At 45.6% G+C, this 71204-nt stretch overlaps 5 protein-coding genes, 1 long non-coding RNA gene and 1 pseudogene across 12 annotated transcripts in view; 3 read left to right on the forward strand and 4 right to left on the reverse strand.

The window, feature by feature from the left end:
* Positions 1–4582, reverse strand: part of LOC136552559 (serine/threonine-protein kinase EDR1-like) — a 9342-nt gene extending 4760 nt beyond the window's left edge. For 2 of the 4 annotated variants that reach the window (XM_066544134.1, XM_066544143.1), the window contains exons 1-4: positions 3941–4582; positions 1479–1901; positions 1216–1322; positions 1–1053 (exon numbers count right to left, since the gene is read on the reverse strand). The exon at positions 1–1053 is cut by the window's left edge and continues 152 nt beyond it. In XM_066544134.1, the coding sequence (XP_066400231.1) occupies positions 1–1053; positions 1216–1322; positions 1479–1901; positions 3941–4402 (2045 nt within the window). In that variant the 5' untranslated portion in view covers positions 4403–4582. Of the gene's footprint in view, positions 1054–1215; positions 1902–3940 lie in introns of all 4 variants that reach the window. The other 2 variants (XM_066544127.1, XM_066544120.1) reach the window with 2 other exon arrangements.
* An 8035-nt stretch (positions 4583–12617) lies between these two features.
* On the forward strand, positions 12618–13578 carry LOC136507345 (uncharacterized). The gene has a single exon (XM_066502106.1). It carries the CDS (start codon positions 12806–12808, stop codon positions 13286–13288), a length of 483 nt encoding a protein of 160 aa, XP_066358203.1. The 5' UTR covers positions 12618–12805; the 3' UTR covers positions 13289–13578.
* A 1428-nt stretch (positions 13579–15006) lies between these two features.
* LOC136507354 (pentatricopeptide repeat-containing protein At2g48000-like) lies at positions 15007–17542 on the reverse strand. Its single transcript, XM_066502112.1, has 2 exons — positions 17283–17542; positions 15007–17011 (listed from the first exon to the last, which is right to left on the reverse strand). Exons 1-2 carry the CDS (start codon positions 17514–17516, stop codon positions 16019–16021), a joined length of 1227 nt encoding a protein of 408 aa, XP_066358209.1. The 5' UTR covers positions 17517–17542; the 3' UTR covers positions 15007–16018.
* A 446-nt stretch (positions 17543–17988) lies between these two features.
* Positions 17989–18935, forward strand: LOC136507365 (late embryogenesis abundant protein D-34-like; annotated as a pseudogene).
* A 2979-nt stretch (positions 18936–21914) lies between these two features.
* LOC136507374 (transcription repressor OFP12-like) lies at positions 21915–23249 on the forward strand. The gene has a single exon (XM_066502124.1). It carries the CDS (start codon positions 22207–22209, stop codon positions 22822–22824), a length of 618 nt encoding a protein of 205 aa, XP_066358221.1. The 5' UTR covers positions 21915–22206; the 3' UTR covers positions 22825–23249.
* A 3787-nt stretch (positions 23250–27036) lies between these two features.
* LOC136552586 (protein SUPPRESSOR OF GENE SILENCING 3 homolog) lies at positions 27037–34002 on the reverse strand. Its single transcript, XM_066544150.1, has 3 exons — positions 33183–34002; positions 28910–29217; positions 27037–27696 (listed from the first exon to the last, which is right to left on the reverse strand). The coding sequence occupies exons 1-3, from the start codon at positions 33914–33916 to the stop codon at positions 27344–27346; spliced, it is 1395 nt and encodes a 464-aa protein (XP_066400247.1). The 5' UTR covers positions 33917–34002; the 3' UTR covers positions 27037–27343.
* Positions 34003–37030: 3028 nt separating this feature from the next.
* Positions 37031–40831, reverse strand: LOC136507382 (uncharacterized). Of its 4 annotated transcripts, none has more exons than XR_010771745.1 (7): positions 40702–40831; positions 39796–39974; positions 39473–39607; positions 39291–39386; positions 38511–38846; positions 37875–37931; positions 37031–37400 (listed from the first exon to the last, which is right to left on the reverse strand). It is a non-coding gene; the product is annotated as an uncharacterized lncRNA (long non-coding RNA). The 4 variants fall into 4 exon arrangements; XR_010771744.1 differs by having other exon boundaries at positions 39770–39974; XR_010771743.1 differs by lacking the exon at positions 39796–39974 and having other exon boundaries at positions 40702–40807.
* Between the last annotated feature and the right edge of the window lie 30373 nt (positions 40832–71204).

Genomic DNA, 71204 nt, shown 5'->3' on the forward strand with positions numbered 1-71204 from the left:
GGGAGCAATTTCTTATGGTCTTGCTTTACAGCCATGTTTTCAATATGTTGTTTTGCTTGACTCTGAATTGGAACTCTTCCTTCTGCAGGATTAACCCATGGAAGTCTTTCCTGTGGTGGTTGAACTACGACATGTTGATCCTCCAGTCTATAATTTGTTTGACCTTTGTCCAAATCACCACACAGAACCCTTTCAGGAACCTTCCCAGTCTCAGCTGTAGATGTAATCTTCATGGCAGAGGTACCAGCCATAATACTATCATAATTATGATATGATGCATCATTACGCAATCCAGAATTAAGATTAGACCTTGCGGCTGATCGTGGCATCTGGGATGATGATGATGCAGCATTATTGCCAACATTTCTATGAGCAAACGAATCCTCGACATAATTGTACTGTTTGTTGTTGGAAACATCATTGTAAGGAGACCAATTCTTCATAACTAACCGCTGCTGTGGCCTTTCAGCATTAGGGACTATGTTCTCTCTGCGCTTTTGCAACTCATTGTTCCTATGATCTGGTCCTTTGAATGGTACTGAAGTTTTCTTGGACTTCATATCCCCAAAAGGATTAAGGTCAGCAAAAAGGTTATTTGACTCTGGAATTTCCTGCAAATCTGGAAGGCGATTTAAATTCCGCTGATGTTTGTTTTGAGGTACAACTTTCTGCTGGGATGATGTACCAGCAGAAGTTGATGGTCCATCTGATTGTTCATGATTAACCAGCATCCATGAACTGTCAAAAACACTTCCAGCAGGAACAGATGATGTGACACCCGAAGAGGCTTGAGTAGAAGCTGCAGTTTCTGCTGCCTCATATCCAGAACCACTGTCTGATATCCAATCACCACTGCCAAACAAAGGCAGTTGGCCACCTTTAGGTTCAAGTGGCAATACAGTAGGATCCATATTAGCATCAACAGGACTCGATGATCCAGCTGTTTGATTCAGGGCGAGTTTTTTATTAGAATTTAACGAATTGCCTTTCCAACTTAAGATATCTGCTGGGATAAGAGCACCAGGAGCAGCCATCAGATCAACCAAAAACTCCCTGCAGAAAAATTACACCAAAATAACGCTTAGTAAACATAGAGCAGCAACAAATTAATTGGAATATAGTAAATAAGACTAGCACATGGATAGCATAACTTGAAGTATCTTAAGTATTTATGCTATGAAGTATGAACATAGCACAATGATTAAACATTGATACCTTTCATTGTCCATCTTAATTATGTTTATAGCATCGTCATCATCACCACCAGTATAATTGCTCCCTTTGACAAGTTTGCATGGAATCCCAACACTATCTGCAAGGATCTGCACGGAGAGGTACAGGACATAATTACATAACTTCTTAAGCATGTGCTTCTCAGCTGAGACAATACAATACTTTTTTAGTAACTTCCTAGCTAGCTTAGGTTTCTTGCATATGCATGCATGGGAAAGAGGGAGGGAGGGAGGGAGGAAGGGGACCTTGAAAAGTAGGGCACGGTGACGTGATAGCCCTATCTTGATGCAACCAATAGGCAACAAACTTGTTTGTAGCGAGGTTCTCAGCTCAGTACTCTTCTCCAGCCACCTTGCGAGCATGTCGTTAGCATCTTTGACAGGTCCACCCATATTATCTGTAACAAGCTCAGCTATTCTTTGCACTAAGAGTGCAATATTGGCAACAGGGAAGTCCAACAGGATGCACTGTGCCACTTGCTCCATCTCCTGCAAGGTACTATCAATGGCTCGGTTTACTACAATGACTTCAAAGCCTAGGTCCCCTATGCCTGTTTGGAGATCTGCTAATGATGGCATCTTCCCCTGCCTAGAGGATTCCATAGAGGAGCCAAAGATGTCATAGAAGCCATCAATAACTTTCTCATGATAATCAAGAAAGTTATAGTCCTGAAAGAAGTTAAAAACAGATGTCATAACAGAGCATGAATGTTAGAACACAACCACCACACTCGTATGTAGTGACCAACAGACCAACAAATAGTATTATGACAAGAATTTGACCTAACTAGACACACCAACAGGCAAAGAAACTTTAGAGTTGATAAACACTGATCTTGCATCTCCAAGAAGAGTCCTAATAGAGATTTGCAATGGAAAGAATCTGTTCAGCAAATATTTGGCCGGCATAAACACAACCTACAAAAAATGACAGCAAGATATTTTTTCACACCAGGGCACGCTCGAATTTCATTACTTATAGCAACGAAACCACGGAGTTTGTTGCAAGCAAGCGTCCAACGGTTGTTGCAAACAATACAGGGATAAAAACTGTATAGTAATAGAGCACTCAGGTCTCAATTACTCCTAGCGCAAGAGATACAAAACCACTGGTCAGAACTGTGACCAAACACACTCCAGCCAAACCAATGGACCCAGTGAAAAACAGCTATTACAAACAGAACATCAGTAAGGTGCTAGAACAGGTTACTACATCCAGCAAGCAGCCCACTTGGTTTACTTATCGGCACATCTAAAACTTCAGGCCACAACATCATTGGTTGCGATCAAAGTCATCCCTTGATCCTGAGCTGCTTTCTGCAGATGGTAGTGCAGCGCCAGTTCTTTAAGGACTTCAGCTCCATTCTTCAGCAGATCCTAGTTTTCCCCTGATCGCAGTCCTGCCCACCTCCATGATACACTAGCATGGTTTGACCAGCAACCATATATTTGCTTCTGAAAAAAGGAATTCTGCTACCTGATCCATCTTCTTCCTTGGCTAACTATCCACCTCCATGATATACGATACGAGCATCTAGCATGCATACAGCTTCTTCCTTTTGTTTACCTAGGTTTTGCATGCCCTGGTTGAGCCTACAAAGGTGTATATTTTTGTACCTATTTCTCAGGAGCAAAAGTCTTTTCTTTTGTTATCTTTTTTTCCTTCTAGCAGTGTGGCATTGGGAACAACCCCCTAGTATGGCACACCAGGAACCAATCATTTCGGCTTACCACTGCGAATACATCAGTATATTTTGTGTGCATGCAAGCAGCCCCTAAATAGTAAGTAGCATTTCCATTTCTCCATGTATTATTTCCTACTCCTAGACTGAGGTGGATCATAATAGCAATCAAGAAATAAGGTCGTATCTCAACAGCGACATAATTTACAGCAGTTAACAGCGTTAATTGGCATGTAGGTTTCCCAAGCGTACTTAAATGACATAACAGGGAAGACCAAGACCACTATTTGATTCGTCAAGCAGACGCCATAAATAGGTTCAGTGATGATTCAGCAAGCTAGTGTTTTAACGGCATCAGCATAGCATGTAGAGGGAAAAAAAAGGCTGCTTTATGTGAAATCGAGGAAGCCTATAATTAGTGGCTTCTGCCTCAACCTAATACTTCCTCTGATCATAAAGTACATTAGGACATCCACGCGGTATCCAATATGACAATTTGATTAGTAATATCAACAAACACATGTTATCTAATAGAAAGAGTTATATATAGAGAAAACACATTTCACAATGAATCAGGCAGCGATGATCTTGTGTTGTCAATCTATGTGAATTTTAGACATTGATCATCAGAGCTAAAAAGTTTGAATTAGGTCAGAGTTAAATTATATCGGTGATCGGAGGAAGCATCTTCTATGACTAATACCAGTGCTCACTAGCCACCAGAAGCTTATATGTGGCACATGCATTTATTCGCTATGTGTGATCCGCCATGCTGTGGGCTGAAGTGAAGCTCAATTAGGAACTATATATAGTCACATAAGCTGATACTGAAACCAACGCACGAATTTAAATGTCATCTGAGAACGGTAGCGAAGCAATTGGCCAAATGGTCCACATTAAGTCGAGACAGTTGTATGAAGTAGCAGAGACGGTTTCAACCTAAAACCTCACAAGCAACTAGCAAGTGGAGGCACCGAAAGTCGAGTATATTATATAATTGATGATCGTCCCGAATGGAAGGCTCACCCAGTATCGGCGGGAGAGCAACTCCGCGGTGTGGGTCTCGTCCCGGTGGGCGGCGAAGCGATCGAGGCTCATGAGCTTGGCCTTCCTGATCTGCTCCCCGTCCAGGTCCCCCACGCAATTGCCGTTGGAAGACGCGGACAGCGCCATGGCCAGCTGCATCTGGAACTCCTCCTCGGACGATATGTAGTCCTCCCCTCCGGCTCCCGTTCCCGCTACAGCCCCCGCGGGCGCGGGCGCCGCAGCAGCAGCGCCCGTGGGCGTGGCGGCCGCGGAGGGGGGCGAGGAGGAGGCCGCCGTCGAGACGGAGAGCGCCGGCGCCGGCGCCGTCGCCGTCCCCGACGGGGAGCTCGCGGGCGACGGCGACGGCGGGCCCGACGCCTGCTGCGGCGGCTGCCCCGCCGGGGACGCGGGGTCGTTGGACCGGTGCTGCCACCTGATCTTACTCTTGAACAGGCTCTTCATCCCTCCCTCCCTGCCGGCTCGCCGCGAGCTCGGCGGCTAGGGTTTGCTTGCGTCGAGCGTTTCCGCGTCCCGGTCGGCGAAGAGGAGACGACGACTCGTGACGAGGAAGGAAGGAAGGAAGCGACGGGCGAGGAGGAGGCGAGCAGGTGGGGATGTGGGGTGGGAACGGGAACGCGAAGGAAAGCCGAAAGCGGGTGGAGTCCTCCGTCTCCGAGGGGTGTGACTGCAAAATGGCGCGGCTGCGTTGTATCGGGTCGGGTCCCGGGTCGGGTCGGGTCAGTGCGTGGCGTGCTGCGGGGCTACTGGGCCAGTGGTGATTAGTCGTGGGTAGGACCCGACGTCCTTGTTGTGCGGTGTGGGGCTCCGGACGGCGGCTATTCAGGCTATTGGGTTAGTTCGGTTTGTATCGTTGCTGGGTCGTTTATATGGGAGAGAAGTATTGTTGGCTGGTTCAGATAAACAGTGTTTTTGTGAGGGGGTTGGCCAGCCTAGCCAGCCAGCCCCAGCCGAACGAGCTGATTGTCCAAAAGCCAAGACACGGGACATGTCTCGTCTCTGATCACTTGATGAGACGATGGAGCGTTACAAGAGCCCATCTAGTAGATTTTCGACGCTGAAAAAATAAATTAAAATATTGTTCCGACTGATTTATTATGAGAGAAAAATATTGTTTCGGTTAAAAAACAAGCTAAAGAAGACGGATTATAAGAGAAGCCAACAGGACCCATATCAAATCAAGTAAATGAGTTACAGTCTGTTCGGTTGGCTGGTTCGTATCGTTGCTGATTCGTAAAGAAGTACTGCTGGTTGGTTTGTGTGAGAGAAAAATACTGTTCCGGCTGAAAATTTACGATCGTTTACGACAAGCCACGTCCAAACAAACAGGCTGTTAAATACTGACACATCAATCAAATCGAGAAAAATATATTGGAGTTGGTGAGATATTGTAGGATTGTACATTGTACTCCACCAATTCTTGTATAGGGCGTATTCAGATTTGAAATGTCTTTAAAACCATAAATACTCTGATCATCATCTACTATTATATATGGTGCATTGGTACATCATCAATTACTTCAAAATCAGTAGGTATTAAAAGATAAGTGGAATGCAAATCAGTTGATTGTTGGTATAGTAGCTTTTATGTACTAAATAAAGCATGCATAAAATTTGAGTAAATAATTAATGACCAAAATCTACTCAGTTTGACTTTTCCAAAAACTAAACACCTGCTTTTTGTGTGTGGAAAGACATGGGGTGTTGTCATAGTTCTTATAGAACACTAAGGGCCCATAGTTCTCGTAGAACACTGAGGGCATAGAGGATGAGCGCTAGCTCGGTTGGTACGCTTTCGCACTGGGCGAGCGGCCAGGTGCAGGTTCGATCCCTTGGACCGTTCACGTTTCCTCACCATGGTTTCCCTCGTAATAAGTTTCAGTTTCCTCGCACGGATGTGCCACCAATGTCATACCTTTTAGCCGTGTATTTAAAATAACCTCATGCATTGACACAAACACAAACTATTGAGACAGAATCCTATTGAGACAGAATCGACAAAGCCTTAGTTTGTGCATGGGTTGTGGTCTTATCGTTGAAAAAACAAGCCAAAACACTGTTTCGGCTGATTTGCTGTGAGAGAAAAACACTATTTCGGCTGGAAAAAAAAAGTTGATAAAGACGGATTATAAGGGCGTGATTGGTTGCCTTAGTGAGGGAGAGTCGGGATGGAGAGCCGGTCCGGGATGGTGAGATGCATGCTCAAATCGTGCACTCAGTCATGTTTAGTTGTCTTTATTGTTGGTCTAGTATGAGATGAGATCTTATTTGGTTGCATGTATGGATGAGAGTTTTGAGTGTATGACACATGAGTCCCTGCGCCATGCCTGAATCAAGTCATCCTGTATGGAGAGGAAAGTGAAAATTGAGAAGACGAAGTCGTGCGGGATGGAGGAGAACAGATGAATGAAAGGATACAGGCGAAAGGTGCGAGGAAGGCAACCAAACACGCCGCATGAATGAGGTTAGACATCAAAACGGTACGGGAACGACCCGATTCGACCTACCAATCACGCCCTAAGAGAAGCGAACATGGCCATTATGGTATTATTGGTTTGTGAAATAACAATATCTCATTGCCTAAATTTTGCACTTGCTGTAAGATTCATTCAATTTCGATTCCGTCAACACGTTGATGATGTGAAATGACAATCTTGAAGGGATATGCCCAGTTTAGCATCATATCGAGATTGAAAAGAAGATATGACATATATCGTCTACCTTGAATAAATCAAAAATGATAGCACGCGGGCGTCTGTCCCTTCCGGATGCCGCGAGCCTAGGCCTGCGGACCAACCGGCCCAATAAACCTTGCTTGCGTCCGCCTCCGCCTCGCGCTGCTCCTGCCGCCCGCCTCGCGCTGCTCGTGCTTCTCCTCCGCCACCCGCCCTTTTCTGTTGCTCCTGTCGCTTGCCTGTGCTGCTCCTGCTCCTCCTCTGCCACCCACCCCGCTGCTCCGCGCGCCCACTCCGCTGCTCTTGTCGCCGCTCCTGCTCCGCACGGTCGTTTCGCTGCTCCTGTCGCTGCTCCTGCTCCGCCACCCGCTCAGCCCGATGATGTCGACAGGGGCCGTCAGCGTAAGGAGAAGCGCTAGGCCCTAGTGCGGGAAGCCCTCCAGCCTCGCCTGCTGCTACGGCTGTGGCGCCCCGATGCAGACGACAGAGGAGGCCGCACCGGGATATGATGCATGTTGCAAACTCACATTTCAAATATTTCAGATGTTTAGTGGTATGTTGCAAGGGTTTCATACGAATGTTGCAACAGTAGATCGGAATGTTGCATGTGTTGTAATGGCTATACACGTATGTTGCAAGAGACTGTCTCCAATGTTTCATCTGTTTTTCAGACGTATGTTGCAAGCGTGTTTATTTGGATGTTGCATTTGTTTTTACATATACGTTGCAAGTGTTTTATCTGGATGTTGTATATATTTGCAATGTTTTCAAGTGTTTTTTTAAGTGTTTCAGATGTATGTTTCAAGTGTTTCAACTATCTTTTTTTTTGTATGTTGCAAGTGTTGCATCCAATGTTTCAGAAGTATATCAGGTGTTACACATGTGATACAGGTGGGAAGCTGGAGTGGGGCGTGAGCTGTCCACGTGGACGCGCGGCGTGGGCCCCCGCGTGGCCGCGAGGCGTAGGTGCGGGCGAGTAATGTCCGACCGGTGAGGGCCCATGCGTGAACACGGGAAAATGGACTGCAGCCCCGCAGCCACAAGCGTCAGTCCGGACGTCCGGACTCTAGTAGTGTCGTTAATAAATAATTATGTGAACCATAGAGGACATCAAACATAGTGTTCGATCTTTGGTAGCGGATTATTACATGCTAACGACAACTTGTGCAGTGGTTTTTAGTCTTATGGCCCTAAAAAATTAGATTATGGTATTATTAGTTTGTTTAAATAACAATATCTCATTACCTAAATTGTGTACATGCCGCAAGATTCATTCAATTCGATTTTGTCAACACATTGCATAATGTGAAATGACAATCTCGAAGGGAATAGCTCAGTTTAGCATCATATCGAGATTGAAAAGAAGATGACATATATCCCGAATAAATAGTTATGTGTGAGCCAAAAAAAAAAAGACATCAAACTTGGTTTGATCTCTGGTAGCGGATGCCATCTCCTACGCACTAACCACTCAAAACTTGGTTTCGAGTCCTCACTCGTTGTATTAAAATTACTCTATCGCATCCTCTTGATTTTTTCGATAGAGAAATTTTATATCCTTCATCAGCCTGTTCGGTTGGCTGGTTCGTATAGTTGCTGGTTCGTAAAGAAGTATTGTTGGCTGATTTGTGTGAGAGAAAAATATTATTCCGACTAAAAATTTACGATCGTTTACGACAAGCCACAGCCAAATGAACAGGCTCTATATGAATTGTCAGGAATCCTCAAATTAATTGCACATAAGCTTCTGTCAACTTGGATCCGGCCCATAAATGGACCAAGTATGCTAGTACTCGTATCGTACAACTTAAATATATGGCTGCCTCACCAAAGTACGACGTAGAAGGAAACAGCAAAGGTCCAAGACCTTTTATTTGGAAAATTTGGGAATGTTTTCGCAGATCGTATCCAGTGTTCTAAACATATCACCTAGGTATAAAAACCGTAATCGAAAATTTTATTTCCAGAGGGTCGTTTCCATAAAGATGATAATGTTTTCGATTATTGCCGCATATAAATTTGAACATTTCTAATTTCTTTTGGTACTATATTACAGTTACTACTGAGTAGTTAAACTTTGAAATCAAGGAAATTTCAGACTGGCCAGAAATTATTTGATGATGTCGCTACGCTGTTTTCATCACATGAACTTTTAAAAAGTATCATTGGGTGTGTTCGCTTCTCTTTAAAGCGGTTGTGGCTGTACTAGCTTTGGTATCGTCGACCGTTTGTATACCCTATTCGTTTGATCGTTTCTGTAGCTTATAAGTCGGCTGATATTGTTTTGACTGATAATCACGACTGATACGATCAAGCGAACGGGGTGATAAGCTGCAGCTTAGATAAACAGGCTCAATACGATCACATGATGATCTGATACCCCTGACACTTTGGATGAGCGGGTACATTTTTCTTAGTTGTGGAGCGGCTTGGTGTAGAAAAGCTTAGATACGATTGGATCCGCAATCATCACGAAACCATAATGGTGTAACCTAACTATGGTTTTATTTAGATCTCTAAGAAAATGAAAATGATGTGACAAATAAAATGTGATCGAAACATTTGGATTTATTCTAGAATGAAATTTTATACTCCATCTGTATATCCGAATTTTGCTATTTGGAGATTCTTATTACGCAAATGCGATAACTGTTACTATTAGAATGTGAATCATGTTGTTTTCTTATTTAAATTTCAAGTTATATATTTTTTCTCGAATACGTAAAAATTTTACGTATCATTGTATTAAGTGGAATAGTTCAAATTATATATTATTATCTAGAAATATTATATGAGAATGATATCTAAACAGAGCCGGAGACCGGGACACCGGGGAATGAAGACGCGACGCCAATGCTAGTGGTGGTTGAGGAGAAGCTATCACGGTGGGATGGGCGGAAGCTTCGTGCCGGACGGTACGGCGGGGTGTCGCGGCGTGAAATAAAGCCGTTCGAATCGATCGGTCGAAGCCCAGGAGGCGGCGAACTGCCAGTGTAATTCCTCTCCCCCATCCGCGATAAAACACGTAGTTCACGAAATTTGGAAATTAGGGCTATTGTAGTATTTTCGTTTTTTATTTGGTAAATAGTGTCCAAACATTGACTAATTAGGCTTAAAACGTTCGTCTCGTAATTTTCCACCAAACTGTGCAATTAGTTTTTCTTTTTATCTACATTTAATACTCCATACATAAACCGCAAATATTCGATGTGACAGACACTATAGCAACTTTTTGAACTTTGGATCCAACTAAACAAGGCCGAAATCATGAGATCTGGCTGGAGAAGAACGAAGACGCGTCGGACGTGACAGGCTCGGCTAACACGCTGCAGCAACGGCTGCACCCATGTCGACGGACAGGCTGATGATTTTTTGGTGTTTTTTTTTTCAAACGGGAGAGAATGACCCGCGAGGACAGGTCACAGACTCACAGGTAATAACTGCCTACTTGACCTGTGTATGCTTTTTACTGATGCTCAAAGAGTGAGGCCCCGTTTAGATTCAAAATCTTTTGGATTTTGGCTACGGTAGCACTTTTGTTTGTATTTAGTAATTAGTGTTTAATTATAGACTAATTAGGTTTAAAAGTTTCGTCTCGCGATTTCTCATCTAACTATGTAATTAGTTTTTTTTTCATCTACATTTAGTACTCCATGCATGTGTCGCAAGATTTGATGTGACAGGTACTGTATAAAATTTTTTGGAATCTAAACGGGCCCTCAATTTTACTGCTATCCTGTAAAATAACATCAGAGCGTCGTGTCATCGATTGGGAACTTGTCACCGTCCTATTACTTTATTATTAGGTGGTTGTTGCTTGCAGCCGATTTGATCATTTGATGTGATGTGATTCAGTTATTGACTTATTGATGACGCGGCCTGACAAGAATCCCTTTGGAATGCATGGATTTCTCTATTTCCTGCGGGGTTTTTTTCCCTATGAAAACGAACTTGTTCCTCCTGTACAATTTATGTGGAATTCACGTAGACCCTGCAAAGTGACTAAGGGTCTGTTTGGATTCTCTCCTCTAAATTTTAGATCTCTAAACTTTATTACAGCTAAAACTCTAAACAAGTGATCTAAAGTTAGCTCTAAATTTTAGCTCACCTCATATTAGAACTTTAGAGCTCAAAAATGATCGCTATAAAGTTTTTAGAGCTCCAAACTTTAAAGGTAGAGATCCAAACACACCCTATAACATATGGATACTGCAGCTGTATTGATTTGGAGTAACCGCAACATGAATACCCTCGTTCCTCTTTCTAGCACATCTCAAAAGTCAAAACAGAAGAAACAACATAGGGGAAACCGACTCCACTGCATCGCAAACGATCGCCCGACCAGGCGATCGAACAGACAAGACCGACCCGTTTCTATTTCGGGGGAAAACAAAACCCCACCTCTTTCCCCTTTTGGCATGCACGCATTCGGTTTCCTTCGCGCGTGCGGACACGCCGCTCTCATTCTCTTTCCGCGCACTCTGCCGCGCGCACTACTTTTTCTTTTTTTCGCGAGCTAAGACGTGCGCGCACAATTTTATTCTAAAACCACCAGGCATTACGGTCCTTTTTTTCGTAGCAGGAAGGAGCAAGAGCGACAGCAACATCATGGTAACCTACCAGGCACATGACAGTCCTTTTATTCTAAAACCAGAGGGGGAAAAGATCTTCTCAAGGTTATCACTCGTGCGATGATCACGCATGCATATCCAGGTATCAGAGATAAGCAAAACAAGTGTGAGCTGACGCATCACCAAACCAAACCCTGTACGGCACGGCGCTTCAGATAAGCTCCTGCACTGGTCGTGCACGGTGCACATCCAGAGTCCCTCACTATACACAGAGTCCCTCACTATACACGCTACACATACGATTAACAGAAACAACTTCACCAGTCCATACGCCTTGTTCGCTTGGCTTATAAGCAGTACTTTTTCAGCTATAAGAAGTATTTTTTCAGCCAACGAAAAGTATTTTACCCTCACAGCAAATCAGCCAACAACATGATTTATCAGCCAAGCGAACAGGACTGACGTGTCCACCCAGCTCCAGACTCCAGAGTCCAGCAGCCGGCAACTACGTCAGCTGCGCCGGTAGAGGACACACCACCACCATTCGTTGGCGCCCAGCCGCCCATCCATACCATGCGTAACGGGCAGGTGCCTTGCCTGGCCTGCAAAGGCGCCAAGCCGTATCTCACGTATCCTGCCTCTCATGCATCATGCAGATGCAGATGCAGGAGCGCAGGACAACAACGAGGGAGCGCTTCCTTACCTGCACCAGAAGCAGCCTGGTTTGTGGTTCACTGGTTCCCATCCCAGCGTGGCGTACACCCGTATCCTGGCCTGACCGCTTCCTTACCGCGGATTTTTTACATATTTACCATCATTATTACGTGAGTGATATAAAAAGATATCAGTGACTCATATGTTAGTGACACAGTGTAAGATGTCATCCATAATAATGGTAAATATGTAAATACCCCGGTTGTCAGCGGGTAACACCAACCAACCAGCCGCAGTCAAAATGGCAAAGCGACGTCCAGAGTCCAGACTCCCTGGCCGGAAAAGCACACGCTCACGCGGCACGCAGATGCCGAAGCGGATTGGCCTCTGAATTCTGAAACCGTCGGAGGCAGCCCCATGTTTCCCATGTCAGGTCCGCTGCCTACTGCCTTATCTTCAGAGGCCACCGGAGCCCACAGCGTGACCGTGACCGTGCCGTGCCCACCCGTCGTCGTGTCCCTGCGTACCAGCCACTAGGAACAAACAGCACACACGCCGCACAGGGCACCGGGCCACCGGCACAAGAGCAGACACGCACACACACCCGCCGGTCGGTATCGCCCTCCGCCTATCCCCGTCTGCCGTCTCCATCCTTTATTTTCCGATGACTCCTCTTCACTGTCCTGAGCTTATCTTCCTTCCTCACACGTCAAGAACCATGTGACACCCCGCCACCGGCTCCGCCTTTAGCTAGCCTCCCTCTTGTGTCACTGTGTGGCAGTGGCACACTATAAATCCCAGCGTCTCCCCGCTCTTCACCTAGCTTACATACCTACCCTGTCCAAGAACCAGCAAAAGAGAGGAGACAGCACGAAAGGAACCGAGGGAAAGATCGAGAGGGGCGAAAAAAACTTCACTTTTGGACTTCAATTCCATCGTACGAGCACATGAAGATCCACCCAGCAGCTCCCGCTGGAGGCGGCGCCAAGAAGGACCTCCGGCGTCTGCCGCACGTGTACAGCAAGGTGCTGGAGCTGCCGCTCCCGGCGGACACCGACGTCGAGGTGTTCGAAGGCCCCGACGCCTTCCACTTCGTCGCGGCGCCGGCCGCCGGTGCGCGTGCTGGCGTCGTGCGGGTGCGCACCGTCAGGATCCACCCCGGGGTTACCAAGGTCGTGGTGCAGGCCGGTGGCGGCGCCGAGGGGGCAGCTGACGCCGGCGACAGCATGGAGCTCGACAGGTGGCGGTCCCGCCTGCCTGAGCCGAGCTGTCCGGCCATGGCCGTGGCCGGGTACGTCGATGGCCAGCTCGTTGTGACAGTGCCGAAGGGCCCCGGTGGCGGTGAAGGCGGCGACGGCGGGCAAGGTGAGGTTACCTGGAGATGCAGCAGCGGAGGCAAGATTAGTGGAAGACTGGTGGTTGTACAGTAGGAGCAGTGGAGAAGTACGCTGGTTGGTCCTTCATCTAATCTGGAGTACCTAGTAATGTCTTAGCCATCTTTGTTTTTTTTGGTAAAGATGGGCTGTTCATCATGTTGCTTTAATTTCCTTCCTTCCCTGGTTTCCGTTAGCGACAGACAGATGTTTCATGAGCTATCCTCCTACTGCTTCTCAAGCATATGGAAAGCAACTATTTGTAAATTATATATTTTTGGTTGCCTTGAAATCAAATGTAAATTCTAGATAAAACTGTGTTGTGGTTGTGTGCCCACTTGATGCAACTTGGATTTTTATCATGGTAGATAAGATTTGGTGGAGCTTAATCTGTAGACCAGATCTGATCAGTTACTGTTTCTGAAGATTAGGTGCAAAGTGGACCACTTGGTTGGTGCTGCATGTCACATGGATTCATCAAACCTCTCCATTTTGATGGCCCACGGTTTGCAGCCTAGTGTCTGTTAGTCCTACATGAGATAAGATAGTCGTTCTGGTACAAGGCAATATAAATCGCAAAAATATCAATGGTTTCAGGAAATATATGTATGTACTGCTACCAAACCAAAGGTACTGCAGCTTGATGATCCATGTTCAAGAAGAGTATACTTTTTTTAAAATCTTTCTGTGGTTCAACTCTTCTAGCAACAGTTCTTTTGTATGCTATTATATTACTAGTTGCCATTTCTTATGTAACTAGCTGAACTCAGGTCAGTGATCACCTGATATTCTTAAGTTCCAGTCAGTACACTTGCCAGTTGCTTTCACCCACAACTTAAAAGCATAAAATTATCATAGGCCAATTAGTCAACAATACCATAATAGTTTGGATGAAGTAGCAACTCCTGCACAAGGGTCTCCAACAAAAAATAAATAAAACCATCTGTTATCATTCTCATTGGAAGCAGCTTAACGTGATACACAAACATAATAAAATATTTAATTTAATATGATTCCACACAAAACAGAAAATAATGACTAAACTACAAGAATTACTTTGATAAAGTGAAGCATCAAAATATCAATTTGATATTTCCAATGTTGGTAGTTGATGCATGCTGCACTGTTGACTAGGCTATCAGGGTGCAAAAGTCCAAAGTTCCTCCTCTGTCAAAAAAAAAAGTCCAAAGTTCCGCAAGAGGATTATATGAATATACCAGGCACATGCAATTGATAAACATTTGTTAGTTTCACTGGTTAAACTATATGTGTATATTTTCACGAATCTCAGTTCAAGTTGCAAATAAAGGGAACGGTGTCTTCAATACAAAGAACACCAAACAGCTGATGGTAAGGGGTGGAACCGCGGAAAGGAATACAAGCAATGATACTAGTTTAAAGAATCAGGGAAAGGAAAACATGATGGACCCAACAAAGGGACCGAAAACCCAGTTTTGTAAAGTCTACCGCATGATGGACAAGAGTGGACGAAATTCTATCAAGATCACCCAAGTTGTTGCTCATGCATCATATTAAGCTAAACAGCTAAAGCACACAACAATACTTTGTGATCTTTCTCAAGAAAAATGAAATCCATTGGACGGTCACTACTTTTACCTATACTATCAATACAGTGGGTAACATCACATCGGTTTCTAACTTTCTATCATAGCAATTTGATAGAAATATGAATTTGGGATTATTTTATTTTAATTCTAACAATCAGGGCAGACAAAGCCCAGTATCCAGAAAAGAGTTGGGTAATAGGTCCGAGCACCAACCTAATCTACCAAGAACCCACATATTTTGGATACTAAAAGCACTAAAAATATGCAACACAGGTTAGGCTATTGATCAAACACCATCCGGTACCAGGGAAAATGGGGGTCGTTTATATGTACCGGGCCCTCACTATGGGTCAAATAAGCCGCTGGTCACCAGTTTGAATAAATATGCCCTGCCTGGAGCCAGCTAGGAAATGACACCATCACTAGCTAAATGGGCCAATTACTGAATAAATAAGGTCACCATCAGCCAATCCAAACAAAGGTGAATCTTAGTGCCTGCTCGTAACACATATTCTATTTCTGAAGTACAAACAAAGTAGGGGAAAGTAGATTTGCTTCATTGAGGTAATCAGCCATACAGGTCATGGGTCCATCTTATCTTCCTAGTGGGTCGGCCAAATCAAAGGGTTTGACAGTAGCTGAAGCTTTTTTTTTAGCTGAGTCCTGAGCGTATTGTATCTTGTCATCTTAAAGCAAAATTTCTAAGTGTTTGTTGAACACTGTACAGTGCACAGTACAGGACTGAGAAGGATGCAAGGAATTTATTTATATTCTGGAATCTGAGTTTCAAAAATGGGTTATCTCAATGAAGAACTGAAGCAAAATGGTGAAACATGCTAGCACCTGGGCATATATCACAGTACATAACTAGATGACAAGTCAAGTGACTATAGATTTTCTCGAGTTCTCAATGAACCCCTCAACCCTCATTGATTTTCTTTCTAAATAAAACCTTCTGCAACCTGAGCTCAGCATCCATGTAACTTCATGCTTCTCACATGCACACATGCAAAGTCAATAGTCTGACATGAATACATGATAGTCTATCTGAATCCGAGATATTTTCCATGTCAAACATAGAACTGATCAAACAGTTCTGAACTAAACTGTTGTAAAAAAAATATTCAACCCTGGATTTCGTTTTCCAGGCTCGATGCACTTAAGGCTTCTGGAAGTATTACTGTGGAAAGTCATGGTGCACAGATAGTTCTTCGTGAGCTCATGCAAATCCAGCTTCCCTCATATCAGCTATGGTTGAATCAAGTCCTTCATGTAAATCAAACTTTTGGTATCCAGCAACCAATATATCATATGTAGACCTGTTGAGCTTCAACAAACTTCGGATGCGATTCAAGAACAGATCCAACCTATCAAATTCCCTGTGCCGAAAATAAGTACAGATTATGACCTCGACATCCTCCGGACACATAAACATCACACCATTGTCCAACATCCGGTAAATCGCATGCTCCATATCTGCCAATTGATCTTCCTTAGCATAGAACCTGATAATCCCATGGTGCAGTTGTGTTTCAGAACTCGAGTGTGTTCCCTTTTGTATTAGGGCAAGCAGCTGCTCCATTTTATCAATTTCACCTCCATCTAGGCATATTCTCATCAACCTCGCAACTATAGCTTTGTTCAACTCCCAATTGCCATCACTTATACGTTTTAAAAAGTCTCCTACTCTGGCCTCCTCCTTTCTAGAGATAATCTCAAGACTGGCCTCCAAAATAGTAGAGTTTGGCTTAATCTCCAAGGCAATCATTTCCTCAAATATCATTTTGGCATCATCTAGCATGTTCAACTGAACAAACCCTGTGATCAAAGATTCAAAAGCTTGATTACTTGGTGTAAACCCAGCATTCTTTGCAGCTACATACCAGCTCATCATAGCATGGCCACTTTCAAGCAGCGAAAATGCACAGATGAATGCATCATATGTAGCTGAATTGGGATGGCAACCATCCATGCCTTCCATAGTCTCGTATAAGGTCATTGCAGAAAGGAGGTCTCCGGCCGACAAGAAAGCATTAACAAGGGCATTGAAAATGTTAGTGTTCAGCTGGATTCCCTTCGCCTCCACGCATTCGAAAACTCTCATTGCAAGCGTTGCATTCCTTGTCTGACCACAGAAACAGATTATCCTCGAGTAGGGCTCGCAATCTTGAATGTCTTCCGTCAGCAGCTTCTCTAGTTTCCATTCCAATATCTAAAGTCAATGTTCACCATTCAAACAATGTTAATTAACGGCATTAAATATCTCTTTCTCAAATGCAAATAAAAAAGGTCTCTTAAGAATCTCATGAAAATGTATTTACTTAACGGATTCGATCATATCAGCGTTTCAGAAAACGACTATTGATACGCATCGCAACCGCATTCTGACCCGTGAGGAAAACAGAAATTCCCTTCTGCCGCAGCAGTAAAAGCTAGTAATTAACTAAACCAACCACTAGCTTGATTGGAGAGGAGCGACTCACGAGGTGCGCCTTGGTCGGAGACGACGCGCGGAGAAGCGCGGCGGCGAGGGGCTCCCAGAAGGCGCCGTCGCGGTGGGACCCCGAGGAGGCAGCCTCCTCCATGGTCGCCTTGACGCGGCACTCCGGCTCCGAGACCAGGCGAGCGAGCAGATTCCCGTCCGTCCCCCAGGCCGCGGCGGCTGCCGCAGTCCCCATCCCGCGCCACAAGCGCCGGCGAACGGCGGCGATAGCCATCGTCAGCTCGCGGTGGAAACTGGAAACGGGCCTAATGGATGTGGTACTAAGCAGGCCCACTGAATTTTTCGTGCGGAGAACGCCGCGGACTCTAGAGGAGCCCATCTTAGGATTCTAGCGCAATTCGGCCCGCAAGTAAAGGCCCATATCTCGCTGCCGCCTAACCGCTGGCACGCATGGTCCCTCCGGGAGCTTCTTCATCCAGCTTGCAGCCGGCCAGCCCTTGCGCTCGCGCCACATGGCCATGTAGCCGCGACGCGCCTCCTCTTTCTCCCCTCCACGTCTCCCGCCTCTGCACACATGACAAATGTCCCTCCTCGAGCTCCACGCACGCCGCATATAATCGCAACGATCCAATGCACGGACCGCGAGTTGTGTAAGCACACCCAAATCTCAAGAGCTAATCCAATCAGCGGTGATCTCTAGCTACTTAGTTTTTGGTAGTGATAGTGATACACCAGGTAGCTCGAGAATGAGCCAGGGGCAGCCGAGGAGGCCGTCCGGCCACCAGGAGACGAGCGGAGAGCAGGGCGCCGTCCGCTACGGCGACGTGTTCCCGGCGGTGAGCGGGGGCCTCTCGGAGAAGCCCGTGGCGCCGCAGGACGCGGCCACGATGCAGTCGTCGGAGAACCTGGTGTTCGGACACACGCTCAGGGGCCGCGGCCACCGCCAACGAGCGCATGGGCGCCGTCGGGCACGACCAGGCCACGGACGCCACCGCCGTGCAGGGCGTCACCGTCTCCGAGACCTGCGTCCCGGGCGGCCGCATCGTCACCGAGTTCGTCGCGGGTCAGGCCGTCGGCCAGTACCTCGCGCGGGACGACGATGGTGCCACGGCTGGTGGAGGCGCCTCTGCTGGCGCGGTGGATAAGGATATGACGAATGTGACGATCGGCGAGGCGCTCGAGGCGACGGCGCTTGCGGCAGGTGACGCGCCGGTGGAGCGCAGCGACGCGGCCGCCATCCAGGCGGCGGAGGCACGCGCCACGGGGCTGGACGCGAACGTGCCCGGCGGCCTGGCCGCGCAGGCGCAGTCCGCCGCCGCGGCCAACGCGTGGGCGTGGCGCGACGAGGACAAGGCCACGCTCGGCGACGTCCTCGCGGTACCAGTGACGACGGGCCGTTTTCGTTTCGTGCCGCTGATATTATCTTACCAGTGTGTACAATTGTACATGCGTGCTGTAAGGGATCGAGATCTTGACTCTTGTTGGTGCATGCATGCAGAACGCGACGGCGAGGCTGGTGGCAGACAAGCCGGTGGAGCGCGCCGACGCGCTGGGGGTGGCTGGCGCTGAGAACCGCAACAGGGACGACGGGACGGCGAGGCCAGGAGGCGTGGCCGCGTCCATGGCTGCGGCCGCACGGCTCAACCGTGACGAGGCGGTCTGGGAGTGAAGCAGCTAGCGCGGGCGCATGCGCGTTGCCGGGGACACGAGACGTGTCCTGGACCCGGCCGGAGTCCTCGGTTTTTTAGTTCGCTAGCTCTGTGCTCAGCACGCTCCGTGTAGCTGCAGAGTGCAAAGTATCGTATCAATGTGCCGTCTCAAAAGGTGTGTATTTCGACTTCAGGTGAACTGAGTTGTACTGTATATAGTAGTGTTGTAGCGTCTTGCAATAATAATAATGTAATATACGCGCGCGTCAAAGTGTGACCACTGTAAGATATATGTACCCAGTGCACTTGCATGTTAATGGTGAAGATGTGGTAGATCAACTCTACAAAATAGCCCCCTATACTGAAATTTGAATTCGAAGGTTCAGGTAAAAAAAATCGAACAAATTTGAAAGTTCAGCTAAAAAACAGGTTTAACAGTCTGCGATCATGTCTGTAAAAAAAATGTCTAGCGGCCCGCCCCCGCCATCCGGCGCGTGGCGGCCGCGCACGGGCAGCGCCGCGCCGCGTGCGTGGTGCCGAAGCAGAACAAAGCCGGAGAGCTGGATCGGATCGGAGCTGCCGCCTGTCGGGCTCGGTGGTCGTATGCGTGCGTGCGCGATCTGCCTCCTGCCTGCCGCGCGCCAGAGAATTTACGGCGGCGGGCGGGACAAGCGCGGGAGCACGGATCCTGTCCGTGTTGTCCGTACCCCCGCGGTCGCCGGCGCCTGCCGGCCGCCACGCTCGGGTCGGTCGGTGACCTCGCCGGCTCGCCGCCACTACGAGCTGGACAGACGATCGAGGCGCTCGTACGCTCGGTTCATGCAGGTAGTATCATGCACAGAGCATCAGCTGCTGGCTGGTGGCTGATGCCGACCCGGTCGATCGAACGGGTCATCAGGATATTGACTAGTCAATCGGAACTAGCAGTAGGTTGGTGACCTGACCATCTACTGGCGCGAGTGGGGTGAGGTACGACGAGCTGCTTCTGCCTGCCCGTGCGAGCCCGGACGGCCGCGCTGCCGCGTGCCTGGCCCCGGCGCCTGCAGCGTAGTTTGGGCAGCGGGCGCACGTCTCCAACACGTACAGGGCCGTCTGTCCGTGGAGCAGAGGCGCAGCGCAAACGGCCGAGACGGCGCCTAATTTATGAGCGCGCGCGAGCCGGTGCAAGGCGGAATGGGCCGGGATGTATGCCTTGGCTTGCCCTGCTCGCCGGGCATGCAAACGCCAGGAAATGGAAATCATGGCGGCGCCGGCGCGGGTGGGAGACTGGCCGGGAGGGACAGCCACGCGGACACACGGGTCATGTGCCACCGTACCGTACGTTCCGGCCGATCGCTTCGCGGACAGTACTTTACTTACCGCATGTGACTTGGCCGGCCAGTGGCTCGTCGCTCGCTGCCTCGCTCACATCAGTATCCGGCAAAAGCAGTGATCCTCTGCACAGACTACAGAGCGCGTGTCTTGCGTGGTGCCGACGGAGGAGAATGGGCAGGAAATGCATTGGATTGGAACTAGCCGGTACGGGCAGGAACTGAGAAGAAGATCGAGCGAGTTGCATTGCATGGGAGACGCGGAGACCTCCCTCCATGAATCCATGATGGAGATGGATCGATCTGCATGCAACTTATTGCTCCTGTGCGTGCGTGGTATCCGCCCATGCATATGCATGCGCATGCAGCACCCTGGCCCCGCGCTCCTGAACCCTCTTCACTTTAATTTATCGATGCGTGTACGCCTGAGGCCTGCCTCAATATGATAGATGCTTATACTCGGTTGCTCTCGTTATTGATTGCCATTTGCACGGCCATTGCCCAGTTGCTCATACAGCTAATATATGTACACACTACACGGAGTACACTCGTCGGCAGTAGTATAACTGAGTTGCCTATCTTATTCTTAACCATCGGTTTAAGCTTGGAAAATCGTAGCCAGTAAGCTACTAGCTAGCTAAGGACATTATTGCAGTGCGTGAAGATCCTCCTGTACGTACAGGGCTGAGTAGCTGAGACGATCGAGTTGCTGACGACGGTACGTAGATGCAGACGTAGACGGACATGTGACAGCATTCAGCATCTGCGCAGCGCGGCAACAAACTACCGTGGCTGTACGATCGAGGGCACATGCATGGAGCAGGCACCGGCTACAGGTACATGGTCACAACTCACAACTCGGCATTCAGCCTCGGTGAAAACTGTGGGTGACGTATATATGGAGCACGCTGCGTGCACACCGATACCACGCACAGAGTACGCTACAGGCGTACGTGGTACAGTCTGTACGAGCTGGACCAGGTGCTGCTGGCAAGTAGTAAAAGGGAGCGTACAAGTGGAGTGAATTGATGGAATTCGGCGACGCAGTAACCGGCCGGTTCTGTCAATTTTGGACCAGCAGAGGCAGATCCCCAGCTTGTTCGGTTGGCTGATTCATATCGTTGCTGGTTCATGAAAAAATACTGTTGACTGGTTTGGCTGGTTTATGTGAGAGAAAAATATTGTTCCGGCTAAAAATTTACGATCGTATACGATCGTTTTCCTCCAGCCGAACAGGCTAGCCAATTGTACTGTACTGTATGTACCACGAAGCTAATGTGTGGTTGTTGAACATGCATTCAAGTGGCGACCGATGCAGGTGTGTACAGTCGTAGTTGTACTCCTACTGTCCTGCATTGCGTGAGGATCGGAGGAGTAGTAGCATACACTGATGTATAGTGACGGTCTGACGGACAGGGTGAAGACGGAAGTGGGAAAGCCGTTTCATGGCATGTACAATACACTCCACGGAATGAAGTGCATAAACTGAAAACTGAAACACGTTTTTCCGACAGTAAAAGATTCTACGCATTCTCGTATTTCTCTCTGGCCTGTTGTAGGACCGTTTCTGGAACCTGGATATCTCAAGTAGCTAGGAAGTAGGAAGGCTATCGATCAACACACTAATTTCTTTGTGCCGCTTGTTGGTTCAGCTGTTTAATCAGGTAGTATCAACCTACTATTTTGTCCAGAAAATGTGACTTTGTCAGCTTGCATTGCACTGAACTCAGTTCGCCCAATAATAGGTATATAGCGTGAGCCCCCTTACCTGAAACTGAAACGCCACTGCCCTCGCTTCTCACTTTGTCCTATAAACTCGATCCACGCAGCGTCACATGCCCACTTCTCACTCCACACTCCATTCACGAGCCAAAGCTAGCTAGCTAGCTCTCCTCCTCGTGTCCTCGTCACTGTGCACGAGCACGAGCACGTCGCCTTCCCTTCCGTTCCCAACAAAGCCAAGAAAGCACTCGCGCAGTCGCGCTAGCGCAAGCAAGCAAGCACGATGCTGGGATGCTTCTCCCGGCTGCGGCGGCCGACGACGAGGTCGGCAGCGGCGCCGGAGCCCATGCCTGCGGAGGCGTCCGACGCGGCGTCCACGTCGGCGGCCTCGACGACATCGGCGGTGGGCTCCACCTCGCCGTGCTCGTCGTCGTCCTCGGCGCGCTGCAATAAGGACGGCGACCACGCTGGCAACGACTCCAGTTCCATCGTCGCGGTGGGCAAGAACCCATCGGCGCTGTCCGAGTCCGGGCTGTCGTCGGCCATCGCGTCGCGCCGGTTCTTCCTCTCCTCCCCGGGCCGCTCCAACTCCATCGTCGACTCGTCCGCGCACGGCGCCGCCGCCGCCGCCCTGGGCGTAGGCGTGGGAGCGGGCGGGGTGGCGGTGCCCACGTACTCGCCGAACCCGCACGCCGACTTCCTCCGGTCCATGGAGGAGATGGCCGCGGCGCTGCGGATCGACGCGCGCCGCCGCGGCGACAGGGCGCGCCTCCACGAGCTGCTGCTCTGCTACCTCGCGCTCAACGACAGGCGCGCGCACAAGTACGTCGTCAGCGCCTTCACCGACCTCCTCCTCCGCCTCACCGCCGCCAACAACCTCGACGACCACCACCATGATTAGCTCTTCCGACTTCTTGACCGCGTTGTCATTGCCATGCATACGGACAGAATTTTGGGTACGGAGATCAAAATCCTTTGCAATAATTGGCGAGTTACATCAGAGTGCACATCAGCAGTCCCCTCCACATCAGCGTTCCAGGATCAACCAACTGTAAATATTGCCTTCAGCTCCAGGTCGTCGAACTCCGTAGCTAGAATTCTGTTCGGGTGCACAGCATTTTGCTTCAACTTTTTTTTTTCTCTGGGTGTGTTGTGTGACTGTGTGAGCAGTGAGCGTGCTGGCGAAGATATGATATGATATGGCCAGCTTCTATAACACAAAGCTGCATTTGCATCGTGCTCGCTTGGTTTGCTTTGTGCTTGCCTTTGCCTTTTTGGCCATCTCTGCTCTTTTCCTGTTCAGCTCTTTAGCTTTCTGTTCTCTTTGGGGGTGCCTGCCTGCAGCCTAAATACGCTTGCTTTTTGTGATAAACTACACGCCACGCCAAAGGAAGCTTGTGCTGTGATTGTAACATTCGTGGTAACTATGCAATTTTTTTTTTTTTGAGTGGAACTATGCAATTTTCTTGAGATAGCTAATCCCATGCTGTTGGACATATGGATCACACTAGTTGAGCTAGATGATCCAAACAGGCACTGTGTATACCGTCGTTCTAAAATCTAAAGAGCCCCGGCAAATTTTGGGTGCTTCGTTCTAAAAACATCACTTGCTAAACTAAACAAACTAACCCATAAACGAGGCGTCCTCCCTTGAGACGAGCGAGGTCTTCGTCGGATCCAACCTCAGCCCACAGGCAGCAATAATAAACGAGGTGCCGTGCAAAACCAATCGGCCGTCAGGTACAGGCGCTGCAGGCTGCTTCCAGCCTACACATGGCCGCTGTGCAGTTGGATGGATCGCATCTGTAGAGCAGAGTAAGCAACCATCGGCGCCATTACGTTCTCCTGACTGCATTCAGTAGGCATAATTATCTGTAGAGCAGAGTAAGCGACCATCGGCGCCATTACGTCTTCCTGACTGCATTCAATAGGCATAATGCGCTATATAAGACTGTCTCCAACAGAGCATGCAAACTGTGACTCAAACGTAAAATAGGTCATTCACAGGGTTTTGTCTAAAAAAACAACGCTCCAACGGAAGACCCAAACACCTCACCCATTTTGCATACGAGGCTCGAGAGAACGCAAATCTACGTCGTTGAGACCGGCGCGGCGAGGTCCGCCTCGAGGCGCGGCCGGCGGGTACCGCGACGAGGTGGGGAGCGGGGCGCGGTCGTCGGGTAGCGGGGATCTAGGGTCCTCCTCGCCTACGACCGCCGAATTCGGGAGGGAGGGGTGCTGCCGCCGACCAGATTCGGGAGGGAGGGGCGCCGTGCTCAACGAGGGAGGGGAGAGAGGGACGGAAACGGGCGGCGAGGAGCCAGCGCGGCCGGCGGGTACCTCGGCGAGGCGGGGAGCGGGGCGCGGCCGTCGGGGAGCGGGGACCCAGGGTCCTCCTCGCCCGCGACCGCTGGATCCTGGATGGAGGGGAGGGAGGGGTGCCGCCGCCGGCCGGATCCGGGAGGGAGGGGCGTCGTGCTCAACGAGAGAGGGGAGAGAGGGAGGGGCGGCGCCGGGATAGAGAGGGACAGGAACGGGCGGCGCGGGGGAGAGAGGGACAGTTTTTGGATAGGCTGTTGGAGAATGCGAGTTTTTAGTGCGTGTGCGTGACCTAAACTATAGAATGGGTCTATGATTTCAGTAAACCCTGTTGGAGATAGCCTAAAGGTCACGGAGGACCCACGGTCGCAACGACGAAACCACTCCAGAGGCCGGGGGGTGGGGCGAAGAGCCGTGCCGTCGAAAAGACTCTGGGCAGCCAGGCCGTTAGGGGCAGACGTTGACACGGCAACGGCAAACACGATCGCTACTAAGCCGTGTGCCTGACAGCTCCATTCTACGGAAAGAGGCTCACGAATTCACAAGACGAGCGGGGGGGCGGCGCTAGAAAAGCTTGGAGTGCGCGCCCGTGTTGCGATTGCGATCCCTGCAAGGCCATTGACAACGCTGGAGCAGCGACCAAACCAGCACAGGACCCTGGAAAGCAGCTGAACCACGCACGACACGATCTGAGTCCACCACCGGCCATCATTAGGCTGCAGCCTGCAGGTACCATCACCTGTGATCCGTTTCTTTCCGACCGGCTGCGGCACCGACACAATCATCTCCGGTGGCCACGCACAAAGCCGTGCGGGAAACTGACACCCAGTGCACAGAGCACACGACAGGCAGCAAAATAAGCATTACCGGCATCCACACCGGAACTTACACCGACAGGAAAGGAAACAACAGTAACACGGCATCTTTGGCGCCCCGCCAGAGATGCAACACAGCCCTCAGGAAAGCCAGGCGCAATCATTCTGTAAGCAGCAAGTAGTCACACAATCTACCCTGGGGCTCCAGTTGGGACCAAATTAGATATAGCAAGTATATTTACTGGATCGCAGAATAGTTGATGGTAACATAGGGAAAGTCTATAGAGCAAATCCACATGTATATTCAGAACACACACCGGCATCTTGTCAATACATTATAACTTTTAAAACAAAGACCGGTTGAGATCTAACTGAACCTCTGCATACATCTACTATCCATCCAATGAAGAGGAGTTTGGATTACAGATATCTTAGGGCAAATCCACAGGTACAGTCACAACACCAGCATTTAAGACTTTAAGCTTTAAGCGTGTGTTTAGTTCGCACCCTAAATTCCCAAAAAGTGCTATAGTAGCCATCACATCGAAGCTTACGATACATGCATGGAGCATTAAATATAGACAAAAAAAAAAACTAATTGTACAGTTTGGTTGAAAATTACGAGACGAACGTTTTGAGCCTAATTAGTCCATGATTGAACACTATTTGCCAAATAAAAACGAAAGTGCTACAGTAGCCAAATTTCCAACTTTCACCCAACTAAACACACCCTAAGTTTTCTGTTATATATCAGGTCAAGTCTACAGTGTCGCTGCAAGAAAACCTTTTCTGGTCTGATTGTAATTGGACCTCTACATCACTCGTATCTATAATATCCATCCAATTTAGAGGTGTTTGATTCACAGAAACAGCAAATTAGATAACAAGTACCTTACGTCCTTACTGGGTCAGAAACTTTCAGGTCTAATTGTAATTGAACCTCTACATCACTTATATCTAATATCCATCTAATTTAGAGGTTTGGGTCACAGAACCAGCAAATTAGATAACAAGTACTTTACAGGATCAAAAAATTTCAGGTCTAATTGTAATTGGACCTCTACATCACTTATATCTAATATCCATCCAATTTAGAGGTGTTTGGGTCACAGAAATATCAAATTAGATGACAAGTACCTTACTGGGTCAGAAAATAGTTATTGATAACACAGGGAAGATCTATTGGGAAAATCCACATCTAAAGTAATACTGTCAGAACAAACACCAGCATTTAAGCTATTAATTTCCTTTGTCATACTTCTGGTCTACACATTATCACATCAAGACAAAGGTCATTTGAGATCTAACTGTTACCAGAGCATCACTTCATCTGATATCCATTCTGAGCCTAAATATTGCAAACAGAAACCTAAATATGTGTTCCACTACAAATTATGAAATTTGAAGCCATAAATATGGTTTCTCGGGCATGCACGACTTGTCTGCTTTAACCTCCGAACAAATGGAAGTTATGGTACCATATTGCCCATAGGCAAACAAGGACTCAAACTAATATCCGAGTACAACAACAACATAGCCTTTCAGTCCCAAACAAGTTGGCGTAGGCTAGAGTTGAAACCCACCAAGAGCTCAAAGTCACGGTTCAAACCAAACTAATATCCGAGTAAAAAACATAATACTAATTAGCATTTAAATAGCTTTGCCATCTTCTACTTCCACACAAATTCACACTAGGATTTCTGAATATCACACCCTCTTACATAATAACAATACAAACAGCACCAATGCCCAAAAGAGTGGCACCAACCTATTGCAACAGTATACTCCGACATTCAAAGAACCAGACGTATTCAAAAGTGCCAAGGAATATGTAGCGAGTAGCGAGTACCTTCTTAACAGAAATTTAAATCTTCATGGCAATTGGCAAGTCAAGAAAGAAAGGTAAAGCTATAATATAGAAAAAGATCACCAATCAGGAAGTCTATGCAACATCACACCTCCAAATGGAGAGAAATCAATCATGCAATGAATGATACTCAAATATGAAGACAGATCTCTTCCAAATAACCAGTCAAACCATGGGCCATAGACGCTTGCAAGAAAGTACACCTAGTGCAAATACAGCTTCCAGTAGGGGGTATAACTCAACTAGCTGCAGATATTATATTCAAGGTTAACATCTTTTGTCCACAGCAGCAGCATGAATCTATAAATTGGGATCAGAGATAGGTATGCACGCCTCGGTGCAAATTGGGATCAGAGATAGGTATGCACGCCTCGGTGCAAATTAAATAAACTGATGGAGGTGGGCTTTAAGGCAAGACATCATTCGTTTGGATCAAATTCTCTTCTGCTCTTGAGGAAAGCCCTTTTTCTAGAATCTGAGTCTAGTTCATCCAGATCAGATGCAATTGCTAGGTACCCGTAAAGTATCCTCTTTTTCTCAGCTGTCCTGATATCCGTCTCAACCAACAAAGGGTTCTGATCAGAATCTACAGAACGACTGGCATGAGCACGTGACCAACCTATACGTCCACGATCTTGCCTCTCAAGAAACTCAGCAAGACGCTCAGCCTCCTTCAAGCCAGATGGGTTGTTTGCAAACTTGATCAGTGTCAAACCCATGTGTCCTTCCTTTCCATACAAGGACTTCGACTTCCCACCAGAAAACCCTAGTTCTGAAAACAAAGATACGAGATTGACACAGCAAATATTACTGTGACATATATGGCATTACTCCAAAAACATGTGCTTAGCAGAGGCAATGTTTCATAAACAGGGATGGTATTTCTTGAGTGATTTTATTTCTTTGCTCCAAATATGGCTTAATTCTAACTTGCAGCCTTGAACAAGCTAAAGACTGAATTGCTTGATTACATTAGATAGTTTAGTTAAGCAATGAAAATGAACCCCACAATGATGCTACAGTACTTCCTTAACCAGAAAGGTGGCATCACAAAACATTGGACAGAGAAATGTCATTTTTCATATCTGAGTATCTGACCGGCGGGAGCAAATAAATCTGCTTGAAGTAGATCAATCATATGGCCGCCACACTGACAAGACAGGACATAATTGAACCCCTTGAGGTCAGGATGATACATGCCTCATGTTCATGTAACAAAGATAGATCTAGCAAACTACTGTTGCATAGAAACTGCAATTACTTACTGTCTGGGAAGTAGCCTACGCATTAGTTGCATTTATTTGACTGCAAATTCAACAGAAAGCATCCAATCAAGCATTGGATGCACTACTAACTGTATCCTAACAAAACCCTGGAGAGTAGTGGTACCCAACAACCACAGCACAGCTCTTCCTAAGGTCAAGCTGAACGAACAAATTACCAGATAATCCTCATAGCCTCCACGTAATCCTGAAACTTAATTGGCAGCCCCTACAATTAGGTTGTCTTTTAGTTGCCTCATAGCAACTCTATGTCCCCTTAATTTGTGGGTCAGTGGAAGGAAAATATGTGAGTCGTCTTGCAGCGCTAATTTAGCTTACGAGGTAGTTGTATCATGAGATAACAGCGTCTTCCCTCACTTCCCTTCCTCTCCTCCACTACACCTAAAACCCTAAATGACAATGCATGAGGCAACCTATGAGATGGCTGGCATGGACTAATGTACCCAGCATAACAACTCATGAGTATTGCCTTGGCAGTTCTGCAGTTGGCACTACGTCCAATCAGCAAAGGAAGAGCAGCTCTACAACCCAGCAAGAAACCAAAAAAAAAAAAAAGCAGAATCCTGTCTTTGCTTAACAGCAGTAAGCAAATTGCCATACCATGTTAATAAAAATATATTGAGTGTTGTATAAAGCATATATATGCTACAGGCGCTTGTATGCAAACACTGCATTAACTTAAAGGTTGTGATATAAATATACCTGTCATTTTCTTATCCATTTCTTTGTTCCCTAAACCCTCAAAGCGACCATCTTTCTTCCTCCCAGTCGAAGTATTGTGAATGATAACAGTAGGCGGCCACACGATGAGGTCATCCCTACTTGCTTGGACAAGGTCAGAAGGTAATGATTGGTAGCCCTTAGAGTTCTCAGGGACTTTTGTATAATCCCATCCCATAAGGACACACAATGCCTTGTGTAAACCAAGATGATCAACAAGTGAATCTGCATTTGGTGGGTTGGAAGCATGCATGACAAGTCCATGGACATCGGCAAAGTCCTTAGAAGACCTGGAATAGTGCACATTGACCAGACTTGATCACAAATAAATTAAGATCCAACGAGTAGCAGCTGGAAACTAGCGAGCTAAACACAGTTCATTACAAATACAGTGTAATAGAATCGAGAAATGAGAGGGGATCTAAACAGGCAAATCCCCAAAGAATATCATAACTAAAAAGTAAGATAGGATCCTATGACAAATTCAGTCATTGGTGAAATGATGTATTATAAGTTTGTTGATAGCTCTGGTCCTCTGAAGATCGTATGGAATGAGGCAGCCTAGAGGGACATGTCATGGATCGTCCACAGTTCCACTATACATTAATAAGGAATGGTTATAAGCTCCCACTGGAAAATATGGTAATGGATAACAAGTAGTTTTATGAGGTCTGCACCTAGGCTTGAGTACTTGCTTCCAAATCAAATTCTATTAGCTGTACAGTAACAGCTATTGAAAAGTTGAATCAAAACATGAACTGCCAAAAATTTTAGGTAAAACATATGGATCCCACTGTCGCATCAGGAAGCAATTGGTTTCTCTCATCCAGTTAGGCACTTAGGCAGCAGCTGCATAGTCAACTATGTTTTCAAGACGCAGGCAGACATTTAAGGAAAAAAAATGGCTGTGGCTGTAGAAGGGAGGTTCCAGTGGATATCGTGTCCTTTTTTAAAAAGGAAAGACATTTCATATAGAGTGCGAACCTAGTTCAAATATCATATTTCAAAATTCGCCGACTAACAATTTCCTATGTCTGTTGAAATTTTTGTAAACATCTAGTCCACCGCAAGACTGTATAATACATTTCGGCCTCTGCACAAAGAATTTTTTTTTTCAGGATTCACTTATTCCAACAGATTGAAAGATTTGACCAAACTTCAAGAATCTGGACATATCGTGGTTTATAGATGCCAGCTTGATGTACCTTTACTCCAATGATACAATGATTGTATGCCATGTCCTCACACCTCCCTCAAAAACCTCCAACAAAAAAGAGGGAGAAAAAACTCCCCGACAAATGAATTACCTTCTAACAAAATTTCATTCTAATATCCAATAACTTCCATCCTCTCTCATGCATTTATTGTCATGACTCCTCGTTATCTTTATCCTCTCAGCTTCCCTAGATGTATTCACTAACAACGCTATCATGAGTGCAATCCATTGTTGCAGCTGTCCTACTCATTGTTCTCAAGTATAGCTACTCACCCACTCTTCACAATCCCAACATTGCAAAATTTAGTTGCACACAGCACAGGGCAAGCACGACCGTGCAGATTGAGCGGGCAGAGAAGGCCTGACACAGGCTGCTTATCTCAACCAGGCATAGTGGCCACGCACTGTGTGCAGTTTAGGCCAAATACAAGCAGAAGGGCATGATGTCAGCAGGGGTATCCTCCTCATGGGGGTTGAGTACTAGAATAGTAAAAGTTAATCCTAGAAGCAATCGCAGGCCTTATCGGCAATACAAGCTCAATCAGGAATATTGCAGTTACTATGCCAGCCACAGAACAAGTTTAATAACGTATAGCATCATGCAGAATGGACGAATAATAAAAGATATGACAAACAATAAAAGGAAATGAAGCGGCACAATTTCAGGAAACAATTAAAAAAACATATAAAGCTATGCCTCTAGCATCCCAAACAACCACAATACCTCAAGGACTGGCTTGTTTCAAATATCCAGATACTTTAGATACTACTGATAAGGCACTTGGGACATCAATAGCCTTTTTGGTTACTTGTATACACCTTAGCCTGGCACGTATGAGCTCAGCCAGGCTCATTTAAGCCAGGCTGGACTCATAGGCCCTGTTTGGGACTGCGGCCTCCCACCGCACAGTGCGGTAGACGAGCAGTGGTGAGGGAGCCACGATACATAAAATTGGGTTCGTAGTTCATTTTCGCGGTGGTTGAGTCGGACGCAGTGAGAAAAATCAAAAGGTATCGCGCGGCGTTTGGCGGGATTCTGGGCTTCCTTCGACCACCACCGCGAGATGCGCGATCCCAAACAGGGCCATACAAGGTCGCTTTGTTTGGTTGCTCGTATTTGTCCATCCAGGCAGTGTTTGGATAAAATGTGTAAGGCAAAAGTAATTACTCCCTCCAGTACCATTTCTGAGGCGCAGGGGCTCAAATTCTAGATATCAAGGAAACACTGGATACCGAGGAGGGGTATTAAACGGTGCAGGATTGTGAGCTCATATTTGCCAGGTCGAAGTCCTGTGTTGGATTCCTGATTCACTTCATTCACTCATTGCATACATGCATGCGGTTGCTACTCAGCACATCGCCAAGAAAATGCTAGTGCCCAGTTGCAGCCAACCGTTCGGTTTCCATGCGGTCACTAATGCCTGCCTAACAAGATTTCGAAGTCTTAGTTTTCCTTATTAAGCCTTAATTAGCTCTTGAAGTCACTAATGTCATTAATATATACTGATTGTCTACTAATCATATCATTTGCTGGGAGCCACATCGCATCCAGCGATCCGGGCCCACGGGAAACGGAAATGAAACTCGTTTCCCGAGTGGCAGGCTGAGGGAGCTCTTTTGCATCCTGTGGGACAGGCTCAAGCCTTGTACAGGCAACCAAACAGGCTACAAACAAGCACAAAAATGAAACCAACACAACTCGTATATTTGTCTAGAAACTAAGAACAAAAATGGCCCAAACATTAATGGTGCACAAAGTATTTGACACTCAAAATACACAAGTGTGCTATGTACTATATGATAGCACCATCTGAAGCCCAATAGCTTGAGATATGTTGGGAAAGAAAATTATTCAGATCATAAATCATGCATACAAAATATAGAAGTGAGAGAGTGAAATTAACCATGAAAAATTGAAAAACACATAGCACAACCTCAATAATAAACTAAACATACAAAAATAAGAGCTGCAACAAGATCAAATAAACATTCACAAGCACACAATTGCAGCCAAGCAATCAATGAACAAGGATATTAGTGGCAGATCTACCAGATCTGTCCATGCCACCACATATAAGAACTCAGCAAGAAGTAAAGCAGGATATGCATATTATATATATTTTCAGAAATCTGTACTCAGATAACCTCACACATCAATGCGGCTCTTATTAAAAACTTGCAGTTTCCTACTAGATGTCAAAGGCAGGATGAAACCACTGTGGTTCTATACTTCTAGGTAGACTTCTGATCACAAAAGTGCCACTTTAATTCAATCTTTGATGGGTAGTCAGACGTAATTCAGTCTTCAATAGGTAGGAAATAGACATAAGAAAAAATATGTACAGAGTAAGCTTATACATTACAAAATCAAAAGACATGCAATAAGCGCCGGTGATAGATATATGGTTCACTAGAATGGATATATCATTACTCTTATGATGGAAAACAAAAACCTCAAATAACTCAAAGTAATCCTTGGAGCAATGATGGCATTATACCAAGTAGCAAAAGGCAGAAAATCTGTTGCTTGACATACCTAGCAACTGCAACACCAGTACCAGATAAAACTAATCAACCTCGACATTCCTAGTAGTCTAGTACTGCTAACTGATATCTAACTCATTCCTAGTACTGCTAACTGATATCTGTTAGTCCATAACCAACACGGAACTCTGCCTTTAAAAAATGCATACCAATTAAGCCGCATGATATACTAAAGAAAGACCTATTGGCGGCAATTTTTCAGTAAAGAGATAGCTGTTCGGTGGATTTCTCCACCCAGACATAGACATAACATAGTCAGTTCCAGTTCAACTAGATCATAACAATAAGGAGATACTGTTTGGTGGGTTTCTCCAGCCAGACAGACATAACATACAGTGCCAGTTTAACTGTAGATCACAGCTGAAAAACAAGTCGTATCAAGTCAGAGTAAGAGCCAGCTCAACAATAGCAAGAAACCAACACAGGAACTTGACTACAAATGATACTAGAAAGCTTGCCAGGAAGAAGGCAGCAAACAGTGTGGGATCGCCAAACCTGCCACATGCGAGACACGGGACACGGCCTCCCTCGAGATAGCTCCGCCTCTGCACGGAGCTCTCGTTGAGCATCTTGGCGTACTTGAGGAACGCCCTCCTGAGCGCGTGCCGATCCACCGCTGCATGTGGCGGCGGTTGATGCGGCCCGTCGAGCCGCGGCTGCTTGGGGTGCCTCGGGAAGCCCTCGTCCTGGTCGGCGGGGTGTTTGCGCCTAGCCTCGTGCGGCGGCATCTGCACAGGCATGGGCATCTGCGGCGGCGGCGCCTGATGCGGCGGCCAGAGGTCCGGGGAGGCGCGGGGGAGGAGGTGGTGTGGGAGGGGTGGCAGGGGCGCCGGCTCGAAGGGGTAGTCAGGGGGCAGGGCGAAGTAGGTGCGGACGGTGCCGTCGGCGAGGAGCATGGTGCGGCGGTCGAGGTTGTGGAAGCCGTACGGCTGCGGGGGAGGAGTCTCCGCCGCTGGCTGCAGCTGAGACTGCGGCCGGAGCGCGGCTGCCGGCGACGCGGGGTTGCGGGCGTGTGGTGCTGGCGCGGTAGGGGGCCCCGGATGGCGCCTGGAGTCCGCTGTGCGGGTGGGGGTCGGGGTGCGGGCGGAGGTGGATGGCGCGGCCTTGTCCCCGGCCGGGGCGGCGCCCGGTGGCGGTGGGCCCCAGCGAGATTTGCGGGCCGGCGCCATGCCAGCGGGGGCCTTGCCTGCGGCGGACGGCCGCGAAGGAGGAGGGTTAGGGTTCTTCATCGCTTAGAGAGACGCGATCGCGATGGAAGCTGTGTGGATTTGGGGGGATGCGACTGGATTTGGATGGCGTCGGAGACAGGACGAACGAACAGAGGGGGGGGGGGGGGGGGGGGGGGGGGGGGGGGGCACAGCCTCAGAGTGCCAGCACGTCGCACGCGAACGGGGTCGATGACGAGGCTTGTCTTGAAAGTGTATCCCATAGGTTTACGCTTGTTTCTCTGCCTTTCCATACTTGATTCCACCCCCTCACATTTTTTTTTTCTAAATTCCGTGTCTCTTCCCTTCTTCGTCTCCAAATCCAGCAGTCCTATAAAGAAAATCAGGGCAGGCAGGCCGACCAAGCGGTGGTAATGACGGCTAGACGGCGTTCGGGTCCCAACGGCCTGGCGGAGGCGGCGCGGGGGTCCCATGGCTAGAGCTTGCCGCGGAAGGAGGGGAGAGAGGGAGGAGGAGGCCGCAGCGGGGCGGTGGGTGGCGGCAGGGGCGAGGAGGAAGAAGAACAATAAAAGAAATTGGGTGATTTGCACTCGGTTGTTGGATAGACAACTCCTTACGCAATTGGTACTGAAAGGCGTACTTCGGGTGTGATCGACTAGCTACACATGGCTTCGGGTGTTGTTGCGTTTAGATCTTCGATGATCAGGAAGCCTCGCTCGGTCCTAGGGCCTGGCTGATCTGGGGTAGACCCGTTATATGTACCATTTGACATTTGTTTAGTTGACTATATGAATACATAGTAGATATAGATATATAAGTTATTGTTTGTCGAGCTCAAAAAAAATTGAAAACGATTCTCGTTTCCATGGAGCCAAGCTTGATGGGGCTCAGTAGATAGAGAACGCCATCGATGAGTTGTTTGTCGCTAGGCTCAATCAGAAAACAAGACGAAGCTCGAAAGAGAACTCCAACCATGATCTCACAACTCTCGCACAAGGAATTTTGTCAACATATCAAAACACACTTAGATTAGGGTATCCCGACAAGCGTCTAAGTCGTAAGCTGACTTCGGATTTTGGGCAATGTGAAGGTGAGAACGTGGAAAGAGAACATCGCTAATGAGTGGTTTGTCATTACTCATTAGTCTAGATAAAAAAATGAGTCAAGAAGGTGGAAAAAGAACTCCAACCATGATTTTCATGGCCCTTGCATGAGAATTTTTATCGATGGATCCAAACGTCATCACACATAAAAAGAAGCCCTAAGCCGATCACGCAAGCCTGTGGATACAATGGCAGGACGAGCAAGGCTAGCGCCACTAGGTTGGGAAAGGGCAGTGGCATGGTAGAAGAAAGGGTCGGTGCCCGCGATTGGCGGCACGAGAGAAGCTGAGCTACTTATAACATGGGGTAGTCGAGTAGTAGCACAGGACAAGTGAATTGGCCACACCATCCTAGCTTCACAGCTGGGGAAGACAAAGAGAAGCATAATTGTTGAGGAGAGAAAAAATAAAATATATCTATATATGAAATGTGCAATGTGATGCGTTTGAATAGCTTACGGTTACATGTGTCTATTTTTAGTGAGGGCCCTTACTCCATAAATCATTTTTTATCTTACATTTCATGCTTGGCATGCCCGGTTCGTTTCGCTGAAATTTAGCTTATGCTGCTGCTTATGCTGAAATGTTGTGATTGTTGCAGGTACGACTGAAGTAGTGCTGCAGAATAGAGTGGTTACTAAGTATAATGTTGAATGATCGGTCACTCACGTTTAGCCATTATTCAGGCAAAACAACCAAATTAAACAAAAATAGTGTACTATCATGTACTAGTATTTTAATAAACAGGCTAAAAAACCCTTTAGGCGAACAATGATATATTGTCTTAACAAAGTTTGGCTCTAGATATAGAAGAGTTGATGGCCACGGAAAAACATCCTAAAACTATCTAATGGATAGTCAAAACTCATAAGCTATGAAGAGCATAGACTCAGCAGCTAGCTTTAGTTAGTTTTAAATAGCTTGCACTACCTCCCTTCATGGATGCAAAATAAAGGTTCCAAAACAATGGAAAAAAGGAATACGGGCTAGAGACTTGGTTAGTGTCTGTCCACTCTGGCTCCTAATACAAATGTCCAACGCTGTCTAAAAGTTAGTGGTGTCGAGCAAAAGTTACTATCCAATAGATGTTAAAGACTCGATGTCATTTGACCATGTTCGCTTGTCTTATAATCTATATTTTTTAACTTATTTTTTCAATCGGAATAGTGTTTTTCTCTCACAACAAATCAGCCAGAACAGTTTTTTGGCTTGTTTTTTCAGTGAAACGAACGGGGCCAATTTTTACAACCTAGTTGACACTTTTGCTTCTTTGGTCCCATTATTTTGTACTCGTAGAAAATTGCTCCTGTTTTTCGTCACTACAAACCATGAGAGATTTCTTTCACGTCGCAAGCTAGAGTATTTGTCTCTGTATTTTGTCAAATAAAGCAATGGTTGCATTTGCAGGCTCCTTCGTCACTCTGATGATTTGGAGGCTAAGGGCGTCCTCAAAGGCCTTGATGAAATCGCTAGCGACGTGGGCCTCAACAACAATTAAAAAAGGACATTAGCGCGTAGGGTCCAGAGGACTGTGAGAGAGATTTTTTTAAATACCGTGCGAGACTAGCTAGTTCTATCTCGCTAGCGCTGTGCACTGCACCTCTTGCAGCCAATCAAATTTCATCTCACTAGCGATTTAATCCCCCGTTAGGGTAAGTCTGTCTTCAACGGGAGATCTATATCTGTAGTACAATACATATAGCCTCTAATAAAGTATCTATATGAAAAACTCTAAATATAAATATTCTCTCTCCTGAAGATTCATTTATAAAAATAATTGTCTTTTAGATCTTATTATTAAAGAAGATAAAAAAAATAGGTATTAAACTCTTTACCTATAATACTAGGATGAATGTGTTTTATATTTTAGACAGTGGAGGTGCCGGGATCGAAGGCTAGAGCTACTATACAACACGACAGTGTTGGGGTGGTCTAAACTCTCTCGTGCCTAGCTAGTAGGTCGTCCTCTACTTCTACCCTAAGAAAAACTAGTATAGTGCCCGTGCTAACGCTACGGAAGACAATACTTACAATTAATTTGATGATAAAAGCTATATAAAGAGAAAATTACGCTTCCATTAATATAGTGTGCTCTTGAGCTTGGTACATTTAATAAGGGTATACCAGAGGAAAAAAGGAACTATAGTTGCAAATGCAAATAATGTGTTACGGAGAACAATCCTAGGCAATAAAAATAAAATTTTCTTACTTCTAAAATGGTATTGACATACTGGCAAATGACTTCCATTGTGCTTTCTCAATAGCAGATAGTAACAAAAAAAATGAAGAAAGATCAAATTATTACAAACATCGGTGGCTTCCTCCAATGAAATTGCTAGAAGTTTACTTACTCTAGAAATCTCTACAATCTGGAATTGGAGCCGTGCTTGTACTGCAGCATTTCCATGGCCATCAATCACAGGAACACTGCTGGCCAAACAAAGACTGAAAGACCAAATTAAAAAAAAAAAACAGAAATCAGCAACACAGAGAACACTTACCATCTTTTATGGGCCAAAAATATCCCATGTTTAAATGCAAGATCCTCTAAGAAAGGGAAAACAACTACTGCATATAGGGTAAAACTTGTTTTAGTTGAAATGGCCTTGTTGGTTGCCTCTCGACCATTAAATGCAAGAGTAGTTGTTTATTAGAGAAGATCATGGACATCAACTGTTTTGTTTGGAATGCATTCAAAACTGGTGATAAATTAAAAATATATATGATCAGCCTAAGCCTATGACAAATTTAACAAAACGGCCAGGGACATACATCCAAATTAATAAATAAGCTTACACCACCATGTAGATACCCTATCTAATCCTAAAAATCAAAAGTAACTTTTAGGAAGAAAACAGGAATAGACGGGGGGATTCATGTCTATGTCATAAAGTAACTATCATCGGTTGGTGAGGATACCTGTATTTTGATGATTCATAGTTCTTTCCAATTTCTTCCACACAAGGGACAACAGATCTGAAATGGCAGTAGATTAAATGGGGTCATACATAAATAAAGTCAACACATGGAGTAGGAAGAAACTGAAATAACATTAAAACATAAATGATTGTTAACAAGAATATAAAGGTCCAATTGACCATGAATAAATAATGGCAATATTTAAAATAGGAACAAACTAAGACCACATTAAAGTTCTAGAATCAATTGTCCACACGGGTACAAGACAGGGTGAATATAGCATAAGCAAGTGAATCGGAAAGGTCATACATTGCATTTGTAGGCCGCAAAAACCAAGGGAAGCATTATACAGGTTAGCTTCTGAAACTGATGTCCTGTATGAAACGATGTGCATGGCTAATTATCTCGAAACCGACCAACAGACATCAGGGATGAAACCGAGATTAATCAACAATACAATTTGGTTCCCAAGTTTCCTGCCATATCCAAATTAGCAAGTGGGGGGCATTTACAGCCACTGTCCATGTGGTTTATATGAACTGCACTATGAGGAACTTGAGTAACTGAATCATGCAACATGGGACAAAATGAGCATGCATACATATATTGATTGCAAGGGAAGAAGAGACGGCTTACTCGTGCAGTCGCAGCGAAGCTGAATCGGACCCGTGTCACATTCGTGGTCACCCACAGTTCGGTGACAGGACGACGGCGACGAGCATGTGGTAGTGGACGGCGAAGGCATCTGCCACCGTCATGGCCTCATCCTCCCACGCCACCGCTTCCTAGGCCCGCGCCGCTCCAACCAACACTGCCGGCCCCACCATCGCTTCTCCGGCCCACACTGTCGCCCCAGCCTCCTGGGACCGGCACCTCCCACACTGATCCGCGCCGCTACCTCCCTGGTCTTCGCGTTTATTAAAGGAAAAACGGAGATTGACTTAAGATCTTCACGTTCCAGAAAAACGGAGACTGTAGCCAGACAAGCACAATGACAAAATTTCGCAGCAATACCCAATTAAGAACCTAAGCAATTGGAGAAATCTAGACTGCATCTGCGCACAAAAAATCACATAATTGTATACTGGAGAAATGCAGAAATATTAGTACTGTAAAAAGACAAGCAGAGTTCCAATTGTCAGGATAACTATTCTGTGTAATTCAGACTGCATCCCTGCACAAGGAAATTGTAGAACCGCCACTATAGTGCCGCATCAAAAGGAGAAAACTGGAAAAAGTTCCTAGAAATTTAGATTACATCCCTACAAACTGCAGAGCAAAATCGCACGCATTGTTTTTTTCAAAACGGTAGCGTGCACTGGTGGCTGTGCCGCATCAAAAGGAGAAAACTGGAAAAAGTTCCTACTCTCTCAGCTGCTAGAATAGAAAAGCTGTAGAAAGAATTTTTCTTCATACCTTATCTTGATCATACATTCTGATATCGTTGACGATAAAGATTAGATCAAATCTAGAAAGAATGGTAGTCTGAAGATCAATTTTGTCTTGTGCAGTCTGATGACCATCAAAAACAAAAATTGTCAAATTAATTGTCTTGCATGCATGGCTACTTATTGAGTCAATAAAATATGCTTACCAACCTTAAGATCATCATAGCATCCTGCAATTCGATTGGCAGCTGCAAGAACTGAAGTCCTCGAATTGAGTATACTGTTGTAATGCTAGCTTTGGCAATAGATATTGTCTGCTGCTCCATGGCCTCATGAATTGCAACCCTAGAATAGCATAAGACAAGGAGGACTGGATTAATGTGGTTTCGAGAGCAGACCAAAAAAGATGTAATATGTTTATTCTAGTTTCACCAAACATACCCTAAACCATGGTTCCTCTTTCCAAATAAAACTCACGTTGTAGAGGAAAAAAGAAATGTTTACAACCTTTGAAAACTGTACATTTTTTCTACCTTGTTCTTTACCAACAGAAGAATGTATAAATAGGTACTCCATCTCAAATAAATTGGCAACGCATACACAGAAGGTAGCTGTAAACCAAGAAAAATAATATAATTCTTGTTGCAGTGGTCCTGTCATTATGGCTATTCCTTTTGCCCTATGAGATGAAATCGAAACTGATTTTTTTCCACTGCATTTGTAAAGGAACAAAAGTCAATGTATACATCACAACATGATTTGACTTCAATGGTAGTAGTAAAAATAGAGAAACCTGATCTCAATGGTAGTAGTCAATATATACACATCAGAGTAACCTTCAACTACAGTGAAGGTTACTGAATTTTGTTTGAAGAGTAGTATTTATGTACATGCTATCAACAAGCAACAATTTCAGGGGAAGAATGCAATGATGGCAACAACAGAGTGAAACATAGTCATGTAAACAAAATAAGGCTACCATGTTGCATTGGTAATTTAGAGAATATTTCTCACAATTCATAAATTCATAAATAATCAAATTGTGACGCCTGCTTGCAAAAAAAAAAGACATGTATCATCCAGTTTCAAAAGAGCGTACCCAGTGCAGAGAGCTCCCGCTCTGTGCGGGGTCTGGGGAAGGGTGTCAGTGGCAAGCCTTACCCTCGCCTGTACAATGCGAGGAGACCGCGACTCGAACCCGGGACCTTCCGGTCACAGGCGGTAAGACTCTACCGCTTGCACCAGGCCCGCCCTTCATCATCCAGTTTCAGTACAACCAAAAAAATGGAGGTCAAGGCACACTTCAAAGGCAAAGTTTTTCAATAGAAACGATACTATATCTTGCACTTCAGCAAAGCTTATCAATAATAGCATAAAAGATCTGAGGCCATTTAATATGTAGGTTCATAAATCTAAAGCTTAAGACGGAGGAAGCATACATGTATGTTTGCCAGTAACACATTTGCAGTCCTTGAGCCGGCCGAGCAATCTTGGCTAGCAGAGTTCTCCAGTTCTTGACCCGACAATGGTAGAACCACATCTACAGTTCATATCTATGAGCCCCAACTGCACCGACAGCTCGGCCTGCTTCATCTCATTTGGATATGAATCCTCTGCACCAAGTCACCAACACAGCTCAACGTTGAACGAAAAATGTATAGACAATTGATCGAACATGTTGCACACGCACAGTACCTAGCCTGCTCTGGCGAGGCGAGGACCAGAGATTGGAACACCGAGATGGACCGAGTCCATGCACGGATCGATCCACGGATCGGTGGACTGGGGAGAGTAGATCGAGCCGTGCACCTTGAGCGGTGTAAACCCTAGCGACGGATAGAGAAACAGGAGGCGAGGGTTGGGAGGTTTACCGGCGTAGGAGTTGGTGACGTCTATGAAGCCGCGGGAGGAGGTGCCGAGGAGGATGCCGACGGCGCGCTTGCGGGTGTCGCCGGCAACGACGACCGCGCCCCAAAGGCAGTGCCCCGGGCGGCCGTGCCCTCGGCGGCCGCGCCCCTGCAGGCAACGCCCCCGGTGGCTGAGTCGTGCCCCTGGCGGCCTGGCGCCCTTCGCTGGTGGTCGTCGTCCTTGTGGAGGAGAGATGGGGAGTCGTGCCTCTGGCGGCCTGTCGCCCTTCGCTGACGTCCGATGCCCGCCCTGCCCTGGCGGCCTAGTACCCTGCCCTCGTGGCCGTCGTCTATGTGAGGGATCGGTACCATGAGGGGAGGGGAGGGGAGAGATTCCAGGCTTCGATCGGTTCTTCTCGTGCGTTTCCTTCGGTGGGAGGTTCGCGCGAGAGCTACGGAGTGCAGACACACTAAACATGAGTCGTCGGATTTGGACGAGTAACGAGAGAGAATGGCTAAGAGATAATCTGGTGCATCCGTTTTGATGGTGTTATATTTTTTGGGTATATTTGTGGGTGTGGATATAGCATAGGTCATGACTATGGAACAAGCATTTGTTGTGTGGCCATAGATTTATCCTAACTGGTGTATTATAGGGTAGGATAGATATATCCACAAGGATTTACGTTTACATCACTTGCTATAAATCGGAAGCAATTAGTCAACTATTTATATAAGTTGAATATGTTTTTTTGAAAAATTTTGCAAACCGTTGCAGTAATACATTGACCTATAGTTTTCTTATTATTCATGAGTGGCACAATGTTCTATAACAAACTATCTTATTTGCCTATATAAAATTGAAAACTACAAGAGAAAGCACGGAAATATACAAGATGAATTTCTCAACAATCGAAAAAAAATCCTGTGAAGTTGAACCATTCCTAACACCGGCCCGACCTCCGCAATGCCACGAAAACAGAGGGTGCAGTAGTCAGTGCCACCGAATTTTTTATATTTTAGCTCTTTTTTAAAAAATTTATCACAAATAGACATCTGGTGGAAAGATTTTAGAATATGGATTCCTAGCTCGGCGCTATTGGTGCTGGCGCCGAGCTAACACGTCTCGGCGCCAGCGTCTCGGCGCCAGCGTCTCTAGCGCCGAGATCTTGGGCTCGACGTTGACGTGGCGCTGATTTGGCAGGCAGCTCGACGCCATAGACGCTGACGTCGTAGCTCCTGACGCCGAGCTCGGCGCCGTGGGCACTAGCGCCAAGTCTCCTTTCCTCTCCCTCCCTCGCTATGCTGGTACTTTATTGTGCATAGTTTTTTCGGCAACAGGATGGCCGGACGGCGGGTGGAAGAGTACTGTGCAGAAGTTGGAGCAGTTATCGTGGCTCGTGGAATGGGTATGTACGTACGATTACTACGTCCCTGCGTGTTTATATTTTTTATTGTCTATACAGGTTGCGTCATGTCAATGCCACTCTACCCACTCCGTCCTGCGCGAGCGATGCTCGACTGTCCACACCGCATGACAAGACCGTCACTATAGTGGACGGGAGGAGGGAGGGGGACGTGTGATGGGACATGGCGAGACTGTGAGGGCCCCGCTTGGCGCCGAGCATGCTATCGTTGCTGCTGCCATTTCCTGTTGGACGGTGAAATAGTTGTTCGCTATAGTGGACGGTGAAATAGTTGTTCACTATAGTGGATGGTGAAATAGTTGTTCGCTCTCATTGACATTACTGCTGCCCTTTCCTGTTGGTGCTAATCTCTCCTGCTCGGCGGTGGGCATGCTATCGTTCTACGTTTTGCGTGTACCTCTGTTATAAGCTTGTCTCTCTACCCCTTCCATGGTTCCACCCTTTACGTGTGTTTTGCCTCTTTCCTCTCTTGCTTTCTCTTGCCTCTTGTAAGTTGTTCGTCATTTGTGCGTACGCGTATGTTATCGTGTTATGTTTAGGCCGACGTAAACCTTACCTAGTACTAATTAGCAAGTTACACGAAACCTAATATACTGTATTTTAGAATAGGACTCTGTCGTGCTACGTTTAGGCTGACGCAAACCTACCTAATATTAACTAGCAAGTTACACAGAACCTAATATACTATAATTTAGAATAAGACTTTGTGCCATCGTTATCAGACATAAGTTATTCTAACTCATATGAATATGTGTCATAATCTAGATCAAATACGAGATACGAAGAACGCGACGACAGTTCAAAAAGTAAAAGAAGAGTAAAATGATTTGCCATGTTCGCTTGGCTGATAAGTCATGACTGAAAGTACTTGTCGGGTTCATAAACCCGGGGTCCCTCGAGGACTGGCTTCCACGCCCGGGCTCGGCCCAGGAAAACAACATATAGTTCATGGGACGCCCCAAGAGTCTAAAACACAACGGACCGAAAGGGCAGTCCAGTCACCGACCGAAAGGTCTACCCAAAAGAACAAGCGCCCGCTCGTCAACTTCTTCGGCCCACCTCTCCGACCGGAGCACTCGCTTTGGGCACCAGCCGTCTCCGAGTGGTCTCTCTAATCGGAAGGCCTGGCCCAAAACGCTGCTTCCTACTCTGACCCCACGACTCCGACCCTAGGACTGGGGCTCGTGGGAACCCTGCTCACCGCTCTTCTCCGACCAGCGCACTTAGAGCCGACTAGAGCCATCCGACCAGAGACACCCCGTTCGGTAGGAACCAGAAGACATGCGGAGAAAGGCAAGACAAGGCTCACAAGTCAAAACCACTGTACTAGGGACCATACCCTGCATGAAACAATACTCTGCAGCCGCCATCTCCCCCTACAGTATCGTAGGGGCCGCTAAAACTCGCATACAGTAAGCCCCCTACGTGTCTCTAGACATCGATCATAGTATGGGCACCAGGATCTGTTGTACCGGATGAATATAGCGTGACTCCTCACATGCCACTAGGCATTAAATAGTATTTGTAGGTACCAGCGTTCATCCTTCTTGAAGAAGATAGCACGACCTCCCGTGCGCATCTGACATTCTACAGTAATATCAACAGTGTTGGGGGCGCCTATCATTATCCAATCTTCATCAGCGTGGGCAACAAGGCTTAGAAACATTCGTACTCTCTCCCTCTCACCTGTAAAGCCATCCCCTTCATCTATAAAAGAGGATGCACTCCCTCCAACAAAAGGAGGTTGACTTCTTCAAGTTTAGACTCACTAGATCGATAGCTCATAACTCCTCAAGCGCACGCTCAAACATCTAACTCGTAGCGAAGTTCCTATCACTCTTAGCCCTTCTGGTCAGAGCTGACCGGACCTCTTGTATACCACATCTTTCTCCCTCTCGTTTGTAACTCCACTGCAAACTTTGAGCACCTAGGCTTAGGAATAAAGTCACCGACCGACCCCGACTGGATGTAGGGCACGTTGCCTGAACCAGTATAAATCATGTGTCATTGAGTGCTAGGCCACCTCCGATCACAACGTACAGCAAAACTACAAATATTCACTAGTTAGTTACTTTCTGCACCAACAGTTAGCACCATCCGTGGGGAAGACACTGTACGTTCAATACTTTTTGGTCATCGGATGACCCACTTTTCTACCACCCTCGTCCCGGCGGACTTGGGCGATACGATTCGCTTCGGCTCGTTGGAGTTCCCCGCACTCTCAGGCATCAGGATGCGGGTTCCACCTGTCTTCGCGCCATCCGAGGCCTTCCTCTTCGGAAGCCTAAACTTCATCGCTGACCGACTCGGTGTACTCCACCTCTGTGAGGAGGCTCGTGACCCGGCACCCATCGGAGGGACATCCTCCATTGACTCTGGGACGCGTGACTTCGATGGCGCAGCATCTGCGCTTTACTCCGAGCAAACTCTCTGCTCAAACCCCGCTATGAGTAATATACACGCTGTTGTGTACCACTATTCTCTATCTTCTACCGATTACCCGGTGGAACCCCATGGTCCCTAACGCAACCACCGTACGGCCAGTTCCCCTACGACCTCGTGTCTTCCACGGATGCATATGTTCGGGGGCTCCGAAGTATGCTCGTGTTGCCTCCTCTCGCATCCGAATTCTTGGGAATGGTGAGCTATGCTCCCACCTATTTCTTCGACCTCATGGATGACGATGGCGAGAGTGATAGCTCCAGTATCGGTGACATGGCACTTAGCCACCATCCGTCCTAGGAGTGCGCCATGGCAGACCCTCCAGGACACCCACCGATAGAAGCGGAGTTCTCACGGACTCACACCCCTTCGGGCCCTCATGGGGAGGAACTACGACAATGATGGTTGCATCAGCCACCGACTGCACTAGCACGCTCGGCGCACCACGCTGCGCCCCATGTGCATAGACCGGCGAACGACGCTCGGGGTCACGTTCATCAGCCTCGGCGCAACGTCTCGGTTCAGGGGACTAATCCCTCGTAGTTTGCTCGGGCCAGTCAGAATGTTGCCGCCGCGGCAATGCTCCTGCGTGACCTGCCCGAGCCGAACAACCCTCGCGAATGGGCAATCCACCAGAACCTTCGAGCACTACTAGAGACCGCCGCCATTCAACAGGCAGAGTACTCCGTATCGCGATGCCGACTCGTGACCTCGCTCCCTGTCCGGGGAACAGGGACACAACAGATGGGGCACTACACCCTATCACCGCAACAACCATAGAGTGTGGCACAGGAAGCCGCAATGGCACCTCACCTCGACTTGACGACCGCCCCGTGCTGACTGCCTATCTACGCGTGGCTTGGGCCAAACCAAGACACGCGTAGCCTCGACCGGAGTCCCAGCCCTGACTGCCTGGGACCGTGGACCTTTGTCCAACACCTCCAGCAAGCATCATTCCCACCGTGCTTCAATGGAGGCTATGACAAAGGTAAGGCCAAGCACCAGGATCAAGACAAGGGCCCCTCTACACAGAGGTGAAAAATGAACAAAAAGGATCACCGCCAACCGGCTAACTTTGCGTCGGTCGCCGCGGCCGATCATGCGGGCATGTAGCTCCAGTAAGACCCTCTGGGCCACTTCTATGATCTCATGGAGAGCCCGTGCACCAACCATGACTACCCCATCAAACACCTCTACAAGGACTGCCAGCTCCTCAAGCGTCTGCTAAGGTAACCGATAGGCCAAAGGAAGAAAAAGGCGAGGAGGCAGCGACCGAAGAAAGGGGCACAACGGGCAAGGATCCAGACGACTGAAGGATGAAGTGATCCGACCGGAAGCCTACCGACTGAAGGACAATGATGACGATGCTCTCTCCGAGGACCTTGGAACAGCTATGTCGTTTCTTCTTTTCCTAAGTTTCAGTCTTACCTTTACTTAACGAACGCTCCTATAAGAGCACCCTGACCCAAACACTTTTTGGCTCGGGGTGCTCGGGGGCTCTACTACCCCTCTATTTTTGTTTTTACCTTAATTACTCTTTTACTTTTGTATGGAGAAACTCCTTCCTACCCGAACAAAAGTGCAGTTCGTTCCTTTGATTTACCTTATGTAACTTTGCTTTAGAACATTCTGACTGATCGCACCCCGCCTTTTCCTATGGCTACGATCGGTCAAGCCTCGCGGGCCATGCCTCGGGCTTGCAAAGTTGCAGCCTATGGAACAAATGGGCAGGTACACGAGAGAAAGAAATTTAAAACAAAATTATGCTAAGGGAGAACTAAGGAACGAAAGGGAACAAGCTTCCCCAAACAGAGCAACTCCATCACAAAAACAAAAACCGATTGCAGTCATTAAAACACACATGAACATTTTACATAGGGGTTCCCCCCAAGAACGCAAAGATCTACATATAACGAGTTGTTTACAACTCGATGGATCAAGAAAGGTCGTTAACACAAAGATCTACATATAATGAGTTATTTATAGGGCACAAGAGAAGGCTAGACAAGCACTCGACAGATCAAGAAAGGTCGTCAACACAAAGATCTATATATAACGACTTGTTTACTTGAATAGAAAAGTACTCGACAAATCATCCGAGGAATAGGCAGGGCATTCAGGCAAAGAAGACATCAACAAAAAAGACCTTCATTCAAAAAAGAAGTATAATGTCATATTACAAGGCACGGGCATAAAAGTCAAATACATCAAGCCTCATCATCAGGAGAAGGGAGAACGATATTGAGATTATCTACTATCCTACTAGCTAAGTCTTCAACTTCAGGCTCCATCCTCTCAACAGCATCGATGTATTCTTAACTATCAGCTTCCTCTGCTATTTTGGACAAAGGAGCCGCTGGAGCAAGAACCCGAACTTGGGCCAGAACATTCTTGGTACATAGTTGAGCGCACCTCTTCACAAACTCTTGGAAACGAGTCGGAATTCGAGGAATCAACTGAGCCCAAGATTGCCCATCATCCGCTAGAGTTCGAAGAACGTCGGCTACTGAACGAAAGGATTTCCACAAAGCCTTCCAGTTTTCAATAGCCATCGTCAACCTGCCAGACAAGTCTTCAATGGTTTTTTGGGCCTGCACAAGATCTCTATCAGCTCCACGCCTAATCAACTTAGTAAGCGCAAGTTCCCCTTCAGCATGAGTAATTACCCCCTTAGCCTTGTTTTGACTTGTACGAACAAGAGTCTTCATTTCTTCAACACCCTCAGAGAGTTTCTGCTTTTCAACCCGGAGAGCTAGATGAAGTAATAGACAACAAGTCGGTAGAAAGGAAAGTTTGAATACAAAAAGAAACAAAAATAACCATCAATACCATTGCACTCGTTCTTCACGGCCTCCAAGTCCTTCATGGCCTCCGAGTTCTTTCAAGCCTCCTGAAGAGCGGCATCCCTCTGCTTCTCAATTTCAATAGCCTAGGCACATAGAGACTTTTCTTCATCCTGATGCGTTTGACGCTCAACCTCCATCTCGGCCTAGAGGAGATCAAGATCAGCTTTCAAGGTGCTCACTTCTGAAGACAACTTTTTCTCATTTTCAAACAAGAAAAAGAAGCCGGTATGATCATGAGAGAAGGACTGAGCAAAAAGATACAAAGAAAAACAAAGAATAAGGACCAAAGAAAAATGAACATCCAAAGAAGGAATGATGAAAAAGCTTACCTGGAGCTTTTCTCCAAAAGAAGTCACAAGGGACGACAAGTTTCCCTAGGCAGCAGTTAATTTCGATAGCCGATGAGTGGCATCGAACTGCTGCACCACATCATCAGCAAAAGGCGGACCGCCGGAGGCAAGAGATGGAGAGGGAGAGGTCGGCCGAGGTGAAGAAGGAACGACTAGAGCGACCTCCCGGGAAGCCGAGGCCAAACCCTTAGAAGGACCCAACGCAATAGCCATGGTCACCTCTAGGGCAGCCAAGTCTGCAGCGACACCGTCACCAGAAAGCTTCATAGCCCCCATAGCCACTTCACCAACTGTGCGCTGTGAGTCCTGAGGCTCGGTACTCGGTGGCACGACGGAGGGCTGAGAAGAAGTCAACGAAGAAGCGAGAGAAGACAAAGGACTAAAATTTGATAAAAGAAATCACCAATGAGAACCAAAAAAGGAGAACAGAAGCAAAAACATGAAGCCAGAATCTACTCACCCATCCACCTTCTTCCTCACAAAATCAAAAGAAGACCTCGCAGGGGGGACCATGGCGGCAAAAATGTCCTCGCCACTTGGCGATAGGAGCAGTATAGCCGATACCGGAGCCCCGAAAGAAGCCGGGGCTGGAGCCACGGAAGAACTCGGCACCGGAGCTACGGAAGAACTCGGTACCAAAGCTACCAAAGAACTCAACACCAGAGCTTTAGAAGAAGCCAACGCGGGAGCCTTAGAAGAACCCATACCCGACGTCCGGGTACTTCAAAAAGATCAAGACTAAAAGTCAAGACAAAGAAGAGAAATTCAATGGAAGGGGAATATGAAAACTACTCACCGCCGCATGATGAGGGGTACTTCATAATCCTCTTCCCCTCGGTCTCAACCAAGGCCACTAGAGCACCCACTGAAAAAAGAATAAAAGTACTCGATTCAAGATAAAAACAAGAAAACAAAGGGACATAGAGTATAAAATATGCTCACCTAAGAGCATGCTAGCTACAACTAGAGTACCTGGAAGAGTACTTGGCTTATGAGACTTCTTAGAAGCAGGCAGGCCAGATGAAGACCCATCCATTTACCCCCTCTTCGAGACACTATGAGGACCGTGGGGGACTAGACGAGGAACATATTCTTCATATACATCAACAAATCTGGAAGAAACTCCAGGAAGCACTGTGGAGATTGGGAACTTACTGGTTGCGGAGGCTCCAGCAAGTTTCTCCCTAGTTTTCACCACGGCAGGGAGAACATCAAGAGGGATTGGGTCAACAAAGTTACGCCCAAACTCCTATGAAAAAGAATAAAACAACGAGAAAGGGAAAAGTTAAACAAAAATGGATACAACAAGAATACATAAAGTATCCAAACAAAGAGAAAAACAACTCACAGCTGGAGGCGGGTTGTTGGCAGAGAATTCAGAGACAGTAAGCGAGACAACGCTTGCTCCTTTCAGCATCTTCTGGAGACGCTCGAGTACCTCCTCATCAGTCAGCTCAAGAGCTGGGACCATGCGTGAAGGATCCTCAGCCCTAGAGTACTCGAAGCCAAGGTGCTCTCGCTCCTTCAAAGGTTGAACTCGGCGACGAAGAAAACTCAAGACAATACCAAAACCGGTTAAACCCTGCTGTTTCAGCATACTAATCCTATCAAGGAATGGCTGGATTGCCTGAACCTCAGTGGGTGACACAGGGTTCTTATCCCATCGGTCATTAACCACGGGACCAGATCTAGAGTGGACAGCAAGGAAAGGGACTAGATTGGCGACATAAAACCAGTCGGCACGCCAATCTCTTATAGAATCGACCAGGTCATAGTCAAAGAACCTGCTCTTAAGACCCTGACGAAATTGAATCCTACAACCACCAAGAACACTGGTTTCTTCACGGTGGGGTTAGGGTTTCAGGCGAAAGAAGTAACAAAACAGAGAAAGAGAACAGGGAATTCCAAGGAAAGCTTCGCAAAGATGAACAAAAACAGAAAGGTGAAGAACTACATTAGGAGCAAGATGGTTCAAGCAAATCCCAAAATAGCTGAGAAATTGATGAAGAAAGGCAGAGGCGGGAAGGCAAAGTCCAGCGCGAATGAAAGAGACAAAATGAATGATCTCACCAGGACCTAGAGCAGGGACCCGATGCTCGCCTGGAACTCTCCATTTAGCAAAAGCCTTGCTCTAGATCAAGCCATCACTGACAAGCTCATGGAGCTGCTCTTCAGTGGTTGTTGGAGTCGACCAAGACTTCTGGGCGGCCCTCATGGCAACAAACTCCTGATTCTTGATCACGAAGAGTGATGACTCCTTGTCCATGAAAGAAGACTAGGACATACTTGCGCCTTTCTTCTTACCCATGTACTAATGGAGGCAAAAAGCAATTAGGGGAAAAGAAATCCTAGACAGCAGTGCTAAAGACGGTGGCAGCAATGACGACGGCAGATGACTGAGAGCTAGGGTTTGAAGGCAAGAGAAAGGCAGTAAAGAAGAAGAAGATGAAGGGTCTTTAAATAGATTTTACAGCGTTAAAAATGGCCCACCAGGCCTGTTAAAGCACCATGTGAGAACGCAACGGTCCATTTACTGACATAGCTAAAATGACGGAGGGCACAAATCCACAAAACGGTACAATTCAATGGGTAGATTTCAGACTTATCCATCCAGCACTACTGCGGAGTTATCAGATAACTACAAGAACAACCCATCAACAAAGAAGAAAAGAAGGGCAACTTCACAAGGAACATAAGAACTTGGTTCTTACGAAAAGAACTCAGGAATATCATGAACAACCAGAACTACAGCAGAAAAGTAAATAACAACTCAGAAGACAACATTCTTTTCATTACAAGCGACTTCAAAAATAGAAGATTACAAATCTTACAAGACCCAACATACTCGGTACCACAAAAAACAAAGTAGCAAAGAAGAACACGGACACGACTGAACTCTGGAACGACTACGTGTCCCAAATTGCTACTCGGAAGGATAAACCGCCATCGGCTACACTATTTTCTTCAAAGGATGGACGCAGTGCATCCAAGGCAGAAATCAGCAGCACGGTAGGACAATATGGAGCAGAGAAGGCTGGCAGGCATCTGTCTACCCAAGACTGATGTGATGCTGGATATGGTGTTGATCTAGACCAGACAGTCTCAAGACAGGCGACAAGGATCAACCCAGAACTGCCAGATGAAGGAACGAAGTCCACATCACAAGACTTCCTCCAACTACCGCCACATACATCTTGGTACATTGTTGCCGCGGGATTAGCCTACCTCTAATCCCTATCACAAGACTTCCTTCAACTACGACAAGACACACAAGAACTACGAAACACGCCTAGGGGCTGCTCTACTTCATAAACTACCTTGTTAGTGATCACAAAGGTTTCAACAGAATGTTCAATGGATGAAAGCAAGCACTCCAGGAGGGTATTTATAGATCAAAGGAGTGGTGCACATGGACTAGGAGTACCAACAAAATAAGCCTAACAAAGGACATAGTGAAAAGATAGGACTCAATAATGGAAGACTCAGGCGAGAGGGAACAGTACTCGAAGACGGGCATATTCAGAAGAATATACCGACACAGTACAACCCGTGAACAAAAGGCATTCACACTCAACCACCACAATACAACTACATCTAACAATAGTAGACTACCAGAGAATATGCCAAAACCCTGCTTCTGAGTTCTTCCTGAACAAAATAACCCGGATATATGCTCGGGGGCTGCAAAAGGAGAGGTATATAGTTCTATCAAACAACTCAGATTCAAGACCCTCTGAAAGGATCTAACAATGCCTAGAGGGGGGGGGGTGAATAGGCGTATCTAAAAATTTACTGCAAATGCTAAGTTCAAATCTATCAGCCACTGTTGAAAGTCCTGACGTTTGGGTCAGAACTCCCGACGTTGTCAGAAGTTCCGACGCAAACGTCAGTAGTTCCGACGCCTATGTGAACTACAAAAGCAGTGCCAAATTTAACTTTGTGGATAAATAAACTTACAACCTCACTTCCTAGTGGTTTGGTGAAGATGTTGGGTCACTCCCTTGATGCCGTAATGCCTCCAAACCGTAGATCGAGTCCAAACCCTAAAATGGAGATTTTGGAGACAAAGAGATAAACACATACAAGTAATCTCAAGCAATCACAACAACAACAAGCACACGGGATACAAGGATTTATCTCGAGGTTCGGCAACCCCACAAAGGAGCTCCTACGTCCTCGTTGTTGAGGTGACCACTAAGGTTGGAGTCTTTTCCACCTCCTTGCCTCTCTCAAAGCGACCACAAAGGTCACTTGAGCTTTCCACTAAGAAATCGAAGGGTGATACAAACTTCCCAAGGCTCTTCCACAAGATGGAAGCTCTTGGGCAACGCCTAGCCGGCTAGGGGCAAAGCCCCAAGAGTAAAAGACGCAAACACAACCGGCTTGACGAAGAAATCAAGTGCTCAAGCTTTCCAAAGTGATGCTCTCACTTAATCCACTCTCCTTTTACTCAAAAACTAAGGGAATCGAAGATTGGAGCAAAGGGGGGAGGAGAGGGGTGCTTTAGTTGCTTGGGAGCTGTTCAGCACAAAGTGAGTCAACTGTGAAATGAGTCCGTAACGGTTAGAAGTAAAGAGAGGAGTATTTATACTCCAAGTGAAAATCCAACCGTTCAGATCTACGTCGGGAGTCCCGACACAGATCCCGAGACTTCCGACGAAAGCAGAAAAAACTGTTCCCAAAGGGTCAGAAGTCCACGGGTGAAAGTCAGTGTCAGAACTCCCAGCAAACATCGGGACTTCCGACGGTCGGAACTCCCGATGATCATCGGGACTTCCGACGAGCACAGTTAATCAAACAGCTAGCACTGCTGAGGCCGGGACTCCCAGCTTGGGTCAGGTTAGTGTCGGAACTCCCGGCGAACATTGGGACTTCCAACATGCATAGATAGCGAGCAGTCAGAAGCATAGGTGCCGGGATTCCTGGCTTAGGTCGGGACTTCCGACTATCGGGAGTTCCGACTTACGTCGAGACTTTCGACACCGAAAGTCACAGAAAATTATTCTATGTGCTCGTGAAGTGCTAGAGTGACACTCTTTTGATTTTATTTAAATGCTTGAGCACTCTATCTTCCTCAGACCAACTAAACTTGCATCCCTCTTTATAGTGCGGCGGATCCTAAACTCAAAAACAAAATTAAAACCTTTGGAGATCATTTTGAATTCGTCCGCCTTTACAACTTCAAGAATTGAGGGATACCATTTCATCTTTATCAACTCTTTGAATCTTTCATGGGACTAATAGCTACAACATATCTCATTAAGATCACATTAGTCCCTAATTTGGATGTCATCAATACACCAAAACCCACATAGGGGGCAAAAGCACTTTCAATCTCCCCCTTTTTGGTAATTGATGACAACCAACTTAGGCTTTTATAAGAATGAAAGATTTTAAAACTTTTGAACCCCAAAATTTATGGAGAGCTCCCCCTTGATGTATGTATGAATTTGAATTTCAATTTGAAATCATGTATACATGATTGCATACACCAAGACAAAAGCTCCCCCTAAATTTTGCAATCCGTGGGGTGCAACAAGTATGTGTGAACAAATAAGTATCGGTGAAAAGAGATGCAACATGACATGTTATTTCACACAACAAGTAAAAAGAAGTATGATGGCCAAGATTTCAAAGTAGAAACTTGAAGTAACATATGGCCATACAAAAAAACATTCATCATGACAAGTAGAGATAAGCACAAGCAAATACGATAGATTAAAACATAACTTATCCTACAAACATCCATCACACACATATAAATAGATAGTTGTCCATCACACGATTGCCACCACACGACATAGTTCATACACGCTAAAGGTTTTAAAGTTCCAAAACATAAAGACCAACTAACTTATTACAATAAATCAAAGCCTAACACTCCCCCTTTGTTAACAAGTGCCAAAAGGGGTAGGCCACATGAGAAACCAACTACTCATCATCGGAGTCATCATCATCGCCTTGGTCACTTTCCTCACCATCGTCGTCTTCTTCATCATCTTCTTCCTCTTGATATTCCTCATCGTCTTCAGTTGCTTTCCCTTTGCCATGTGGGCGAGAAGAAGCATCATCGTCGTACGCCACACAAGCCTCATCATATAAAGCCAACGGATCACGAGGAGGCACAAAAGGCAGTGGAGGAGAAGATACAATTCCTGCTTGCTGTTCCAATCGATATAGCCTCTCTTGCATGTCATGCTCACGCTGAGCACTAGCACAACACTGTCCAAACATGTAGGTCATTAGAAACTTGAACTTGCTGGGCTTCTTGCTGGAGGAGGACGAAGAGAGGGGCTCGTCACTGGATGACCGAGCAGCAGCAGCAGTGGTGGTGGCAGCACCACGACGAGAGCGAGAACCCAAAGGACCTTTCCCTGTAGCATGGGCTGCCTCAGCTTTTTCTTTTAGTTCTCTAGCAGCAATGATAGAGGTCTTGTTGGATATCTTGAGGACCTTATGCTCAGAGTCATAGGGAAAACAAATGCCAGACACATGCTCTATGATATGCATGATGTATGGTGCATAGGGCAGGTGCTTCACTGGATCCTTAGAAGCATCATGAATCTTATACCAGATATAGCGGCTAATGGAGAACTTCTCAAACTCATCTCCAAAACGCTGAAGCACCTTCTGTGAATCATCACGAAGAAAGGTGGAGTCACCTACCTTCGGATACAATATCTGTCTCAGGATGTTGTTCAGAACATAATAATATGGCTTTAGAAATGTGGTCTGTCCATCAGCCCTGTGACCCTCAAGATACATGTGTTGATATTCCTCCAAAGCAAGATCCTCATACTCAGTTAGCTAATTTGCAGTCCGGTCATTGTGACCCAAACCTAGAAGGTGAGAGAAATTAACAAAGTCCACCTTATAGTGCTTGCCTTCCGTGGTCCAGTGAATAATGTCCATAGCACCAGTCTGGTCTCTCTCATGATGATAAGAAGCATAAAACTGACAAATCAGCTCATTGTTCCAATTCTTCCGAAACGCTAGCAGGTAAGACAACCCCATTGATTGTATATCTCGAACCATCTGCTCCAGCTCGGGTTCCTTGTACTTGCTAAGATAATATGCATCAATGCACTTCATCTGAAGGACCGGTGACTCCTTCTTCTTCAAAAACTTCCGATAAAGAATGGAATCATAGAAATCATAATGGAAGGGGTGCTAGAAACGATACTCAAGGCAGAGATCTTTCTCATCCTTTGCATACAGGTTCCTTGCTCTGTTGTACCAGATGTCCTTGACTCGGTGACAATAATCCACTAGAAGGGGAGGCGTCCATCCACCAGCTGGATTCAGAGCCATGGAGGGCTCCTGCATGACCGGCGACACATCGGTGAATGGAACAAGCTGAAATGTCCCCGGCGGACCACGAGTCGGGGTGCGAAGCGGTGGAACAGCAATGGTGCGTCCAGCACGATCCAGTGCTTCCTCTTCTTCATCAACCATTGGCTCAGCCCCAATAGGAGTAGGAGCAGGAGGAGGGGCAGCAACAGGAGGAGGAGCGGCAGCCGATGTCCCCTGGTCACCACGGCCACGGCCACGGGAAACACCAGCACCACCACACAAGTAAGACGCCTTGGTGCGGCCAGGCGGCTTGGGAACAGCGGCACGATCTTGAGTCTTCTTTGAACACTTTTCCTGATGGCACGAGGGACTGCTACCGCCTTCCATGACTGTGAAGAATACAAAGTGGAACTAAGAAATAATACAAGGAGACGCGGATGAGCATCGAGAAGTGAAGAAACATGAATGGAGAGGGCATTCTAGGGTCGGGAGTTCCGACCAAGGTCGGGACTTTCGACTACCGGGAGTTCTGGCCAGACGTCGGGAGTACCGACGGTCAGAACCTCCGACAGCCGCCGGGATCTCCGACGCCCAAAATGACCACCTCATTCATGGGGCTTCAAATCACAACACACACACATACAAGGGAGATAGAGGAGTAGAGAGGAAGAAAGTATAGAGGCAAAACAAAAGGTACATTGGATTTAGGGTTAGAACACCATGGTAGTACCTTGAAATGAGAACGGAGGAGATGAAAAGAAATGAATTGTAGTCGTCGATGAACAAATCCACGGGCACAATCTCCTCCACCAATGGAATCTCCACCACACCAACGACAAGAACACCCCAATCCAAAGAAAACGAGGGCACGGGCGGTGGAAGGGAGGGAGGGAGGGCGGTCGGCACTACCGGCAAGACCTCCGGTGGCGGTGGAGGAAGGAAGGAGGCCGGAGGATGAGGTAGGGTGGCGGAGGAAGGGGAGGGCGCGATGGGGCAGAGGTGGTGTCAGCGTTGAGAGGAGGGAGGAAAACCAAACCACGGTAAAAAAAAGGACGGGGCCGGTTATAATGGAGTCAGGTAACGAATCCGGCGCAGTCAGATCTGCGTCGGAACTCCCGGCATACGTCGGGACTTCCGGCGTGAGCCGGGACTCCCGGCCGTCGGGACTTCCGACAAATATCGGACTTCCAACGCAGGGAAATAGAAAAACACCTTAACCTACACTCGCTCTGCCATGTGGGGCAACAATATGGACACACATTTTTTCATAGGTGACTAGATTTCATTCATCCAATACAAAACAATAGTCACTCATGAAAATTACAAAGTAGTTTTTGAAAGTGGCACATAATGTTTTCACAATCCTTTTCTCCTAACTAGATCAAACAAAATTTGTGTGCAAGGGATCAAGCCACGTTACGAGAATCAATGATATTTAGTTCAGTCCTCAAAGCACAAAATCTTGACTCATCTAGGGGCTTTGTGAAGATATCGGCTAATTGTTTTTCGGTGCTCATATGATGAATGACGATATCTCCTTTGGCTTCGTGGTCTCTCAAAAAAATGATGCCGGATGTCTATATGCTTTGTTCGAGAGTGGTTTATGGGGTTGTTTGCCAACTTAATGGCACTCTCGTTGTCACACAAAAGTGGAATCTTGGTTAACTCACATCTAAAGTCCTTTAGTGTTTGCTTCATCCAAAGTAGTTGGGCACAGCAAGCGCCGGCCGCCACATACTCGGCTTTGGCGATGGACAAAGCAACGGAATTTTGCTTCTTAGAGCTCCAAGACACCAAGGAACGACCAATAAATTGGCAAGTTCCGGTAGTACTCTTTTGGGTTACTTTACAACCGGCATAATCCGAATCGGAATAGCCAAGTAACTCAAAAGTGGAGCCCTTAGGATACCACAAGCCAAGATTAGGAGTGTGCACTAAATACCGAAAAATTCTCTTAACGGCCATCAAATGTCATTCTTTCGGATTAGATTGAAATCTTGCACACATGCACACGCTAAGCATAATATCGGGCCTAGATGCACAAAGGTAAAGGAGTGATCCAATCATGGAGCGATATACCTTTTGATCGACGTCCTTTCCTCCTTGATCAAGATCAAGATGTCCATTGGTTGGCATGGGTGTCTTGATGGGCTTGGCCTTGTCCAAGTTAAACTTGTTCAACATGTCATTGGTGTACTTGGTTTGACTTATGAACGTGCTATCCTTGAGTTGCTTGATTTGAAATCCAAGAAAGAACTTCAACTCTCCCATCATGGATATCTTGAACCTATTTGTCATAATCCTACTAAATTCCTCACAAAAAGCCACATTAGTACTACCAAATATTATGGAGACTTTTCCCTGTGTGCCCTTATAAAAGATCGTAATCCCCTGTGTGCCCCTAAAAAAATTCAGCGGTCTTCAGCGCCACTACTTCCAACTTTTTCGTGTCATCCATGCCACTTCCGTCAGTTTGGGCTCTAACGCCGTTAACCTGCAGGTGTGAAAAGACAAAAATGCCCTTAAGTTCAAATATGTTATTAATTTTTTTTGAGCATCTTAACGACTTCAAATGAAAAAACTCAAAACTAGAAAGTTGTAGATCTCGTCGAGATCTATAATTTTCATATAAATTTTTTTTCATTTAATTTCGCAAAAAAAAATAATATGATTTTTCTAAGATATATTAATCATATCAAATCATATTTTTTTTGTGAAATTAAATGAAAAAAAAATTATATGAAAATTATAGATCTCGACGAGATCTACAACTTTCTAGTTTTGAGTTTTTTCATTTGAAGTCGTTAAGATGCTCAAAAAAAATTAATAACATATTTGAACTTAAGGGCATTTTCGTCTTTTCACACCTGCAGTTTAACGGCGTTAGAGCCCAAACTGACGGAAGTGGCATGGATGACACGAAAAAGTTGGAGTAGTGGCGCTGAAGACCGCTGAATTTTTTTAGGGGCACACAGGGGATTACGATCTTTTATAAGGGCACACAGGGAAAAGTCTCAATATTATGTCATCGACATATATTTGGCAAACAAAGATATCATTATTGACTTTGCGAGTAAACAAAGTAGCATCGGCCTTTCCTATCTCAAAACCTTGTTTGAGTAGGAAATCCTTTAAACAATCATACCATGCCCTAGGGGCTTGTTTGAGCCCATAGAGCGCCTTATCGAGCTTGTAGACGTGGTTTGGATACTTGGGGTCTTCAAAGCCCGGTGGTTGCTCCACATACACTAACTCGGATAGGGGGGCATTGAGAAATGCACTCTTCACGTCCATTTGATATAACTTGAAATCATGATGGGCAGCATAGGCAAGTAGAATACGAATTGATTCTAGCCTAGCCACCAGTGCATAGGTCTCCCCAAAATCCAAGCCTTCAATTTGAGTGAATCCTTGAGCCACCAACCTTGCCTTGTTCCTTGTTACCACGCCATGCTCATCTTGCTTGTTGCGGAAAACCCACTTGGTTCCAATCACATTTTGCTTGGGTCTTTCCACCAAGGACCAGACTTCATTCCGAGTGAAGTTATTTAACTCCTCTTGCATGGCTATCATCCAATCCAGATCATCAAGTGCCTCTTCCACCCTACGAGGTTCCAAAGGAGAAACAAACGAGTAATATTCACAAAAACTTGCTAAACGGGAACGTGTAGTTACCCCTTGTCGAATGCTCCCCAATATGTTATCAACGGGATGATCCCATTGAATGGATTGATGCACTCTAGGATGTGGCACTTGAGTTGATCTTTGGATAGGGCCATCATCATCATCATCATCACAGTCATGATTGATTGGAAGATCACAATCATGAGCTTGCGGAGGTTTGACTTCACTTCTTTCTTCATTGTTGAGTTGTGGTTGAGCTCGCTCATTGTTGACACCATCTTCATGAGATTGACCTTGTGCTTCATTTGATATCCCATCTTGATTGTTTCTTGTTGCGGAGGCTTCACCATGTTCATTTGATGAAACATGATGAATGGTTGGATCAAGATCATTACGCACAACATGGTCTTCATCTTCGTCTTCAATGGGCTTCACTTCACCAATAGCAAGCTTCTTGATTGCTTCATGTGGGGCTTCCTCATTACCTACATTCTCAACATTGACTTGCTCCTTTTGAGAGCCGTCAGTTTCATCAAAAGTCACGTCTACCGCAATTTCAATCAAACCGGTGGTTTTATTGAAAACACGATATCCATGTTCGTTAGTACCATAACCAAGCATGAAACCTTCATCAACCTTTGGTGCAAACTTAGAACTTTTGGATTTCTTATTAAGTATGAAACACTTGAATCCAAAAATTCTAAAGTAGTGCACCTTAGGCTTTTTACCGGTTAGAAGTTCGTAGGCGGTCTTCTCTCTTATCTTGTGAAGATATAAGCGGTTGATGGCATAACATGCCGTGTTGACCGCTTCCGCCCAATAATTAGTTGAGGTCTTGTACTCATCCAACATTGCTCTTGTGGCTTCTATGAGCGTTCGGTTCTTCCTCTCCATAACACTATTTTGTTGTGGAGTGTATGGAACCGAAAACTCATGCTTGACTCCTTCTACATCAAGAAACTCTTCAATGTTGGTGTTCTTGAACTCCGTCCTGTTGTCACTTCTAACTCTCTTGATTTTGACATCAAACTCATTTTGGGCTCTTTTAGCAAACTTCTTGAAGATTCCTTGGACTTTACTCTTTTCACACAAAAAGAATACCCAAGTGAAACGAGAATAATCATCAACAATTGCAAAGCCATATTTTTTACCACCAATGCTTATATAAGCGATGGGTCCAAATATGTCCATGTGAAGCAACTCCAATGGCCTTTCGGTTGTCACAACATTCTTGACGGGATGTTTAGCTCCAACTTCTTTTCCCGCTTGGCATGCGCTACAAATCCTATCTTTCTCAAAAGAAACATTTGTTAGTCCAAGGATGTGTTTGCCTTTTTGAAGTTTGGCCAAGTTCCTCATCCCAACATGGGCAAGTCGGTGATGCCATAACCAACCCATGCTAGATTTTGCCATTAAACAAGTCTCGGGATTTACTCTATTTGATGTGAAATCAACTAGATAGAGTTTCCCCTTTAAATGACCCATAAATGCAATAGAGGAATCCTCCCTTCTATAGACTTCCACACCCTTATCCGTAAAGAGATAATTGTAACCCATCTCACAAAGTTGTGAAACGGACAACAAATTGTATCTCAACAAATTCACAAGTAAGACATTGGAAATGGAATTATCATTTGATATTGCAATTTTACCCAAACCGAGTACTTCACCTTTTCCATTGTCACCAAACACAATATTTCCACTTTGATCATGACTTGGTTGAAATGATGTGAACATGTCCTTCTCTCCGGTCATATGATTGGTGCATCCACTATCCAACACCCAACTTGTTCCACCAGAGGAATATTCCTTCTCCCCTTTTGCCATGAGACAAGTTGGGGTGTAGTAGTCATTGTTGATGAGGTTGGAGAAGAGCCTCGGTGATGAAGATAGGTTGGAGAAGAGCTTTGGTGATGAAGTTGAGTCGGGGAAGATCATGGTCGGTGAAGAAGAGTGGTGGATGGTGATGTTTGCGGCTCCCTTCTTCTTCTTCTCATCATCACTTGAGTTACTATCACTTGACTCCCATTCTTCCCCAAGATGAGCTTCACCTCTCTTCTTGCCTTTGTTCTTCTTATCTTCATCCTTGTCATGCTTGTGCTTCCTTTTCTCATTAGGACAATCGGCTATGAAGTGACCAACTTGACCACATCCATAGCAAAATCTCTTTTTAAACCTTCTCTTACCATCACCATAGGTCTTGCGGTTGCTTTTCTTCTTCATAAACTTTCTAAGATTTCTAATCACAAATGCAACCTCCGCATCGGAATCTTCTTCTCCACTTGAGGAATCATCCTTCACTCTCTTCTTCTTTTCTTGACTTGAAACTTGACCTTCATGTTGTTGAGTTGCTTTAAGGGCGGCACTCTTGTTGAATCCCATTGCATTAGGATTTTGGTTGTGAGCATTGATTGCATCTTTATCTAGACACTCATGATGCTTGAGCTTTGAAAGAACTTCTTGAGGTGTCATCTCATCATAGCCGGGCTTTTCCATGATCACGGACGCTAGCATGTTGTTCTTGGCTCTATAGGTTCTCAACATCTTTCTAGCAACTTTGTTGTCATCCCATTCGTTGCTACCAAGAGCTCTTATACGGTTGACCAATGCCATGAGCCTATCAAACATGGATTGTGTTGTTTCATTTTGCAAGAATACAAATCTTTCCAATTCACTATGAAGTAACTCTATGTTGCCTTTTCTCACACTTTTATCTCCTTCAAATGATACTTTCAAAGTATCCCAAATTTGCTTTGCACTTTCCATTCCATTCACTTTTCTAAACTCATCCGGAGCTAGGCTTGACACAAGCAATGCTACGGCTTGTGCATTTTGATGGAGGTTGTGCACTTCTTCTAGAGTTATCTCTCTATCTTCATCGGTAGGAATCATCACACCAACATCCACAACTTCCCAAAGTCTTACGGCTATTAGATGCATCTTCATCTTGTAAGACCAATCGGTGTATCTTGTTCCATCAAAGTGAGGTGGCTTGCCAATATTGACGGATAGAGTATGTAGTGTTGAACCTTTCATGATTTGTCCATAGTCAAAACTCATGTGTGAATATATTCCTTTTCCATGAGCATGCTCACCGGCTCCAATATCACTAGCGGCATCTTTGTTTACTTCATTCTTGTCACTAATATCATTCTTGCCACTTATTGCATCATCAACCTTCTTGCTCAATTCTTCCTTCAACTTGCTCATCTCATCTTGCATCTTTTTCATTTCATCTTGAAAGAGCTTGACTTGAGTACTCATCAACTCTTCAGCTATTTTCTTGGCCATTTCGACGGCAACGGCTTGCATCTTGTCGGTCTCCGACATTGTTTCTTCTCACGTGGTGAAACACAAAGAGAAGACCTTGCTCTGATACCAATTGAAAGGATCTAACAATGCCTAGAGGGGGGGGGGTGAATAGGCGTATCTAAAAATTTACTGCAAATGCTAAGTTCAAATCTGTCAGCCACTGTCGGAAGTCTCGACGTTTGGGTCGGAACTCTCGACGTTGTCAGAAGTTCCGACGCAAACGTCAGCAGTTCTGACGCCTACGTGAACTACAAAAGCAGTGCCAAATTTAACTTTGCGGATAAATAAACTTACAACCTCACTTCCTAGTGGTTTGGTGAAGATGTTGGGTCACTCCCTTGATGCCGTAATGCCTCCAAACCATAGATCGAGTCCAAACCCTAAAATGGAGATTTTGGAGACAAAGAGACAAACACATACAAGTAATCTCAAGCAATCACAACAACAACAAGCACGCAGGACACAAGGATTTATCCTAAGGTTTGGCAACCCCACAAAGGAGCTCCTACATCCTCGTTGTTGAGGTGACCACTAAGGTCGGAGTCTTTTCCACCTCCTTGCCTCTCTCAAAGCGACCACAAAGGTCACTTGAGCTTTCCACTAAGAAATCGAAGGATGATACAAACTTCCCAAGGCTCTTCCACAAGATGGAAGCTCTTGGGCAACGCCTAGCCAGCTAGGGGCAAAGCCCCAAGAGTAAAAGACACAAACACAACCGGCTTGACGAAGAAATCAAGTGCTCAAGCTTTCCAAAGTGATGCTCTCACTTAATCCACTATCCTTTTACTCAAAAACTAAGGGAATCGAAGATTGGAGCAAAGGGGGAAGGAGAGGGGTGCTTTAGTTGCTTGGGAGCTATTCAGCACGAAGTGAGTCAACTGTGAAATGAGTCCGTAATGGTTAGAAGTGAAGAGAGGAGTATTTATACTCCAAGTGAAAATCCAACCATTCAGATCTACGTCGGGAGTCCCGACGTAGATCCCGGGACTTCCGACGAAAGCAGAAAAAACTATTCCCAAAGGGTTAGAAGTCCACGGGTGAAAGTCAGTGTCGGAACTCCCAGCAAATGTCGGGACTTCCGACGGTCGGAACTCCCGACGATCATCGGGACTTCCGACGAGCACAGTTAATCAAACGGCCAGCACTGCTGAGGCTGGGACTCCCGGCTTGGGTCAGGTCAGTGTCGGAACTCCTGGCGAATGTTGGGACTTCCAACGTGCACAGACAGCGAGCAGTCAGAAGCATAGGTGCCGGGACTCCTGGCTTAGGTCGGGACTTCTAACTGTCGGGAGTTCTGACTTACGTTAGGACTTCCGACACCGAAAGTCACAGAAAATTATTCTATGTGCTCGTGAAGTGCTAGAGTGACACTCTTTTGATTTTATTTAAATGCTTGAGCACTCTATCTTCCTCAGACCAACTAAACTTGCATCCCTCTTTATAGTGCGGCAGATCCTAAACTCAAAAACAAAATTAAAACCTTTGGAGATCGTTTTGAATTCGTCCACCTTTACAACTTCAAGAATTGAGGGATACCATTTCATCTTTATCAACTCTTTGAATCTTTCATGGGACTAATAGCTGCAACATATCTCATTAAGATCACATTAGTCCCTAATTTGGATGTCATCAATACACCAAAACCCACATAGGGGGCAAAAGCACTTTCACCCTCCAACTTTTTGTTCCAAATAGCAAGAGGCTCGGGGGCTACACTCAGTGAGTGCACTTTTTTCTCCAAAAAAGTGCACACCACTTAGAATGCTTCTTTAAGATAGATGACATCAGGGCCACAAGACAAAAAGAACCCGAACACAGCTAAATCAGAGCCCTTTTTCAACAAAGAAGTCGGGGAGACTTTCGACGAAGAATCAGGAAGGTTACAAGAAAAGACCCTGAAGCTCCTTGTGCCAAACAGCAAGAGGCTCGGGGGCTACATCCATATGGGAGTACTTTTTCAAAAAGGTACACACCACGCAAAGATCTCACAAAGTGCTACATTGTTTCAATCAAGAAAGCACTCGGACGATGCTTGTTCCTGCTCAACAAGACTTGAAGGAACAAGACGAGGCTTCTAGAACTCAACCATGAAGTGCTTGGGGGCTTGTCAGTATAGGACCCATGGGATACCCTACAAGGAAGGAAAAAGACCTAGTCTAACTAGGACTCTTCCCCTGTAATCTTAGTAGCAGTGTTACTCCGTAATCCTACTAGGAATTCTCATTGTAAACAGACTAGGACTCTGACCTCCTAACTATATAAAGAAGGGCAGGGCTCCTTAGATAGTGAGTTCAAGAGAATAATTATACAACACAATACTTCATAATCAATCCAACGCAAAAGCTAACACCAACTGGACGTAGGGTTATTACTTGATCTGCGATCGAGGGCCTGAACCAGGATAAATCGACTGTCTCTTGCGTTAACCATCGAGTTCTGCATACGCTGAAACCCAAACATACTGCCCCAGATACCCCCATGGTAGGCTATCAGTGGTCAAACATTGACAGCAACCACCAAGAGTAACAAGCGAAATCCATAGTGAAACATGAACACTAAGTGCCTCTAGATGCAATCACTCAAGCAATGCACTTGGATCACTCCCAATCTTACTATGATGATGAATCAATAATGGAGATGAGTGGGAGGACTTTGGCTAGGCTCACAAGGTTGCTATGTCAATGAAAATGGCCAAAGATATGAGCCATAGCCGGCTATGGGGCTTAAATAGAAGCCCCCACGAAATAGAGCCATTATGCCCCTTCCCTGGGCATAACACGGGCCGACCGGATGCTCCGGTCAAACTGACTGGACACCAGCCCTCAGCATCCGGTCGCCCGATGGACGCCATGTGTCACTAGCTTCAAATGTTGTTCGTCAGATTTCAATGGCTACGAGGCTGACCGGATGCTCTGGCAAAACTGATCGGACGCTGAAGCCCCAGCGTCCAGTCGTTTCCAGTAAGCTCCCCGAGGCATATTTCTTTGATCGGACGTGTCTGGTCCACCTTGACCGAACATAGACCAGCGTCCGATGCAATACCCTAGGTACTGTGCGGACCGACTAGTTTGACCGGACGCAAGTTGCCAGCGTCCGGTGCTTTCAGACCCAGCGTTCGGTCAGTTGACTAACGCCAGCGTCTTCGCGACCAACTCGTTTTCACTTCTAACTTCTTTACCCTTGCTCCAATGTGCCAACCACCAAGTGTATCACCTTGTGCACATGTGTTAGCATATTTTTACAAACATTTTCAAGGGTGTTAGCACTCCACTAGATCCTAAATGCATATGCGATGAGTTAGAGCATCTAGTGGCACTTTGATAACCGCATTCTGATACGAGTTTCACCCCTCTTAATAGTACGGCTATCAAATCTAAATGTGATCACACTCTTTAAGTGTCTTGATCACCAAAACAAAATAGCTCCTACACATTATACCTTTGCCTTAAGCTTTTTGTTTTTTTCTTTCTTCTTTTCAAGTTTAAGCCCTTCATCATTGCCATGCCATCACCATTGTCATGCTATGATCTTCATTAGCTTCTCCACTTGAAGTGTGCTACCTATCTCATGATCACTTGATAAACTAGGTTAGCACTTAGGGTTTCATCAATTCACCAAAACCAAACTAGAGCTTTCAATCTCCCCCTTTTTGGTAATTGATGACAACCCTTATACAAAGATATGAATTAAAATTCAATTGAATCCATGTTGCTTGCCCAAGCATATTTACCATGTGTAAAAGAATATGGACAAGTTTCATGAACCCAAAACGGTAGCAATTGCTCCCCCTACATATGTGCTAAGAGTTTGGATTGAAGCTTGCACATATGCTTAGATAGGAAATATTGGAGTCAATGTCTACCATATGATGCTAAGGTATAAGAGATGGACCTTTGAAGCATGATACCAATCAGAGTGCATTATTATATCATCCTTAGCACCATGGTTAGCTCAATACCACTTGAAAATATACTTTGGAAAGATACCACTTGTAAAGACTTACTTGAAAATGAAAGTTATCTAGTGATTTCATTTCATCATTCAATCTTACAACTAAACATTCATCACACAAGCATGGATGTTTAACTTTAATACTTGTGCCATGCAAGCAAACATATGAAATGCACATACAAATGCACCATACAAGTTTATGAGCTTGCTCCTCCTACTTATGTGCTCAAAATTTTAGTTGATCCCTTTCCTTTTTCATATCTTTCCCCCTATGTCATATTTTCCTTTTTCATATCTCTCCCCCTATGTCATATGTCAAGATGTCTTTATGTTTCTTTCCCTTTTTCACTATCTTTGTTTCTCTCCTCTTTATCTTTGTTTTTCTTCCCCTTTGTCATCAATGACCACAAAGGTTCTAAATATAGATAGTATTACTTATAGGGTCGAGATTATCAATGTCAATCAATGGGGTGAGGATCATTTTCCCAAATTTAGTCTAGTCTAGATCATTTACTAAAGATATTTAACTCGGTTTGATCCAAGGACAAGCTTCTTCACACCTCCAAATAAGGGTTATCTTGTACCATATTGAGTTAAACACTTATAGCTCATTTTCTAGATTAAACACTAGGTTTACAAGCCCATAAACAAGTCATATGCTATCACTGGATCAAATCAAGCATAGAAGCAATAGTGATATCATATAAACATCAAAATCATTTGATTTTCATGAATGAGCCTAATAAAATAGAACCACTTCAAAGGTCCTAATAAGATTGAAAATATGACTAGATGCACTAAACATGTCCTTAACAAGGATGTATGCCATGCCAATCAACTTTTACCTTAGATTGCTCGAAGGAGAGGCATGTCATATAAATGGGGGGGGGTGCATCAACACATATTTGAGGAATCCAATATGTTCAACTCATTCCTTAGCTTGCAAAACCTTTTCTCATCCAATGGCTTGGTGAATATGTCGGCAAGTTAATCTTCGGTGCCTACACTTTCAATGCAAATGTCCCCTTTTTGTTGATGATCTCTTATGAAATGGTGGCGGATATCAATGTGCTTTGTTCTTGCATGTTGAACCGGATTGTTGGTTAACTTGATTGCACTCTCATTGTCACATAGCAATGGCACTTTCTTGAACTTGATTCCAAAGTCACTCAAAGTGGCCTTCATCCAAAGTACTTGTGCACAACAACTACCGGCGGATATGTATTCGGCTTCGGCAGTTGATAATGCAACACTATTTTGCTTCTCTGATGACCATGAAACAAGTGATCTTCCCAACAATTGACATATGCCCAAGGTGCTCTTGCTTTCAACCTTGCATCTCACATAGTCTAAGTCAGAGTAACCAACTAGCTCAAACTTTGCTCCTTTGGGATACCACAAACCAACATTTGGTGTATGCTTCAAGTACCTCAATATCCTCTTTGTAGCCTTCAAATGACTTTCTCTTGGTGAGGCTTGAAATCTTGCACACATGTATACACTAAACATGACATCCGGCCTTGATGCGGTCACATAGAGTAGGCTTCCAATCATAGACCAATACAACTTTTGATCCACCATATTTCCTCTTGCATCACTATCCAAGTTACCATTGGTTCCCATTGGTGTGCTAATGACTTTGCTATCAATCATGCCAAACTTCTTGATCATGTCCTTGATGTACTTGCCTTGACTCACAAAAGTATCATTCTTTAATTGCTTGATTTGAAGACCAAGGAAGTAACTCAACTCTCCAATCATGGACATCTCAAACTCATTAGCCATCATCTTTCCAAACTCATCACAAAAATCTTGATTTGTTGATCCAAATATGATGTCATATACATAGATTTGCAATACAAATAGATCTTTTCTAATCTTCTTGATGAAAAGAGTGGTGTCAACCTTGCCCATTGTGAACCCTTTAGAGAGTAGGAAGTCTCTCAATCTCTCATACCATGCTCTAGGTGCTTGCTTCAAGCCATACAATGCCTTCTTCAAATTGTACACATGGTTGGGCTTCTTATCATCTTCAAAACCGGGAGGTTGCTCAACATATACTTCTTCATTGATATAACCATTGAGAAATGTACTCTTAACATCCATTTGATAGAGCTTGATGTTATGGGCACAAGCATAGGCTAGCAAGATTCTAATTGCTTCCAATCTAGCAACTGGGGCATATGTTTCTCCAAAGTCAAGACCTTCAACTTGTGTATAGCCTTGTGCTACCAATCTTGCTTTATTCCTTACTACTATCCCATCTTGATCTTGCTTGTTTCTAAAGACCCATTTAGTTCCAATCACATTGTGTCCCTTTGGTCTTTCTACTAATTCTCATACTTGATTTCTTGTGAAGTTATTCAATTCTTCATGCATAGCATTCACCCAATTAACATCCATCAAAGCTTCATCTATCTTCTTTGGTTCAATAGATGACACAAATGAGAAGTGTTCACAAAATGATGTCAATCTTAATCTTGTTTGTACACCTCTAGAAATATCACCAATGATTGTATCCAAAGGATGATCTCTTGCAGTACTTGTTGGTTGGAGTATTGGAACTTGATTGCTTGCACTTATTTGATTATTGGGTTGAGATGATGTACTAGCCATTTGATCTTGTTCATAGTCATGAGAGTCGCTTGCACTAACTTGATTTGTATCATCTTGCACATTTGAGTTGGAGAGCACTTGCACTTGATCATCTTCATCATCTATCACTTGCCTAGGCCTCAATTCACCAATATCTATGTTCTTCGTGGCATTTGAAAGTTGAATGCCTCTAGCATCTTACAAGTTCTCATTCTCTTCTTGTGAACCCTTGGTTTCATCAAATTCAACATCATGAACTTCCTCAAGAGTACCACTATCCAAATTCCAAACTCTATATGCTTTGCTTGTAGTGGAATAACCAAGTAGGAAGCCTTCATCACATTTTTTGTCAAACTTGTCCAATCTAGTGCCTTTCTTCAAGATATAGCATTTGCAACTAAAGACCCGAAAATATACAATGTTGGGCTTTCTACCATTCAAGAGCTCATATGGTGTCTTCTCTTTCAATCGGTGACAATAGAGGCGGTTGCTACAATAGCAAGCCGTGTTGATAGCTTCAGCCCAAAAGGATTGACTCAAATTGTACTCACTAAGCATAGACCTTGCCATATCAATAAGTGTTCTATTTTTTCTCTCAACAAGGCCATTTGATTGGGGTGTGTACTTGGCCAAGAATTGATGTCTAATTCCAAATTCATCACATAACTCATCAATTCTAGTATTCTTGAACTCACTACCATTGGCACTTCTAACTCTCTTGATGGTTGTTTCAAACTCATTGTGAATGCCCTTGACAAATGATTTGAATGTTACAAATACATCGCTTTTGTCCACTAGAAAGAATACCCCATGTGTATCTAGTGTAGTCATCCACTATCACAAATCCATATTTGTTTCCACCAATACTAGTGTATTGTGTTGGCCCATACAAATCCATGTGCAATAACTCAAATGCTTTACTAGTGCTCATCATGCTTTTCTTAGGATGGGTGTTTCCAACTTGTTTGCCGGCTTAACAAGAGCTACAAAGCTTATCCTTTTCAAACACAACATCTTTCAAACCTTTAACTAAGTCATGCTTAATCAATCTATTCAATTGTTTCATTCCAACATGACCAAGCCTTCTATGCCATAACCAACCCATGCTAGACTTAGTGAATAAGCATGTAGATAATTTAGCTTCACTAGCATTGAAATCAACTAAGTATAGATTCTCATATCTAAAGCCTTTGAAGATCAAGTTAGAGCCATCTACACTTATGATCTCTACATCATCTACTCCAAATATGCATTTGAATCCAAGATCACACAATTAAGCCATGGATAGCAAATTAAAGTTCAAGCTCTCTACTAGCAATACATTGGAAATGCTCAAGTCATTGGATATTGCAATCTTACCAAATCCTTTGACCTTGCCTTTGCCATTGTCACCAAATGTGATACTATCATAACCATCATTGCCATTGGTGTTGATTGAGTTGAACATTCTTGCATCACCGGTCATGTGTTGAGTGCACCCACTATCAAGAACCCAATGCCTTCCTCCGGCTTTGTAATTGACCTACAAAAGAAAATCAATTCTTTTTAGGTACCCAAACTTGCTTGCGTCCTTGAAGGTTAGTAACCAAGCTCTTTGGCACCCAAATGACTTTGTTCTTTGAGCCCATCCATGGTTTGCCAATGAACTTAGCCTTCACACCATTTGTATCCTTAGTAAGCATATAGCATGAATCAAGCTTAATGGAGGATACATTAGCATTTTTACTCTTGTTTTTGTATTCTTGCTCTTTATGACCAACTTGCTTGCAACTAATGCAAAATCGACCAGTGTTCTTCATAAAACTAGTCTTGTGAGGAGCAAAGGCCGCCTTACCTTTTTTTGGGGGGTATAGCCCAATCCCTCTTTATAGAGAGAAGCTCTTTGGCTACCCAAGCACATAAGCAAGCGGTCCTCACCACCATAAGCCTTAACTAAGGTGTGAGTGAGCTTAGTGACCTCCTTCTTGAGGTTCTCAATCTCAACCACTAGTGAGGCATCACAAGTGAGACCTTCACTACTAGATGAGGTAGAAGTGGAAGTGCTACAAGAAGAGTTAATAGGAGCAACAATGATGGGCATAGATAGTGATTCATCAATTATGTCATAAGTTAAACCTACATTGCAAGTTTCAACATGATTCTTTTTATTTTGCTCATCAAGCAAAGAGGAATGAGCCTTTTCAAGCTTTTTGTGAGCTTTGCCAAGCTTCTCATTGGTTTCCTCTAGCCTCTCATGAGATGCTTTGAGCTCATCA

Source organism: Miscanthus floridulus, chromosome 1 (genome assembly GCF_019320115.1).
Source record: "Miscanthus floridulus cultivar M001 chromosome 1, ASM1932011v1, whole genome shotgun sequence".
Lineage (NCBI taxonomy): Eukaryota > Viridiplantae > Streptophyta > Magnoliopsida > Poales > Poaceae > Miscanthus > Miscanthus floridulus.

What these genes read in the sequence shown, in the direction of transcription:
- LOC136507345 (XM_066502106.1), top strand. Translation starts at nt 12,806, where the DNA reads ATGAAGATCCACCCAGCAGCTCCCGCTGGAGGCGGCGCCAAGAAGGAC.
- LOC136507354 (XM_066502112.1), bottom strand. Translation starts at nt 17,516, where the DNA reads ATGGCTATCGCCGCCGTTCGCCGGCGCTTGTGGCGCGGGATGGGGACT. An exon ending in CTCCGACCAAGGCGCACCTC is followed by an intron (nt 17,012 to 17,282) that starts GTGAGTCGCTCC and finishes CATTGACTTTAG; the next exon opens with ATATTGGAATGGAAACTAGA.
- LOC136507374 (XM_066502124.1), top strand. Translation starts at nt 22,207, where the DNA reads ATGCTGGGATGCTTCTCCCGGCTGCGGCGGCCGACGACGAGGTCGGCA.
- LOC136552586 (XM_066544150.1), bottom strand. Translation starts at nt 33,916, where the DNA reads ATGAAGAACCCTAACCCTCCTCCTTCGCGGCCGTCCGCCGCAGGCAAG. An exon ending in CCGTGTCTCGCATGTGGCAG is followed by an intron (nt 29,218 to 33,182) that starts GTTTGGCGATCC and finishes GCACTATTCCAG; the next exon opens with GTCTTCTAAGGACTTTGCCG. An exon ending in AATGGATAAGAAAATGACAG is followed by an intron (nt 27,697 to 28,909) that starts GTATATTTATAT and finishes CTTTGTTTTCAG; the next exon opens with AACTAGGGTTTTCTGGTGGG.